The 72089-nt window shown below is 39.6% G+C and overlaps 1 protein-coding gene across 5 annotated transcripts; it reads left to right on the top strand.

The window, feature by feature from the left end:
- Positions 1–21297: 21297 nt before the first annotated feature.
- SCAF11 (SR-related CTD associated factor 11) lies at positions 21298–71757 on the top strand. 5 transcript variants are annotated; one of them, XM_086748422.1, is made up of 15 exons: positions 21298–21483; positions 37710–37788; positions 38697–38767; positions 48037–48114; positions 49731–49828; positions 50905–50972; positions 51617–51672; positions 55544–55650; positions 56563–56652; positions 57953–58059; positions 62563–65082; positions 67089–67432; positions 69882–70100; positions 70552–70671; positions 71018–71757. In XM_086748422.1, the coding sequence occupies exons 2-15, from the start codon at positions 37728–37730 to the stop codon at positions 71144–71146; spliced, it is 4068 nt and encodes a 1355-aa protein (XP_086604548.1). In that variant the 5' UTR covers positions 21298–21483; positions 37710–37727; the 3' UTR covers positions 71147–71757. The 5 variants fall into 5 exon arrangements, with proteins under 5 accessions (XP_086604548.1, XP_086604521.1, XP_086604530.1 ...); XM_086748395.1 differs by having other exon boundaries at positions 38613–38767; XM_086748404.1 differs by lacking the exon at positions 21298–21483 and adding an exon at positions 21895–22353 and having other exon boundaries at positions 38613–38767.
- Positions 71758–72089: the final 332 nt, after the last annotated feature.

The raw sequence follows: 72089 nt of genomic DNA, 5'->3' as shown, positions 1-72089 counted from the left end.
GTGCACCTCAGCCCTGCCATGGCTCACTGCTTGAAAAACATGAAGTTATTAGGATTCTGGGAAAAAGGCGTAGTTCGGCCAAGGCTTAGACAATACGGCTAGTAAGTAAACTGCGACGGGTTGGGGTGGCATGGGCCAGCCCTGTCTGAGAGCCAATCTGCAGAGGCTGGTGGTGGTGCCAGGCTGACTGCTGCCCTCTCTGAGATCCCTGTGCTATGGGTCCGTGGAGGCTGCTGCTCTGGAAGAACGGAGGGAAACACATTACCAACGGGAGTCAGAACGTACCCCAGAGCCAAGAACCACATCTTCTCCTTGGAAAATGCCACCTAGCTTAAGGTCTCAGCTCTTTTCCCCATAGGTAACCAGATCCCCTCCTCCTGCCTGCTACGTTGCCTTGGGAGAGTGCCCGGTAGTCAGTAACCTTAAGCATTGTCCTCTTGCCAGTTATGAAAAGCTGGTGAAATTCACCTAGTTTTTTGTGGAGACCATTACTTCAGACGACATGCTTTAAATGCACCAGGTGCTGATCCTGCCCATGACATGCTCCCACAAGCTCTGCCTTCCTGGACACCTCTGGGGACCTGTGCTCAGGTAAATTCCCAAAAGCAATTCTTTCCAAAAATCACAGTTTTCCCAGCAGTGCTCACTTCACGTGAAGTTTGCAACAGCTGGACTGTCCCTGCTACTGCTTGTTACAGATCTGCCCCGCAGCCCAGGCAGAGCTGCCGGCTGCCCTCACCTCGCTTAGGAGGGGTTTGCTCAACCATTCCCCTTCCACAGCACTGGATGGGAACAACCCTTGTGCGTCTAGAGGTGTTTGACAATGATTAGAGAGCTGAAAATGAAGGATCAGATGTAGGAGCATCTGCAGCTGCCATTTCCCCTTTCCGAGCTCATGCCATGAGCCCGTGCTGGTGAGCAGCCGATGAGGATGGGAAGAGAGGGTTTGTTGGCTAAATGTCTCCCCAGCCACCAGCACCTGACCTCTGGAGCTCCCTGCGTGTTCCTGGATGTGTAGTTTGCCGTAGGGACGCGGCGAGCACGGGGCTCAGCAGCACCGCCACGGGAGCCAAGCGCATCAAGGATAAAAAACGGGTTGTTCTACCCCAGGTAATTATAAGAGAGTTAGGCGCCAAGGTATTGGAAAGTGTTGTAATAACAAAGAAACTCATGAAGAGGGTGGAGAAATTTTTATGATGTGAGATCAGATTAATGACCTGTACAACGGCTGCAGTAAAAACAGCAGCATACAGATGCTACAACATTTGTAGAACACATTTCTTCAAACCATAACCAAAGCCTGTAATTTACTAGGATGTTAAAAAAAAAAAAAAGAAAAGAAAAAAAAAGAAAATTATATGTTCGCTGACAAAGCCAGTTCTTGCAGACTCTGAAGTCTCCTCAGGCTTTGTGCAGGCAACAGCTCCCACTAGTATTTCTTACACAAAAGCTGGATCTCCTATTAATTTTCAGATACCATTTGTAGATAATCAGAGAAGTACCAGATGCCACAGAAACAACTTCCCTGACATAACGAGGAATGATGTATCTCTTGCAATTAGATCATCGTAAAATGAAAGGAAAACAGGCATCAGTCTGCCACTCTGGCATCCAGCGGCATTCAGACAAGGAGCGCAAGCTCTGTGGCTGCCGCTGGCAGGCCTCCAGCAGCGCTCTGAAAAGGCAGCGTGGCCTCCCCGTAAATTGATAAACAATCTTGTTGAGCAACAGGCGCGGGAACATTCAAGCCTTTGTTAAATTTTGACTCGAGTGGAGCACTAATTGGCATCTTTCCGGGCAGAACAAACGAGGTCAACTTCCCCGCTTTCCAGAGGCTGATTATTTTAAGCAGAATCTGCAGTCCCTGCAGTTAATGGAATAAAACCTAGGAATGCAGGTACTAAGAGATGCAGAAATTGTTTGCTTTCTTAAAGAGTTCCGGTAGTGAAAACAATCAAGCTCAGTTGGCCAAAAAAAAAAAAAAGCTTGAATAACTGAGCTGTAGCTGAGTTCCGATGCTGATGGCTTCAACGCACACTCGATACCACTACAAAAGCAGACATGGCATCTTCACACAGGATGCTGATTTCCTAGCGTTAATGTGATCACTGACTGTACCATTTAGGACTAATTTAATCCAGAGAAGGGATCATCTCTGCTCTGGGCCAAGGAACAAAGAATGGCCTGAAACCTTTCATATGCGGCCACCAGCACCCACCAAGACGCAGAGTACTCTCTGGTGAGTGGGAAGCGTGCTCAGACGCACGTGTGCCACCAAATTATCTTCCTTCATTCAGTGCTCCACCGTGTCCTTGCCTGCTCCAGATGACACTGGGGCAAACTCAGCTTGTGCTGGGACTCACACTCAGGTCAGCCATGAGGAGGAAGCTTTGCAGCTGACCAGAGCCTGAGTCCCACCAAGCGGAAGATGCACCCCAGGCAGTTTGCAAACCCCAGGCAGGCAGCTAAGGCACTGAGCAAGTGGGGTGGCACTACAACACACCAGACAAACACATGGCCAACACCCTGACTTCTCTGGGGACAACCTCACTATCCTAAAAAGAGAGGATAATTATAAAACAGTTCATTCAATTAAGAACATGTCTATATTTTTACATTACAACCCTCTATCAAGCACAACAGACCACTAGTCCTGTTTACTGCTGAAATAACCCATACTTCCTCTGAGGGCATCTGAGCACTACTCTGAGGGGTCAGGACAGTTGCCTAAAATTGGAAAGATTTTTAAAATTTTGGTATTTACAAACAGTCTAGATGCCAGTAAATAAAATAGGTTAAAACTAATTGCTAGGAAACACCTCTTGTAACATACTCTTTACCTATCCACCTACCCCTGAGAAAACACTTTGGTTAGCACAGCTGAGCAATGAAAACAACACCCACAAAGAGCAGGATTCATCAAAGCCAGCTCCGAGAAGTGTACTTTTCATGAGGGGACAGGCGTGACGAGGGCATTCACCAACAAGAAGAACATGCAGTGTTTCCAACTCCACTACTTTATAGGTGCTGTCTCAGTGGACCTCCGTAAGTGCTCCACCAAAGGCAGTGCTCTACCAGCCGACAGCTAGTAACACCTCTGCTGTCTTGCTGGGGAAGTACCAACTTTGGGATGTCCTACGGCTCAAAGCTGCAAAAGGGATTTCATGGGTCCTTGCCACAGATCTGCCCGGCAAATTTTTGGTCACAGGGACCTTCCAGGAAGATCTGGATGGGCTAAAAACAGAAAACCCACAGCTATAACAGACCAGATGAGCTATATATCACCCATACACAACTGCTGTACATTTTCAAAGAATTAAGAGCTAATTAATGGCTAACAAGGATGCCATTTAGAGTGCTGAGTTCTACGAGCAAAGAAATTTATCCACAAAGATCTTGGGTTGGTACAGAGATTATTTCATGAAGGTCACTAGCAGCCACCACTAAGTGGTAGGAATACTGCTGAAAAGGACCAGAATAATTTACTAATTAGATACACAGAGCTATTTTCAGGCATCACTTCCACAGACTTTCCAAGGTTCACTGCCTGCTGTGAAATGGTTGAGGTCCATTGTGGTCAATTGAATTAGCCTTAGATTTATATAATCTGATAAAATGTGCTGGATTTTCACAGTCTGAAGAATTGCCTTAATGGGTCTCTACTAAGATACGAAGCTATATGTGAATTGCTCTGGGGGCATGGAGGGGACAAGGAAAATGCTAGGTAAGCTTCCTGCCTTTGTGTCTTTTATTGCTGATACAGGATTTATATTTTATTGGTTTCAACCTTGGCAAGAAATGAAAAATTATCTAAATCAACTCTGTAAAAGATGTGGAGAATCAACAAAAAACCCAGGAAAATAAAAAGCAAAGGAAGCCAGGAAACCAACAGGCTTTGCAGCAGTACTGCATGCTATAGAAAACACATCTGCTCTCAACTCTGGAGAAACTGGGTCAGCGAAAGTACTTCCTCCTGCGCTGTTGTTTAATACCTGAACCTGCAGAAACTGAGGTGTTACTCCAGTGTACAAGCTCCGGACAACCTGTGGAACAAATCCACCTCACCCAGCACGGAAACAAGAGGCAACCACAAGCCTCACCTGCTACTCACAGCATTTTTCATAGGGTTAGGTCTGGGATAAGACAGATGCCTTGTGTTTTGCTTTGATGTCTGAAAAAAAGCATATTCATACTGCAACGCTAATGTGTGCACGTCATTCAGCAGCCCAGCTCACATTTCTTGTGACGGCCTTAACCTGTCTGCAAGACGCTGGGTGCCTGCTGCTCCTTCTGTTTCAAGTCAGTCAGATGGTGCTTTTAGAAGAACTGTCTTCCATCTCAGCTGCTTTACCACCAAAGGGTTTGGTAGACCCTGTAAAGGGATGCTCCAGTCAGCTGCACATCACCCAAGAAGCCTAGAAGGGGAGGAAGAAAAAGAGGATGTTGGATACAAATTGTTAATATTGGCTGGAGTAAGGAAAGACTGACAGCGGGTCAGAAAACTGTGTGTGAAAATGTAGGTCCCTTGATGAGCCATGCTCTCATTTTTAGTAATGTGCTACTCTTTCATTGCAGCATTTTACTCCGCTGTTTCTCAGCAGACAGTCTCAGGCTGCCCCCAGCGCACAGACAGCCAAGATGGTGAAGTCCCTGTTCAACGTGTCCTGCAGAGATACCAGATGTGCCACAAAGGAAGAAAGCGCCCAAAAGAGACCCAACACCTCCTCAGAGCCGGTCGAGGAGGAGATCTTGGCCAGAAGGCCCTTTCACCTGCCGTCCTGCATTGGACAGCCTTGAGAAGGACAGGGAAGGAGAAAAAGGCAGCTCAGGTTATTTATAACTCACTTTTTAACACTTCTGCCCTTTTCTGTCTGACTGAGCCTCTGCCACAAGCATTAATCTAACATCATCCAAGCAAATCCGTAATAAGTTTTCATCCTGTATGGAAAATAATTCAATAAATGAGAAGGTCTACATCAGTTTTCTTGCTGTTTTACAGAACAAATCTTGTCAGAAGTATTTTAACTTCAGCCTAGTTGACTGGTGAAAATGTGTTTCATCAACCTAGCAAAACTCAAAGCAATTGAAATCAAATTAAGGGGTGCTCACTGGATAGTCATACGTGGGGGAAACCACAGAAGGTTGTTAGTCCTAAGCACGTAGAAGTTGGCCAATATGGCTTTCCTGGTATATTGCTGCAGCAAGTGACACCACAAAATGGATACCAGGCAGAAGACCAGCAGAAGATCTACAAACACCATGAAGGAGTTGGCTCTCCGCAGTCATCTTAGCTGTGCCTCCTGCAGTTTGTTATAGCATCACTCGCACATGGAAGCAGATGGTATGTTACGTATCAATTTACTATGCCGATCTTCTTGCAGCTCCGTCTGTGCATTTTTATTCAAAAGGGGACCATATGGTCCCTGTGAGGTAGTTTATAAATAATTGTATATTTACAGTACCAGTCGAAACTAGAGTCACTTGCTTACCTTCAGGAAGGCAGCTGAAACTAGCTGGGTACTACAGGGTTTGGAATGATTTCCTCAGTACAGCATAGAGGTATGCAATGAATAATTAAACAGAAATTGATTTCATGTAGCCTTCCTGATTGCATTTGTTCTGCTGCTGCTGCAAAACACAAGAGCTGTTCGAAGAGAGACGGGGCTGTGCACGCTCCAATGGCATTGCCTCTATCCGTCATTTGCAGGCTGGAACAATGATCCCATGCCCTGCTCTGCCAGGGGTTGGATTAAGCTCTCAGGAAAAGATGGTCTAAGAAAGATGGTGCTGTGTCACCAGGAGACCCTCCTTTACTTCAGCCCTGAAGTCTGAGGGGGCTGGTTTGAATACCTAGCTCAGTGCGGCCCCCATGAGAGCAGTTTTCCAGGTGCAGATGGCTGGAGGACAGCAGATACCTAGCTAAAACCACTTCCCCAAACACTCCGAGGCCTAAAGGCTTCTGTGAACAACTGCTACATGAAGCTTCCTTCTTCTCACCCTTCCCCTTCCTCCCCGTGTGCTGCTTGATGATACCTTATTTCCACCTCAGCGAAGAGAAAATTTACATTAAGAAAAAACAAGTCTGAAGAAGCAAGACCAAAGTTACTCCTGTAAAACCCCAGGCTTTTTCAAGGTGGCAGTCACTGAATTAGGGGCCACCCCTGCCCCCTCTGAATATTCTCAGCACTGCCCTCATTTTACACATAAAGAACAAAAGACATAACTGCACCTCCCCCGTACCCAGGGAGAGTGTGCAAGGTCAGGCGTCCCAAATGCTCAGTCTCCCCACTGGGGATAAACTACCAGCAAATCTCAGCTCCTGCTTAGGTCAATAAATAAGAGTAGATTTTTAAGTGTCTCACGTTGCTATTACTGGCCAGGATATGTCAGTGAGAGGACTCTTTCGGAGAGTTCAATATCTCTTTGTAAATCCTGACTAATCATTTGTGGGCTTAACTGGGGACGCTGGAATAAACATGGCCCCTGACTCCCTAACCCCACACCTTCAGCATGAGATCCAGGCTCCTCTGGTCATGGACAATCCTGTAGTCTAATTCCTACTTCATTCCCCATACCCCTGGCATGACAGTTTGTGTGTCTGAGAATTAATGCTGGATAAAAATGAAGATAAAACTGATTCAATCTACATGGCAAAGTTATAATTCTCTTTACTTTCCATTCTCTATCGCTTGCACTGCTGATGGGTAATGAGATTTGCTTTTCATCATGATCCTCTGGGTTGATGCCTAAGAAGAGGGCTGTGGGCTGCGATTTACCAAGCTGGGAGGCAGGATTAGGTGAGTTATGTAAGCAAGACAGCAAAATCAATCACGAATTAAATTTAGGCTCATTCCAGTGTTCTGTTGAACCCTGCCCTCTCCCCTACAGCTTGAGGAGAAATATTACAGAGATCTCTACAATGATTTGTGAAGCAGTTTTCAGGCAATGTCCCTCCTACTCCTTTCCAGCTTGGCTGTTCACGCTGCCAGATGCCGCCAGCATCCTTTGTTTCAGTTATCCAGCGCGTTCATCAGTACCACACGCAGCAATGTGTACTGATGTATTTCTCTCACACAAGGATGAAAGACAAGTAGTATAATGTATACATGGCTGCTCAGTGACCAGTAAATCTGGATTTAGGCAAGGTGATGGTTTGCCCACCAAGCATGGGGACGAGCACAGCCAGCCCCAACTTCTCCAGTGGACACTGTGGGGATGGCATGTGGGGTTTGTAGTGTTCCAGAGACATCTTCTTCAGCAACGTCAAGTCCCCGAGGAATTGCTGCTGTTTTGCCACTTCATGAGGTGTTTACAGCGTGGTCCTCTTGCTGAGAGGGCGAGGAGGGCTGCCTGTCACCTCTGTCCCCTGTGCTGGCCATCCTGCCCCTCCCCACACCTTGGGTACGGAGCCCTGAGAAAGCATTGGTGACAGTGTCAAATGCACAGACTAATCATCTAGAGAGTTTTTTTTGCTAACTGCTTTCATTAATAATTATTTTGCTGTTATTGGTGATCATAGTTCAAACTCTTTTTCTCCTGACAGGAGAAATTAAATGTGCCAGTGCAATGCTCGATACAAATGCAGTGCACCAGTACTGTGCTTCTGCAAGAGCTCCAGAAAGTAAAACTGACATCAAAAGGAGAAATAAAATTTTTTGTCTAAACTACTTCACTGTAATAAAACGAGCAAGCAGAATAGCTAAAAATACAATTTTTTTAAAATGTTATTACTTCATATAATCTACAGTATCTTTGGTTTAACAATCCTACCTTTAAAGGTACAAATGCACTTTTAAATATACAGGACCAGACAGTACACTGATGCAAATAATGATTTCACTGATTTGATCAAAGTGGCTTTAATGTTCGTTAAGTGAGAAACAGATCCAGCAGTACCTGCCCTCTATTTTTAGCTTTACTCCAGAACTCCACATTGTCCCTGGCACAGCAAAATGACACCTTCCACAAAGACAAGAAATTCATTGACTTCATATTCTAAACAAGCCATTGTTAAAATAAATGGAAGCCTCTTAACTCTTAACAATAGTGAAGTCAGATGGATCTGACCTCTGCGGGTGGGACTTTAATTACGCCCGCCATGTTTAAGAAAGTCCAGTATTGTAATAATATTGTTCACTGCATACCAAGAGTTCCATCAAAGGCTTGACAATCCCAGGAAACGATGCACATCCTCACTTACAGTACTGCTAACATGCTAAATATGTCCGGTCATATAAAGCCTGATCCTGTGAAGTTTTGGCATCACCACCTAATAGGAACTAACAACATCTCCGGCCGTCCCTTCCCCTAAGGGACTGGCATTGTGCTCAATCACAGCTTGTCGCCTTTAGCCCTCTCTAAAAAAGGATAATTGGGATAAAAACTCCAGCAAAACCAAGCGGTGTTGCTGCTGTACAATGAAGTGGTGGGGGGGGGGTGGGGGGGGGGAGAAGGGGGTGAATAAGTGGTTATCTGGTGGGGAAACTGAGGACAGGTAATTTACAGCCTGTAGAGGATGGGAGGACTGCTGGAGGGAGGGAGATTGCAATGCGACATAAAAGCGGAGTCTCTGCAGAACCTACGGTCTCTCCTAACCAGCTCGGTTAAGAATTAGAGTTCCCAGATGCCAAACTGTCCTCTCGAAGGGTGACAAGCTGCCACCAGCCACCTCGGGGTCCAGCATGGAGCAGGGGGCAGCTCAATGGGCTCCCCTGCCCAGCTCCTGGAAAGACCCATTGGGGGCGATAAATCCTGGCATCTCCTTCAAATGATGTGGCTAATTGATACTTGCTTGATAATTAATTTTAAACCGATTTCATCGCCAGGAACAGAAAAGTTGTCTGAAAGGAGTTACTGCGGCAATCCTTTTATTTTTGCCTGAAAATACAGGATGCCACCGCTCAGTTATACTTCTGATCCATGGCTAGTAGTGTTCATAGAAATAAGCACGTTTATTCTGAGTCACAGGCTTTGTTTTAGAACCTGCTGAAATACTTTTCCTGATGCCACAATGTTTAAGTACCTAGAAAATCAAACTTTTCCCCTAATCTTACATTTTAATTGCAGCAGTTGGGTCTGCAGCTGGGATCCCATGCCTGCTGGCATTCAACTCCTCTATTTAGCTTTGCTGAACAGCTTGCTAAATTCCCTGTTGAGAATTGCTTTTTTTTTGTGTTCGCTCTCTCTTTGAAGGCCTACTGATCACTTCTGTCTGGAAGACACTCAGCAGGAAACCTGTCAGCAGTTTGGGAGGCAGCGTCTCTTCTCCCACAGCCAGGAGGAGCAGCTCTGGGGATGCTTTGTCCTCCCTCTCCTCAAACCTAGCTCCACCATGTGGCTACTACAGTTACATGGCATCTTCTGCAACCCTGGTCGTGTAACAGCTGCCTCGTGGCTGCTTTGCAGGACCTGTCCTAGGAAGGTTGTCTGAAGAGGGTTTCCAACTCATTGTCCTGACTTACATTTGGAGAAAAGGCCATATTCAAAGAGGATTTTGTATCCTTCCCCACAATTATCAAAGTAATTAAAGCTCAGGAAAATATGGGGAACTGTACCTAGCATATACAGTTTCTGTTTCCATTTAAAATTTTCAAGAATTATTAGTCTGCCCAGAGCAGATTGAAAAGACCTGTCCACCTCTCCCACCACAAAAAAAAAAAAAGGGAGCACCCAGAAGCCGGCAGCTGCCATCTGATAAATTTATCTCACCCTTAAAATGGTTCCCTACCTTGAAGTCCTTTTGGAAAGGTGGTCTGTGAGAGGAGGGAGCAGCATAATTGCTCTCATGAACAGCCATGCCCTCCAGGCCACTGCAGCACCAGCCTCCTATGTGAGCTGGTATGTTGGTAGGCACTCCACCTAAACAGGTCTGCGGTCACAGCAAGGTGTTGAGGGAAGAAGGTTCTCCCATGCAAAGCTGAGAACAGCAGGGATGGAGATCCTACAGCACGCGGCATGCCCCACGGCTCAGGGGCCCCAAAACTGCAGCAGAGGGGGTGTCAGAAAGTGTCTAACTCACTGAATTCCTATTAGGAAGGTTATTTCACTGTTTTTAGTTATTATTTACAGGTGTGAAGGTGCTCACAGCTTTGCTTAGATTTTCTTTCAGCATTTTAAATTCAAAGGACTAAGAAAGTTCAGGTGGAAAAAGCCTCACTGGAAAAGATCTTAGCTTAACTGCTGAAAATAATTTTTGAATGTAACCATAGGAGAACAAAATAAAACAAAACAGCCTAGAAAAACCCTGAGCCATGTAACAATGGATCTAGGAAATAATTACACAGGTGCTTAATTTTATATCCTGTGAGTAATCTCAGCTATTTGACGGAACTCTTCACACTGCACAAAGCCAAGCGCCTGCTCTGGTCCAGCCCGGACGGTGGCTGCGTTAGATGGAGCACCATAACATTAACAACTCCTCCACCTAGCTGCCTTTTTCCATAATGTCAGCCCGAGCAGCTGCAGACAAGCAGAGAGGCTCGTTGAAGTGTTATTTTGGGGGCAAGTGCCAGAAATTATTTATCTGAACAGACTTTTGAACACACTGTACTATTATTCTTAGAGTGTATTAAGTGAGGTGTAGTTTTAGTAGAGTGTACACTTAAGTTTTGTTTTGGGTAAAAAGATTATTTATTATGCACTAAAAATACACCAGTGGTATTATATATGATTAAGGGATGTTCTTTTTAGTGGTGCCCTTATTAGCAAGCCTGCTATGAAAAATATGTTCATTAGATAGCTAGCAACACTTCAGTTTGTATTGGACCATCAGCTAGCAACCTCGTGGGTGACTCTGCTGCTGTTTCTGGGTGATCAGCTGGGGATTATTGCCTAAGGACTGTAATAACAAAGCCCAGTTTGGGCGCAGAAAATCACTAATGTCCAAATTACGTTATCACCATAAGGTATTTGATAATAATACAAAGGTAAATGTTTGGAAAAGCTGATGATGGATGGTGGTGTTGGCATTGATGTAATTCATATGAGCTATACAGCGCCATATGAGCTATACAGCGCAAAGAATCTGAAGACTGAAATGATTTTTTTAAAACTTATGGCCAGGTTTTGTTGTTATTTTAGTCACTTGGATTATTGCCTGCTGTGCTTAGGACCTGACATTTGCTGAATGCATTTAAAGAATGCATTTAAAGAAACATATGCAACTCTAGAACTAGGTAACATAAATTAATAGAAGAAACAGTTTGAAAGTCCCTTGGGAAGGTGCCCAGCCCCTCAGAGCAACTCCTCTTTCAGGTTGTGTGCCACTGAACTACATTTCTGTTTTCTGTGGAAGCCCCATGCAACCAACTCAAGGAATCAACAAACTGACTCATCAGATTCAGACTGACTGAAAAGATGAAATGAACCATCCCAAAACATAAACAATCAAGTTGAATCGTCTTTCCTTTTCACCACTTCACCAACTCTACCAGCGCTACCAAAAGTAGGGACTAGGTGATCATTGTAGGTTATGTCCCTTCCAACTGAACTATTCTATTCTATAAAAGTGAACATGGATCATCTCCTGCCCACTCTGGGTATCTCCAAACAAGCGTGGCTGACTCATGTGAAGTAATCAAAGAGAGTATTGCCACCTCTAGTTACCCACTGTCCCTGTCAGAGGGACCTTGACAGGCTGGAGAGGTGGGCCCGTGCCAACCTCATGAAGTTCAACCAGGCCAAGTGCAAGGTCCTGCACCTGGGTCATGGCAATCCCAGGCACAAACACAGGCTGCGCAGGGAATGGATTGAGAGCAGCCCTGAGGAGAAGGACTTAGGAGTGCTGGTGGATGAGAAGCTTAACGTGAGCAGGCAATGTGCCCTTGCAGCCCAGAAGGCCAACCGCATCCTGGGCTGCATCAAGAGAAGCGTGGCCAGCAGGTCGAGGGAGGTGATTCTCCCCCTCTACTCTGCCCTGGTGAGACCCCACCTGGAGTACTGTGTCCAGTTCTGGAGCCCCCAGCACAAGAAGGACATGGACCAGTTGGAGAAGGTCCAGAGGAGGGCCACAAAGATGATAAAAGGGCTGGAGCACCTCTCCTATGAGGACAGGCTGAGAGAGTTGGGGCTGTTCAGCCTGCAGAAGAGGAGGCTCCGGGGAGACCTGATAGCGGTCTTCCAGTACCTCAAGGGGGCCTACAAGAAAGATGGGGAAAGGCTGTTTAGTAGGGCCTGTTGCGATAGGACGAGAGGTAATGGTTTTAAAATAGAGGGGGGTAGATTTAGATTAGAAATTAGGAAAAAATTTTTTATGATGCGAGTTATAGAACACTGGAACAGGTTGCCCAGAAAGGTGGTGGAGGCCCCATCCCTGGAAATGTTCAAGGCCAGGCTGGATGAGGCTCTGAGCAACCTGACCTAGTCAGGGATGTCCCTGCTCCTTGCAGGGGGGTTGGACTAGATGACCTTTGAAGGTCCCTTCCAACCCTAACCATTCTATGATTCTATGATTTTGCTGATGGTTATCACCCCATAATAAGCAGTACAACAAAGGTTTCAAACTGCACAGCTCATCACCCTGCATATTACTGTAAAACACCACCAGTTTGGGTTTTTTTCTTGTTTTGTTTTGTTTGGTTGTTTTTTTTCCCCTGAAATGGAAACCTTCGGGGGAGGGATAGCTTACACAAGAGGGGAAGGTAATATCTCTTGGTTTGAACAGACAGACATTTTCTGGGGACATTGTTCTGCATCACGTTCTTTAACTTATCTTGGATCACAACTAGATGGCATGGTAGACTGGATTACAGGGACTCCTGTTCATCCTCCAGTTACTGCCATTGCTTAAACCACAGAGTTTACGGATACAGAATTCCTCAACAGAGGGAACAGCAACTGCAGGAAATTTTGAGAACTCTGGCGTATTCAAAACCACAAGGAAGGGCAAATGACACTGCAAGACTCAAAATGTTGGAAAACTGAGGAAGAAAAATATTTCAAGCCAGAATTTTTTTTTTTCCTGAGCACCTTTGAACTGCAGTAGTTAATCAATACTTTGGAGAAAGTAAGTCTGTGATAAAGATTCAGCATTTTAAATGGAATATACGGGGCTCTTCTACAGTAGAACCAGCAAAGACCAGAGTGTTCCTAACCTCTCCAGCTTAAATAAGGAAGATCAGACAAATCAATCTGTCTTTGTTTGTCATGTAAAAAAATCAACTAATGGACCTTTTCCATCTGTTCAAAAAAGAAAATCTTTTAGATATCCATATGAGTACAAAAATATTGATTCATGTGAAACAAAGCTATTAAATCGTAGCATTGTAATATTCTCCAGTACGGTTCAGACTGCATAAGCTCTTGATAGATTACATGTTTTCAGCCCTTAGAGTAAACTAAAATAAGAAAAAAAAAAGATAGGGAAGGAACAGTGTTTATAAGTTTATTGATGTAAGAATGCCAGTATGCAACAGGAGCAGTACCTCCATCTACGGAGTCCAGACGTATGGTTCAAATTAGAAGTCAACATGCAAATAACAAAATACTTAGCAATGCTTCTACATAACAGGCCTCAGAAAGGTTTGATTTCCTAGGGTTCCTTCAGTTCCTCAGTAACACCTAGATATGCCTAATTTATTACCCGTTTGTAATAAAGACATGAGCTAAGCAAGTCCAACTGATGAACCATTCTATGAATTTGCAGTTAACAATTGCTTTAGCTGAAATATTGTAAAGTAACCAGAAAGCTGCAGTTTACCCATCCCCTCATTAATCAAGAACATTAACGAGTATATTCCTATGTCAAAAAGAAAGAAAAGATGAGACCTTACAGGAAGTACATCAAGAATCAGTCATTTAAAAAATAAACATATAATTTTAAATGTTCTTCTTCCTACTGCTACATGGGAAACATATAAATTATTTTCATTTATATATTTTCTAGATCAAGAGCATTACAGTGGCTGAATCTGCAGCAGGCACAGGCTGAGACTGAGAACCAGAAACACTTTCAGTGCTGGCTGAGAAGGAGGTATCAAAAGTTTACTCTTGCCAAGCTGCATATTTAGATAATATTAAATGATAAAGCTAAGAGCACTAATCTATCTTAAAAACACTAATAGGCCACTATTTAAGTAAATAATATGTATAGAACAATGCAAAAAAAAAAAAAACCAAGAAATCAGAAATATAAAATAAACTAGTACTTTTAGAAAGGAGAGTATGAAAAAAACAGAAACGGATACTGGTTTTTTGCCACTCCTCAGTCTTTTGAGACAGCAAGGTTTTTGAAGGAATGACCTATGCAGCTGCAATCATATAGCACGTCCTTAGGCAGTAACTGAAAGTAATCATAACCACAGTTACAGCCTGAAACACGCAGTCCCCAGCTGTAGCTGCTAGTGCCACCAGCTCCTAGTACACGCTGTTCCTTCACAATGTACAGCTTGCTTCTGTGTTTCATGCCGGGTTTGTCCCAGGTGTTCGTGAAGCACGCGTGTGCGGTTGACTCACACACGTTATGCACGGTTACACCACTTCATGGAAGTGGGTGGTTAGGAGTGTGAGATTCTCCAGCTCAGTGTGAAAAGAGGTTGATAGAGGAGTAAGCAGTCTTGTCGTATTTTTGTTTATTCTAGATATTTGCACAAATGTAAAAGACTCTGTTTCCCTAAATATTTCAGCTGTACTCTCAGGTTTTTCTTGGCACAACTGGTTAACTCCACTCTCTCATCCTCCTCTTTCTCTGTCACCCACACACTCCCATAGCAAAATCTCTCTACCCAAGGAGTTCCAGCCTGGTGTGCCTTAAACTTGGCTTTTACTTACCTATCTCCTATAGATCTTCTAAGATGAAGGCAGTAGTTACACCCAGGGCTTTCAATAATATTTATCACAACATGTTACAGCAAGTTTGAGTGAAACCAGTAAGCCTGTTCAGGGTGGCAAAGAGGTCCATTGCATAATGTGGTTCAGCTTAAGTCCAATGTGCTAAATTGGTTAGACAGGTCACCACCCCACAAATTAGAAGACGTAATTTGGAACAAGAAAAGAATGCTGGCTCTTTTTGCTAAGGAGTGCACTTTTGGGTTTTTCTTAGAAATTGCAAGGTGTGCACATACTACATACTGGTGTTAAAAGCTCCAAGCAGTTTTTTTGTCTTAAGACTGTGAATAACTGCGGTTGGTCACAGCTGGCTGCTAGAATATTTGTTAAATGTTCATGGCAACTATTGGAATAATTAAAGAATGGTGTCTCCATGAAAGGATAACACCCATCCCATTTCTTGCCAGGGAAACAATATGGTTATATATTATAAATTATGGCTAATTATCTCACATCCTGTTTCCTCATAGCCCTAAACACAGGAAGCCTTTTCTTCTTCATGATATTCAATCTTGCTGTTATTAACAACTTTCATTTCTACAGTGGGACGTAGTCCAGAAGATTCCAGTCTATCTCCACGGATCACAGTCAAAGTGTAAACACGACCTGGCATGGCGAAAGGAAAATTCAGGCCAAGACCGTTACAAAATTCCTCTGATCCTATATAAAAGCCTTGCTGCTATCCACAAAGAACTGAGAAAGCCTGATTTCCTCGGGTTTTGTCCAAGATCTTCAGTTTCAGAGACAGAACATTAACTGAACAGGAAACTCTCAGGAACTGACACGTGGTTCCTGGATATGGAAATACTGTGAATCTGAAATGTGTGTTGCCAAATTTTATCTGATCTGATCCCACCCATTGGATTCTTTTGAAGGTGAGTTTTGTCAAAGATTAAGCCAATGGGGTTTTTTGTATTTAGATTACTAAATGGTAAACATTGCTGGTTTAAACACCAATAGTACAACCAACAGTAGCTGATTAATCTCTTCTAATGAATCAGAAGATCAAAACAAAAATGAACCAACCAACCAAAAATCCAAAGCGGATGTTTAATGACATTGCTTCCAACATAGCCCTTAGCATTTATTAAAATAAATTCAAGGGGCGGGGGGGTGGGGGGGGTATAAACACACACATTTGTCTATACTCTGACTGACTATACTCTCAAAAAGTGGGTTTTTTTAGGGATTAGATCAACCTTTTTGCATTCCCTTTGGTTAAAAAGCAGAAGTCTTTAATTTCTCATTAGTGTGTGTTAACTCATCTCACTTACTTTTATTTATAGAGTATCATGCTATATTGCCAAAAAATTATGCTTGCAAGCAAAGACATACTGCATGTAAATAAAAAGCATAATATCTCAATCAAACATTTGTAAAACAAGGAAAGAATTAAAAGCTCTAGTACTGAAATAATGTTCTTAGTGCAGCCAAGTATCCGAGGCACCTTGACATACAAAACACACAACCTACTTACTTGGATAGATATACTTATGGCAGAACTTCAAAATTAAAAATTCCCTAAAAAGCAATAAGAATGCAAATACCAAAGACAGAGACTTCAGAACACTACATTATTAGAAAAATGAGCTAAGCCATCTAATGTATTTCCAGGCTTTTGTTTTCCTTTGCATAATATAGGAACGCAAGCCAAAGTTGAATTTGAAATCAAAGCAATAATCAAAATTCATTGCTGGAAAGGGGGAGAAAGAGATTTCCAGAAAATTTCTGGAAAAAAAGTAATCAAGCAACTTATTTGTAAGTACTTCAAAGATAATATGAAGAACCAACATTGATTTTTCAAGAATGACTGATGTCAAACCAACCTCGTTTCCTTTTATAGGAGAGTAACAGGCCCCTTGAATAGCATAGACCGAGTACTTATCATATATTTGATTTCAGTACGCCTTTCAATGCTGTTTAACCTAAGAAGAAGATTGAGAAGGAATTTAAAAAGTCAAAATCGGATTAAAAGCTGTTGCATCTGTTCCTTGTGCCCATGGTGGACAGGACAGGACTAAATGTATGGGCTTCTGATGCAGCAGGAAGGATCCTGATTACGGATCAGGAACAGCTTTCCAAAAGTTGAAATTTTAAGCTAGAGGAATAGCCTGCTTGAGGAGGCCTTAGAAGAGAGTCCACCACCAGAGATCTCGAAGAACAGACTGAATGAAGGAGCAACATACACATAACATGGAGGCAGAGAAGGTGAATAAACTCTGAATAAACTCTCAGAGTCCACTTCAAACTTTTTAAATGCTGTTTGACTCTTTCTACATTCCTCAAAAGCTCAGAATCCAAGAACCAAATAGATGAATCATTCATGGCTCAAACGAGCATCTGAAATCAGGCAGTAAAAATATTGTATCATCAACGGTTGTTTTGTTCCCTGGGCATAGGATATTTTGGTGGCTTTAAATGATCACTCCCAACAGTGTCACAACAGGAAGAACAACTCGCTATGCTAGAATTTTCTCATCTTATCTCTTCCAGAGATAGAATGTAGTACTGGTAGCTTCAAGACTCCAAAAATACGTCTTCAGGCTCATTCAGGCTTATTATGTTGAGAAAGTAGTAATAATTAAGTCACTTGCCTGGGCCTTTGCTGCAATGCTGTGTAGATGGTAAATGGTGTAGGAGCTTTTAAATGGTGCAGGATACTTCAAAGTGAAGAATTCAAATTCACAGCACAAAACCACAAGTATCTCCATCTCCTCCTCTGTGCCAATCCTAATTTATGCACTCATGGATAACTGGCATTTTGTCCTCCAGGAGTCCCACTCCTTACCATGTCCTGCCTCATTCCTGTTTTCTTCACCCACCACCTCCCCTTCTATGTTCTGTCTACCATATTATGATAGACATCATAATGTGGTTGACATATGCCATCATTCCCCTCCCTTCCTCTAATATGACTCTTATTTTTAGTATCACACTCCCTGTTGCTTTTCTCTCCAGATGTCCATGCCCTCACTCACACTGTTCTCCCTGCATGTCTTCCAGTTTCCTTCTGACACATCTGGCTTCTACCTGTCCTCACAGCTGCACCATGAGTGTGACTCTGCTTCTGCTTTCACACAACGCTGTCCTCCCGAGAGACACACAAGTCAGCAAGAGGCTCAGCTTCAGGGAAGTTTCCAGCTCTCGTGGCTGTGAGGAAACCCTGAAAATGTGGGCAGAGTACATCCCTCAAACAAAATACAGGGCACACACAAAGGGACTCCAAAGTACTGCTAAAAATTATGTGCCTCCGACAGCTTGGGGTTTACTCATGATCTTTGAGTAGAACATTCTGGAGCCAGCTGGAAAATGAAGGAACAGTCCTACTTATGCCTAACTACAAAAGACAACAGGCAGTAGTAACTGTCTTCACTAGTCCTGTCCTTCATCTACAAAGGATTTATGGGTTGTGCTGTCCACCTTCATTCAAGACAACCTCTGCCGTCCGTCACCTTAAGAACATTTGAAGCTAAAGACTTTAGAAAAGATAAAAAGAGGCTAAAGAAATGGTGTTTTCACCATCCTAAAGCATGAAAAAGAAAACCAAATGTCAAAAATCACAAGCTCAGCTCCCAAATTGTAAGATTTTGGAAGTAAGATTCTCTTTTAAGCAAACTAGCTGGTGCTCCCAGCTCATCCACTAATTCAGAAATGGTAACTAATTATTTCTGTAACCATTCATATCGACTTTGTCCCAGTCTAACACCTCTCTTCCTGCCATCTTCACCTCAGTTCCCAATATTTCATCTATCCCTTCAGGCCAAAACACCCTCCCTTCTCAATTTTTAAGAAAAACACTAATGGGTACCTGAATGAGTGGAGCTCAATAAATTTATGAATGTGCGTATATCATAGGGTTTGCAGAGGTTAGTAGGAAATTGGAATTCATAACCCACTACTTCTATATCCCTGTACAAAAACTGAACTCCTGAGTCCTCCTTTCACCAGGCACACAGCAGACAGAAGAAGCTACATCTCCTATTGCCCTCCTCCTTTGACAGAACTGACTGACTCCTCATCCTTGACGGGCTGGTTCTGTGAGCAGACATCCAACTGGACAGCACTGTCCTTCAGCCCCAGTCAGACTGGAAACCTCTGAGGGCTGGAACTTCATGTACACACACAAAAACTCAAGACATATTTGCCAGAGCTGACAGCAGTGAAATGCCAGATTTTTCTCTCTGTTGTAGTGTACGGTACATACCCACCTCAAAAGGCAGATGAGACAGGACGAAAGCCGTTCTTCTTTTACTACATATCTTGAAGTTGTGCGAGTAACTACAAAGGTCAGTGCTGGAATGGCTGTAAGATATACAATCAGAGGATCAAACAGAAATACAGGCAGCACCTCAGAAGTGACGAGTGTTTCTCTTTCCATTCCTGTCTCACAGACATGTCTATTCAGCTGCCCTGGCTCCTCTGCACAACATGATCCATGGAGCATGAGTAGATGCCAGCAATGTCTTCATGACTTGTGATACTCAGGCTTTTTCTGCATCTGTGAGTCCCAAGTGACTCAGTAGTCATTTTCATTGAAAGACTCAAGAGCAACAAATAAAAACACAGAGCAGTTCTGTATAGCATGCCCTCCTTGCAACAAAACCTTATCTCTGTGGCCGGCTAGTCAAACACACAGCTGTTTTTCTGTTATTGTTCTCCTTTCTTAATTGCTTCAGTGTTTTGTTCCAGGGTCATTCAAGATTTCAGTCTATTCAAAACTCAGCACTGAAAGTCATCTTTCTTGCTTTATAACAGGGCTTTCTTTAATTGCAACTTTCAAAATAGTTTATTCTTTTCTGTAGATGATATCATTGAAGATTTGGGGACTTTGTTAACCTTAATAACCTGAAAGTCAAACTTACCTTAAACATTTAATCTCCATTCTTAAGTCAGTGCTTTCCAACCTATGGCTATGGTCCTGTTTCGTATTACACTTCCCTGCAGCCTGATAATGAATCCAGTCTTTTCCTTTCTTCCTGTGATTCTTCTTACACGCTGTCCCCACAGGCTGCTCTTACTTAAGTCAAGTTATTCCGAGTTAATCCTAAATTAATATTCCATCAGTAATCATGGCAACTAATAAGGTATCATCATTCTTGACAGACTGACACTGACACATACCTTACTCCACTCAGGCTGCAATAACATCATTCTGGACGCAAGGAGACGCTCTACCAAGCCAGCGTATTGGGGTAGCTGGTTCCTCTCCCTTGTTGTTTGTTGATACGGCAGGTGCTTTGCTCTGCCGGGGTTCAGCTGAGGGTTTTGATGCTCCACGGTTCCCCCCAGCTCCTCGCTGCCTCTGAGCCTGGGTGGGAGAGCGATGGGCAGACCCACACAGTCTGGTGGTGCTGTGACGGAGAGGTGCGAAACAGAAGCTGCTGCACTGAACAGCTTTTCTGTTTGCTATAACCAGGGCGTATGACAAGATGGCAAAGGGCTTTGAAAAAAAATGGTTATACAAATACATAAGGATTACTGTAAGAATTAAATCTCGCTACTTCTGCGAGGCCCACAAGCACTACGCAGCACCAACTGCCGGTGACACCAGCGGCGTCCGGAAGGACCCTTGGGGCACGGGCAGCGGCAGCGCTGCCTCTTCCCGCACAGCCGCGGGGCAGGACCCGCGCCGCCCCACGTCCCGCACGTTGCCGTGGCCACGCTGGTGGCTGCCAGCAAACACGCAGGGACGGCGCCAGGCAGACATTTTGAGGCATGCGGCTGAAAGCCCCACACCTCTCTGCAAGCGCTCAGGGAGGCGGCAGAGGCGGCTCCCGGGGCCGCAGCCCGCCCCGGCCTCTCGCCCCCGCGGCCGCCATCGCCCCAGCGAGAGAGCAGCAGGCCCAGGCTGGGCCTAGGCCGGTTCGCCAACCCCCGCCGCCTTCTTAAGCAGGTCGCACTCCTGTAGTCGCAGGGCTCCGCCCAAAGCTCCTTTTGGATAATTTTATTAAAATAATTATTTAAAAAAAAAAAAAATTGGCACTGCGGGTGCCCCGCGTCGCGGTCAGATGACGTCACCAGCCGGGCACCCCTCGACCGCGCCCTGCCTCCGCGCCGCCACCAGGGGACGCCCCCGCCCCGCGACGCGCGGCCCCGGGAGCCGCCCCCCGCCCTCCACCGCCCCCGGCTCACCCCGCCCCCACCCGCCCGCGCCCCCGTCCCCGCGCGACCGCCTCCTCCCATCCCATTGGCTCCTCCCCGACCGGCGCCGTTGGCGGGTCACGTGCCCTCCCCTTCCCACCTCCCTCCGCCTTCTCGCCCCTCCCTCGTCGGGGAGGGCGCTGGAGGACCTATCCCACAATGCTCCCGCCGCACGCGCCGGACGTTTTGGAGGCGTCTCGCTGACGGGGCTGCGCTGCCCGCCCGCCGCCACGCCACCGCGCCCCCTCCCCCTCCCGCCCCTCCAGCCCCCGCCCGCGGCGGAAGGCGGCAGAGCAGCGCCCCCTGGCGGCCCCCGCCGGCGCCGCGCAGTCCCGGCCGCGCGGACATGTGGCCCGGCGGCCGCTGAGCGGGGCCCCCGCCGAGCTCAGCCCGCCCTCCGGCGCGCCCCGGGCGGACGCTCTTCGGCTGCCGCGGCCGCCGCTCCCGGAAGCCCGGCGGCGGCGCGCGGAACCGCTTCATGCGGAGGAGTGACCGCGCGAGGGGACGCTGCGGCGCCAGGTGAACACCGGAGGTTGGAACCGGGGCGGGGGGGGGGGGGGGACGGAGGAGGGGCGGGCGTCTTCCTTTGGGAGTTTCCGTGAGGAAAGTGCTGGGCGCCGTTCCCCGGCGGCGGGCTAGGACCGGGTGCCGGCGGGAGGGAGGGGAGGCGGGCGCTGCTGCCGTCCCGCTCTGGGCCGGGGCCTTCGCCTCCGCTCGGCGCCCGCCAGGGCGCTCCGCTCCCTCCGCCGGGCAGAGGGCGGGGTTAGCTGCCGGCTCCAGCCCCGGGTTTTTGCCCGCTCCTCTCTGCTCGCCGGTGTCGTGGCGCCGGCCGGGAGGCTGGCCCGGGCGCTCGGCCGCCGTGACAGGGCCGCCGCGGGGGGGGCTCTCGAGCACCCGCCTGGTCTCCCGGGGCGAGAGGGGAAACAAAGCGGGGCGGCCGGGGCGAACGGCCGTTCCCTGGAGACCGCCGGCCCCCTCCGCGCCGAAGGTTTTGTGAAGGCACACGGGAGGAGTGGCAGCCCCTGCCCGATGATCCGTGAGCGGGGCTGGCGAGGGGACCTCCGCTCCCGGCGCTGGCCTGAACAAAGATCCCGGTCCGGGGAGGCACCGGAGTTGTAAATACCGGCAGCGTTTGTTGGAAAGAGTGTCTTCGAGTAGCAGGAGTTACTGGAAGACTTCGCGGTTGTGGAGGAAGTTGCACGGAGAAGCTCAACTTAAAGCCCAGCTCTGCTTTTGTGCTGTTGTGGAGTCGCGACTGACTGAAACATCCGTAAAGTTGTGGTGGGTAACGCTGGAGCCTGGAAGCGGTACAGTTACCAAGCCAGTGAGGGACTCTCCAGTTCTTCCTCTGTTTTAGACTACATTGTGTCCTAATTTTTTTTTCCTTTGGTGAGTATTAAAGAATATTATTAGCCTGAGCCTCCAATGCAGCTCATCTTTCTTTGACTACCTATTTTCACAATTTTGGTAGGACTAAACTCGGTCCCTTGCCTCTCACAATTTTTTTATTTTAGGCTACTAATTAATTCTGAATTCTTAGGAATAGTGAGATAACAGAGAGAAAGGCCAGGTAGTTACTGTTTGTTTAGTATGAGTAACTAGGTACTGTTAGCAAAGAATCATTTATTTAAAATGTCAAGAGACTATTAAGGCTGTTCACATTTAAGTAATCATTATATAATGGATTGGAATGCCCCTGGTTATTGAACAGCTATTTTAAGACTGTAATTTTATAGCTTTTTCAGGCTTTGATAACCATAAAGGGAAATCTAGCTAACTTAGTGTCTGATGTTATGTTTGTATATCACTAATGTATTGGGGGCTTTTAACGCTCTGTCAGTGGATCATAGTTTTAAGTGAAGTGTAATCTACCTTGGAGTTTTACAATTTCAGACTCTCTTACAGGAGAAGGGGAATAGGGGAAATCTTTAGTCACTTTGTCATGGTTTCTTTCAATCTTAGCAAAAATATATGGTAGGCTTCTTAAATGACAGGGTGGCAGAAAGTCACCCTTTATTTGTTTGCTTATGCATGGTAATCCGTGCCTCTTCTTTTTAACTGGAAAGCTGTATTTAGATGTTCACAAGGTGGAAAAAAAAATTGATAGCGTCCTCTTTAGTGGCGTGGAAAAGTCTTGGAAATTATCCCAAATACTTTCTCAAATGTTTCCTTTAGAATTTCTAGGAATATCATGTTTGTTCTGTTTTCCTGAGGTGAGAGAGAAATGGGGAGAGGGGAGGCTATTTAGACTTTTATTCACAGTGTTGTCTTTTTGGAGCTTTCCTTTCATTAGTTTGCGTTTACTGATGTGTCAACTTCCAGAGTGATAAAAGGCCCAAATACGAAATACATTAATTTTCTTTCATGTTACACTTGCCTGAAAGTCTGCTTGTGAATAAGCAGGATGGACAACAGCTGCGTGGCCTGGAAGTGGGGGGAGATCTCTCTTCCAAATGATCTTGAAAGAGAATGTTTTTCAGGCCTTTAATAGCAGTAAAAATGGATTCACTAGTTTTATCTTGTATTTAAATTATCTTTAAGATTGGGAACACTTCTCCAGGAGTTTGGTGAGTTTTTTGAACGTTAATTTATAGTGCTCAAGCACAGTATGTAAAGACTGTTGGATCTGACTCAGCGGGGAGATGTAGGTTATCTTCTCCAGTTATTCAGCTATCACTTTTGAAACATCCACATGATAAAGAGTTTCTTTGTGCTCTTGACTGACTGTAGTTTGATACAGTTGATGCATGACTTCTAGCCTCTGGTTTTATAAAACTTTTAGGTGGTTCTGCTCTGGTTACAAAAATCAGGGTTTTTTTCCCTGTTACAAGATTCCTTGCAGAATCTTCTGAGTTTTCCACTGTCCTAAGTATTAAAATACCTGTGCAAAAAGTTATTATTTAGTAATTATTTTAATGGTGATTTTATTTAAATTACTGCTCTATTTAAACATACATAATATGGATTTTTCCCTCCATAAAATGGAGGGGAAAAACCACTGCTGGAAAAAGTTTGGACTGACTTGCCATACCAACACCAGAATTCTTCAAGCCTGGCCTTTCATCAGTCCATGGTTCAGTGTTGAGATTTTCTTTGCCAGTAGTCTAAGGTGAGGGAGGAAAAACGTCCTTCCAGTTAGTAGTAACAAAACCAAAAAGTAGTAACAGTGCAGTTTCTGCTGATAGCTAAACTGATTATGTTGTGCTGTGAGCACTTGATATCAATTTATCTGAATGAATTCTGAAATTGTTACTGCCTGTCTGCTAAACCATTTAAGATTCAAGTAGATTTTAAATCTCAACATTGCTCTTTTTTTTTTTTTTTCAAGTTGGAGATAGTATGAAACAGATTTATACCTTAATTAACCCTTCTTCTGTAGTCATAAATACAAGAGGTCTCTAAAGTGCATATTCTGTAGAGTGCTTCAAAACAAGGGCAGCATAGGCGCGTTTTGTGTCATCTCTATGTCCACCATGTCCCGAAGGGCAGTGACCTTGATCTGAGAGGATACCAGTCCAGTGACACTGTATCTTATGTACTCCTTTGATCTTTTTACCCAACAGTTGAGGATATGGGCACAGCTTACAAGGAGAAAGCTGTGAGCATCTCTCTTTTGGATTTTGAAGCTTGGTTTTGGTACCCTGAACCACTTGAGTAGGATGATTCTCTTGTGTGGCAAGTTAGCTGCAGTCATGAAATAACAAATGGAGAACTGTAGCTGCTGGAAGATGGAAGGTGGATGTGTGTCAGCCTTTCTGTTTCTTAAAGCTGCAGCTCTGCAGTCCTGAGCAGTTGTCCATCACCTCTCTGCATTTGGGTCTGGTGGAGCACCAAAGGCAGAGTGACTGTGTTGGAAGGGCTCTCAAAGGTTGAATATGCACATTCTGTACTTCAGTGGCCCATATTAGATTCAACAAGTAGTTTTTCTCTGTCAGGAATTGAAAAAACAAACAAACAAAAAAAACCCACCACACACACACACACAAGAAAAAAAAAAAAACCCACCAAAAAATAACAAACTAAGGAAGTTGTCTCTTACTTTTAGAAACATTCTGCTTTCCTACAGCTTATTTTTATGACACATCTGATTGTTTATCCAACTAAAAGTCTTGAGGACAGCTAATTAAATTTAACCAAATGTGGAAGTTGGCACTTCTAGGATGAGGAAATTAACTGACTTGACAAAGGATGATCAGAATATTGCATTTAATTACACGTAAGTAGGCAAGATTAAAATAAACCTTGTATAAAATACATTTACTCGGGTAACGAATGTGTGTATACACACACACCCCTGTAGATGTATGTGCATCTATGTCTTACGTTTGTATATGTTATGCTAAAATGAATATTTTCCACCCATTCAATTTTTATTATCAAATAGTGCTGTCTCACAAATTACCTTGATGAAACAGTAGTATTACTTTTTTTTTTTCTCCATGAGAATGTAAAATTTGAATTTTAAGCAAAAAATGCTCCACAGCAAACATGAAAAGTAACATTTTAATTTTATGGTTCTTCAGCCAGGGGTATTTTTTTCTTAACTTTCTGAGATTATTTCAGATTATTTCATGTGTATCTGTGTATATAAATATTTTTTTACAAATAAATTAATATGTAGAGAGAATTGGGAAGAAGACTAAATATATCTTCCAGAACCTGTATTCTGAAGCCTAGTACTCTGGTAAATTGCAGTATCTGATCACTTTTTTTTTTTCTAATAGACACTAATAATGTTGTTTGTCTTAATGCAAATTTTTATTTAAGGATTGGTGAACTCCTATTAAAATGCAATCTTTATTCCTCTGTTATTAGGTCTGTAAGTACTGCTTAACTGTGATCTGCCTTCAGAGGTACGATATATGAGTAAACCTGAGTGATGCATTTAATGATGCTTGGAACTTTTGCAAGCTAGTATGAAATGACTTAAAAACATCAAGTGAGTTACCACTTGTTTTCTCTCTACTACCTGGCTTTTATTAGGCTGCCAGCAGTAATAAGGAACATGAAATTCCATGGGATCAGTCTAATAGAAGTCTTCATGTATGTCAGTACCTTTAGGTAGCAACATAGGCCAAAACTGCAGCAGTGAAGACTTCTGCCTTTGTTAGTTTACCACAGGAGAGATGGATACCCTTACATGAAACTGAGCTGTACTATTACATAAAATTTGAGTTTTAAGGTAGAATATGAAGGTGGATAGAGTGGTGTTAGTGGTGGATGGAGTGGTGTTAGTTGGACTTCTTGCTATCCAGAGCAAATAACTTCAGCAATTCTGGACACAGGAGGGACAATGAAATTTTCTGCTTTCTATACAGCCACAGAATAAGCGCTGCTTTATGCAGTTTTGCTTTTTAAAAATGTTCTTCGTTTGTTACTTGCGACGCAAAAGGTAGTGACCCCTGAGGATAGATAGGTGTAACAAAAAGTAATGGGAAGCCCTATGAAACAGTTCTAAAAGACTAGTTTTCTCTACTTTGAGCTCACTGGAGTTTTGTTTTAGAGGTGTTACCAAATAAAGATACCTGTAACAATGAAGGTGAAGTATATCCTTCTCTCTAAATCTATGCAATTGTGATTTATTTTTTTAAAATGTAGTTCCATTGTAAGAAAGCATCTTATCCAACTCTGAGATAAGTCAGTTGGTACCAGCAGTTATTTTGTAGTTCATATTGTGGCAAGAAACTTCGAATCCAAATGCGGTGTACATCTTTGTAAGGAGCTTCTAGTATTCTCAATGTGGGAATCTTAAGTTCTTTTTGAAGGCTTTCAATGAGAGAGAGTAATCAATTACAACAAAAACTAGGTTGGTTACTTAAAAATTCACAGTGAAGTGCAGTTTTGTTATAAGTGATTTCTTGTGGCCATCTATATGGTGAAAGTAACCCAAAATGGTGATTAACATGTTTTCCCATTAGTAAACTGTTCTCACAAGTTGAAAGGAAAGGTGATGGAGATCAGGTCGTGTTTTTCAAGATCAGGTCTGGCTTTTCCCTCATGCATGGTTAATAGTTTCTGATACCTTTTGAATGTTGCTATTAGCACTAAGGAAACCTTCTCTCATGTATCTGTCTTCCATTCCTGGCCTTTTTTTTCTTGTTTTATTTTATATATCTTGAAAGTTATCACTGACTAAGGACTGTGAAAGCAAGATCGACAGTAACTGAAACTGCTTCCTCGTCGTCTATCCGCTACTTCTGAAATTATGTCCAGTGCATTCTTGTTCTACAAATGTTGCAGGAGATCTTATGCAAAATACTATTACACTTAGAATTATTTTAGTTGTCATAAATCCTTTGCAAGCTTTTTATTTGTCCAAAATTTTCCCAAAATACAGCATTTCTTTTTGTGTGAGATTTGTAAGAGGTTAGTGTAGGTCTTTGACCTGATCTTACACTGTTATTCAGAGTCAAAAGAAGACTGAGGACCATGTTTTTGACACCATAGCTTTCATCTAGTGCTTTTTAAGAGTATGCCTCAGAGAGGCAAAATGTACTTTTAAATGTCTGTTATTTTCTTTCTTTTGTTTTTTGAATCAATGTCTATATTTTATGTTTAAGCCAAAATGACCTCTTATGGAAACACATTTTTTTTTAATACCAAATGAACTGGTCATATCACTAAACTTTTGATTTAAGGCTTAACATGAAAGAATAGCATGCTTTTAATAGAAAACTCAAATTTAGTATATTTTTATCAAGCATGTGTGTATGTTTCTATGCAACTTTCTATACGTTTTTCCATTTAAGTAAATGTATAAAATTATAGAGGAGCCTATGCATTACATAAGTTTTGTTTTTCCATTCAGTTTGTAGAGATTAAACATTCAGAAGCTGAGAAATAAGCCTACCATGATGTAAGTGAAAGAAAAAATACTGGTAGTCTGTAATTGGACAATTGCAGGCTATTTCTGCCTTTGCTGGCTTTAGCCTGTTCTTCTTTGGCTCGCTTTACTTTTAAAAACACCTACCACTGGTTTTGTTGCTCCGTTAATTTTTTGCATCTTAAATGTGCTTCTTGCCATTGCTACTGCCCCTGAGCTTTTCAATTGAGTTCAGTCTTACTCCATGAGTTTTGCCCATCATTTTTTCTTCCACTGTTAAAAGATCTTAGCTGTTCCACTTCTGTCTTTGCAAGGTCTTTTGGTTCAGCTCCTGCATCCCTGGTATTTAAGTCCAGCTATTTGGGCACGTTTAGGATGGTATTAAGAAAAAATAAAGATGATCTTCCTAGTTTTTTCAGCATCAGAGAAATGATTGCAACAAATCCTGCTGTGTTGCCATAGTACTGGCTGAAGTATGCTCATTCATCTTGTGGGAATGTTGCATGTGCAGTGTAGCAGTGGGATAGAAACTTCAAATTACCAGTGTATGCTGAGCACATATCCAGTTTATGTGAAAAAAAATTAAATGCACAACTAAAAGATTTCTTGAGTAAATGCAAACGTTTGGTTTTTTTTTTTTTTTTTGTTCCCCAGATCTATGACATGGCTAGATTTGGAAGGGTTGCTTGTATGGAAAGCACACAAGCTTGATATTCTTGATCTCAGTGACCCACTTGCCAAACATCTGCTCTGTGGTGGAAAGCCTGAAAATACTATTGCTTCCAAGTGACTAGAAAAAAAGTACTTTTTTTTTTTTTTTAACTGTTCTTGGAAATGGCTGAGCCATTTTTGCTGGCTGTGGTGTGTAATGCTGTCCCTTCCAGCTGAAAAGGTATGCATGTGACTAAGGACCCTCAGCAGTGGAAGGCAAGGTCATGAGTTTATGCTGGTTTGATTCAGTTGCTTGAACCATGTGCGCCATGACAATAGAACCTAATCCCTAATTAGTGCCAGTTATTTGTAAGTCTCAATTTCACCCAGTTTAGTCACAGACTACTTAGGAGAAACACCTAAGTGCTGAATTGTACATTTGGTGAGAGAATGTTATATATGCTATTTTCTCTTTCATGTTTCTTTGTATTGTGTTAATAACTACGGTACTTCAGTATTTTATCAGCAGTATATGGAGCAGCATGACTTAGCCCCTGGTATACATGCATGTTCTCCCTAGCGGGGTGGTTGTGCTGTAGTGCTGCTTCTGTTGGGAGGCTTATCGTACCCATGCACACATGGAACAACAGCACAGTGCATATTGCCTTCTATTGAAAATGCTGTTTTGGAAGGCAAAACAGGGTGGTCTTTCCATTTCTGTGAATATACATTTCATCAGCTTGTATCAGTCTTTAAGAAGGTTCTGTTCATCTCATCTTCTGTATAAATGAAGCTGTGTTTTTCCTGGGGGAGTTAACCGTGGCTCCAACAAGCGTTCCTTCATATGGCTGTCGTGGACCCAGCCATGGACTTCTGTAAAGATTAGGTCTGAGGTTGTCTTGTATAATTCAGAACATCTTTGGAAAGGAGTGTTATGAGTGGCAGCCTTACTGAGGAGCTACCCTGCAAAACTGCCTTAGCCCAGGGCATAGGGAAACTACGTGGCTTTGTCCTAAATGCTTTTGCATTGTCAGGAGCTGACAGAGGCTTGAGTAACCTGGTTTGTCCTCTAGCAGGGTGGAAAGGGATTTCTCACAAACTTGAGAAATGTCACTAAAGAGCCAACAGGGACACAAGCATAGCTTTAAATTATAGGTTAGATTGATCAGCTGTGAAATAAGTAATTTGAATCAGAGGAGACTACGCTGTGCCAACTACCTCACCAAAGTGTCTTTTTTTTTTTCTTGTTAACTAGCAAGTTTAGCTTCATCTAGTTCTTGATCTGCAAACTGAATTTGCCTAAGCACTGCACCATCTTGGGTGTCAGTGGTCGCCATGAATGTACCGATAGCATAGAGCTGTCATTTTGCTGTATTTTAGTATGTAGTTTCATGTGGTCTGATGGGTGAACCTCAGAGTTGCTGGCAGATACTGAAAATGCTTGATTTAGATTGACTTACGCAGAGAATCTGCTGAGGTGCAGTTTCTCGTTGCTGCTTACGGGGTATGAGCGATTAATATGAGTTCAGGAGACATCCTAAACTTCTGCCACCTATCCTAGTGGAACAAAGTGTTTTATGGTTGACAGTGCAGAAAGATGAGAAGTGAAATTTGCCTTCTGTAAATAATTACTCATCAGTGCCAATAAGGGACTCTGTAGTTCAGTACCAAACTCAAATTCATCATGTCTAAAAGCTGCTATCTACTGTGCAAGCTTGTAATCATCTTTCCTTCACCTCTCTATGAGCTTCCTCAGAAAATGGGGCTCAACCTTGTGTGATAGCATGGTGAGAACTTTCCTTTGTGTTTTTGACAAAAAGAATTAATCTCTCTTTGGTGCTTTAACTGTTTTGGTCAAATATCATACCTTTGTGGCTTGTGGAAGTATTAGTCTTTATGTGGATTGTCCTAGTAGTTATGTGGATGCTCGTCATTCTGATAAGCAAATCAGCCCTTTCATGTGTGTTATCTTTGGGAAGAGGATGGGGGTGGTGCTAGAAATGTTTCACAAATCTTGGTGCCTTGTGTTGTCTTGTCTACTACTTAAGACTGATAAAATGGCTCGATCTTTTGGATGGTTTCTTGGGATTTGGAATTTCACTAAAGACTATAATAGCTTTATTATCATATGAGTTTTAGCACAAGATTTTTGAGTTTGTAATTTTGTTACTGCTTGTTTTCCAGTGCTAGTGGTTCTTCTGTAACCTACATCCTTATTTTTCTTTATTACTAGTTAAAACAAAATGAGAACTGGTTACTTTGGGAAGAAAAGGAATGTGAAGGCTGGTAGATCGGGCGGCAGCTGCATGACTGGGATTCTGAGGTGAACAGATGCTTGTCCCTTGTGTGAGTTTCCCAGTACAGATAGAGATGGGAAGTTCCTTAACAGATAGGTGTTGGTGATACTAACTTTGTTACTATCTTTAGTCTCTCGTATGCATAAATCTGTTGGGTTTGGGATTTCTTTTGGCTTTGATAATAACTCTTACTTAAGAGCAGTGAATTGGCGCCATGCTGTTGTTACAGTTATTAACAGCAAAGGAAAAGTTTTATGATGCAAGTATGTTGCCTTGTTTTTCAAGATGGTAGTCTGTCTGGTTTAGTTCTGTGTTGTACTGAAGCTTTTTTGATAGTGACTTTTCCAAGTAGAACTAGAACATGGTTATTCGGTCTTACAGATATGAATAACATACGATGAACAAAGTATTCTTCAGTTACTCTTAGTAATTGTAGAGTACTAAAGGAATTTGTGGATCAGCATGGCTTGTCAAGGCACAGATACGTGAAATGGTACTGCTGACATTGGCTGCTTTCTTTTACTGTCCAGTAAACTGAAGTGTTTTAAATGCTAGACACTAGAGTTCGATCTGATTTATAGCAGATTCAGTCAACACGTAACATCCTGTAAAAGACATGGTGTCCTCCACAGTTTATAGAATGTTCTCAAGTATGTGAGGTCTTACAAAATGACATCTTTCTTACTGCCCTGATGTTTTGCGTATGTCTTGCAGGTGTTCTTTTGTTAAACTTTAGTGAGGAACACTGCCTACTCCCTTGTCTTAACATGAAAAGGTCTGTATAGCAGATTTTAAGCCAGTTTATGATTATAAGCTGTGTACAGGAAGGAGATTACCTTGTGTGTATGTCCACTGTAAGGTTCTAAATCTTCCTGGAAACTCTTGGCTCTTTAGCTGATCACACAGGTTACTAGATAATAATCGCTGCATCTGAGCCACTGCAGCAGTTCCTCAAGCCGTATTTGTGCATTTCCTTTGAGTTCTGTGTGCCTTGCTTGCTTAGGAGGCAGTTATGATGTTGTTCTGTATACTTCTGTGAGTGCTGGTTGGACACGAGTGTTGAGTGTCCACAGCTGCTATTCAGTTTGTTGTTGTTGAGGTGGCCACAGCAATGGAAGTGCTGAATTTAGCAGGGATGTAGCTGTAGCCGCAGCATCTGTGATGTAAGTGTGCTTATCAGTGTCTTGCTGCTAGACTGTGGAAAAAGAAATCCTGAGGAGGATATCCACTGTCTTGTTTTGGGATTGTTTTCCTTCTTCTTTGTATGGGAGGGGAAAATTGACGGAAGGCAGTGTACTGTTTAGGGTGGTATAATTCTAGCCATTTGGCTTTGACAATTTTCTTCTGTGACTTTACCTTGCATTTTCATGGACTTGGTAGGTAATCTGAGTACTACTATGTCCTTGAAGGGGAGCAGTTTGACAACAAAGTTTTAGCTATTCTAGCACCTTGCCACTACCAAAAGGGGCAATCTTGTTTTATGTCTTTTTTCCCCCTGTTCTGTCACTTGCAATTCTTTGTCACACGTGTGGCCCTTAGCTGAATCTGCTCACCATTGCTAGTGGTGAGAAAGAGAGCTGCTGCTTTTGGTGGCAGCAAGCTGTTAGATTAGATTAGCTCTCTTGGATAATTGCATCCTTAGACAGTCTGGAAACAGTCTTTAAATCAGCGGTGTCTCCTTGCCTGAATAGCACTGATTCTTTCCAAGACACTGGATCTACATGAATGGGCTTAAACCACCTATAGAAAAAGGTTTCTCTTTCTATTCCCCAAAGCATAGCACTGAACTCTTTCTTTGTCCTCGTCTTTGTTGGTTCTATGGCATTCCGTTTGGAAATGCAGACAAGGTGCAATTTGAGCATGCAAAGAGTAAAGATCCTCTTTAAAAGCCCCCTTTTGAGTGTGCCCGTTGGTTCTATTCTCGCTAATGTTCTGGGCCATGAGATTGTACTACAGAAAGGAGCAAATCCAGGATAAGTGCTTCCAGATCCTGAGTTTAGCTCTCATTTGTTAGAGGGCAAACAGCATTACTGAATTGTCACTTGAACCAGGTCTACCTTTCAAGCTCTTCAGACGAACTAAAAGTTTTTCCAAATAAAAAGAACTGTGAAGATTCTTGAGGTACCTTTGCAAATACCCGATAGTGTCTTTTTTTTTTTTTTTTCTTTTCTTGGAGTATGAGTTGCATTAGACTTAGCTATACAAGTAGGTCAGAAGCTTTCCAAAGAGATGTTCAGGTGCCTTTGGAAGTACTAAGTGTTTCCTCAGCCCATCTCCAAGATGGCACAGAACTTCTGGCAAAAGTTTTCAAGATTTTCAGCAGCAGCTGGACATTTACCCAGTAATGGTCCAGAGGCTATGGTGAGCCCTTATGGGGAATTCCAGAGGGCATTCTGTATTCTGCCATTAATTACTAAAAATAATCTCTATTTTGGTAAATGTGGCTAATTATTGAGATCTGTTTTCTGTAAAAATATGCTTGCTGGGAGAGAGTCTTAAACCTCCTTCCAAGGTTTCTTAAAAACCATCAAAATGCATAGGGCAAAGTAGAGTCCTACTTATTGCTGCCAAAAATTTTGATGGGCATAAAGGGTGGTGATGGTGTTTTATTAAGCAATAAACTCTGTACACTGAATGTATGGCTGACTGTTCTTTCATATTTGAAACTGATTGTTTGTTGAGCTAGTAAATAAATCAAAAGACAACTAAGAGTGCCACAAATCCTTTTTAAAGTAATACTTTTAATAGAAACCGAACGATCAAAATAAGTTGCTACTGTGAATATTGATGCCACATGTATCTGAGAAGTTGAAAGGTTAATTACAAATCTTTCGTAAGTATAAGTCCATTAAGGGAACAAGAATAAGCCAGTCTTGGACATAATTTTGGACTGACTTACTGGAGCTCTTGTTGCATGTGTTCTTGATTTCCATCCCCCTTTCAAATTGAACAAGTGTATTTCTGTGTAGGTAGGTCTCTAGACCATTGGAGGAAGAGTGTATTTAACTGTTGTATTTTATTTACCAGGGCATAAAGAATGCTTGTAAAGACTTTGTCTTGTAGTTAGTCAAAAAGGAGGTGCGTGTAATTTTGTGTGTCGCTTGTAATTAGGCTACTATAAATTTTCATCTGTTGATTTTTCTATGCCTATTTGATTTTAAGATTTTAATGTAACGTATTTTTATTCAGTAAGAAACTCAGTTCCATGACCTTGAACAGACAAAACATTTTCTTTCTGGATGCACAGTGAATTAGTGTTGAAATACATTTGTATTTTTAGGTTATGAATTGTATGAAGTAGTTTGTGTTAATATAAAGCGTAAATCATGCTTATATTTTTGTGATATAGAAAATTGTTTAATGTGTAACTTCTATCAGTCTGCCTTATGGAGTTAAGTACGTCATGAGGCTGTGTTCCTCAGGTGAACAGTGACGAATCTATTCCCGTGTTCTGCAGTTAACTCTGTTTAAGCACTTTTGTTAGCAGATGTCTTTGGCATCTGCCTTCCATGCAGACAAGAACAGGTATTTCCTTTGAAGAATAACCGAGAAACTAAAATGTTTAACTCCTTTAAAAATTACAAGGGGGTGGAGCAGTGGTGTGTACTTGTGGTAGTGTCCTTGTTCACTGTTTTCAGTTTAATATACTAGCATATTCTTGCCTTTATCTCAGATGCAAAATTAAATAAGATATTTCTCTTACTAAGTAATTAAATTGAAAACTTACAAGCACCAGAAAACTACCATCTTGGCTGTAATGCTACGCTGCCTAGGGATTCTTAGAAAGTATTTTATCTGTAGAGCTCAGTCAGGGGGGTGACTTTGTTTTTGTCAGCACGAACATAGTGTAGTGCTTGTTGCTGTCTTGTCAAGTGCATTGCACGTGTGGGTCTTAGGGTATTTTCTAATATTTCACATCAACAACTTAAATGATCGTAACTAAAATGTGTTGGTCGTGAGTTGGTGGAACCACTCTTTGGATATTAGCATTCTTCAAATACATATTAGCCTGATGGGACGTGATTAGCCATGGATATGGACATAGTATGATCTTCATGTGAGCTCATACAATCTGGTAACTGGGAGAATGACAAAAAACTTTCTTTCACTGTCTTCCCCTCCAGCCAAGACTAGAGATTTCATGTATGGCATGCAACTGGAATGACAAAGTCTGAGAAATACTTCAAAATCTTCTTGAAATTTAAAAGAATCTATATGTCACACTTTGAGACAAATAAGATTTCTGTTTTCTGTGCTGTCTGCTCCTCCTGAACCACTATGCTCTCTTTTCCTAACATACTTTTTAATTTTATAAATTTAATGACAGCCTTTGGTGTTAAATCTTCTGCTATTCCAATGCCTGTGATCCATCTCCTTTTAAAGTAGTGGAGAAAATAGTCTTTCCAAGGTTAAATAGTATGTAAATTTTGATTATGTCTTTTACTTTATTTATAAATATTTATATTTCAGTAGTATTAAATTCCTCTGCTCTTGTGTGAAATGCATAGTGTCGAACTGACAAAAAGTTGTGCTGTGCAGAGCGATCTGTGAAATGCATTAGCAGCACTCGGTATCTGTTTAAATAATAGGTTTCTGAGAAGAATGATGTAACACTGCATAAATGTTTTCAGTTGCTGCACATCTTCCATTCACTAATATTCTGTCAGAATTTCAGGATCTCTTTCTAATTGTAGCTGTGCAAGAGTTTCTGGGATGTCTTTGTGTGTAGAATGGGTACAATGGAGAAAAGGTTACTTTCTCAGGGGAGAAACAAATCTGAGGAGTTTCTATGGGTTCTATTCCTGCAATCTGCCTTAGTGAACTCAAGACCTCTGTTACAATAAGCATAAACTCTACAGCTACTGCTTCAGTTAAAATCTGGTACCTGGATTGTGTCTGTTTAAAACATCTTCTGTGGATGGATGCAGAGTGCAGAATTCCTGATCTTGTCTTTAAACTTTTTCAGCTGTGAGGCATCCTGGGACTTCTAGGGTTGAGAGAGGCTTGAGCATAGCTTGTGGATTTTTCTGCTTCTGTAAAGCATTGCTGAGGTTTTGTTAAGTCATAGAGCAGAAGGAATGTTCTTGGGTTTCATATGTAAAAGCACGTGTTCCACACACCACTGCATGATTTAAACTTCTTGGGACCAAAGCCACTTGAGTCCTTTTGCAAATCCAAGTGAAAACAAGAGACCTGCATCTCATATTTGAAGTTCAGATGTGGTTTTGGTGGTCTTACCTGTCCAAATTTGATGCAGATTTCGCTTGTTTAAGGCATTACATTTGTAAGTCACAGTTTGGCTTTTGTTGGGTTTCATCTTGCCTAACCTGTAAAGGATAATAGGTAGTGGTCTGGTCAGTGGTTGTTCTGCTAGCAGAACTTGCATACGACTTACAGCATTCACTGCAACACAATCTGTATTAGTATTAGTGCTAGTAACTGCTCTCCGGATGGTGGTATTTATCCTAATGGCATCTTTTAAAGTAATTTTTTGTATCACAACAGGATAGCGGTGTAGGGGGGAAATTCTCTTACAGCTAGGTTTTTGTTTCCTTCTCCCTTCCATTTCCCACACCCTTAGTTGACTTGATTCACATGTTCCTTTTGGAGGATTAAAAAGTAGTTTCTAATGGGAACATTGAAGCCATTTAGAATTCTAATTACAGATTCCTAATTGGTTTTACAGTTTTGACCACTTCTTTAATGAACTGTCTGTATTAGAAACTGACGGATCAGAGTCCTGCTTTCTTGGATTGCCCAAGAAAGTGAGAAGTGTGTTATGTGACAGGTATCTGCGGCAGCATTTCTTTTCTCAGTAAAAAGAAATGATCATTAAAACACTTCCTGTTGCCAAGATCAAGCAATACAGACTTCATCAGAGGAAAAGTTTTGGGAGGCAAATTCTATCTCTCCCCATCCTGGATATCCAGGTGGTAAAGGAAAACTAGTGTAGTTTGTAGGTTAAATAGGAGGAAGCTTAGTTGAGGAGTGTGATTGGGGCATTCTCAGCTCTGTCCTGCTGCTTTTTCTAGCAAAAGCACTAAGGGGTTTGAAACCTCAGCCGATTTGCTTCTGGTTTGAATACTTGTGTAGCAGATCTTGGTAATTTCTGATTTCTTAAATATCTTATGAAGTTTTAATTTGTCCTTTTAAATAATAGTATTTTTTGAAGCTTTATATAATTCTGAAGAAAACTGCTGGTCCCTCTAGGGGTGCTGAGTTGAGCTTTAGGTGCTTATACTATCTCTGCTATGACTACAGGAGCTTGACATACAGGAGATTCAGTTATTGCTGTAAATACTTTTTTTTAAAGTGTGTTTTCATTCTGCATGTAGTAGGTAAGCCTCTGAAGAACATATGCTTGCTGCTTTTTAGGTGAGATCAAATTCTTTTGGCCTATATGATGTGAATCACAAGGATATTCTTGCGACCTGTCCCTTGTTTGATGATATAACTTTCCTAGTGTTTTTTTTCTGAGTGCTAATAGTTGTAATTGTATGACAGAATTCGTTTTTCTCATTTGCCACTACTACAGTGATGCTAGGTGTGGAAAGCAACAAACTTCTGGTGCTTGCGTGTTTAATTTTGTTGCTTCAACCATTTGTGAAAGGCAATTTGCAGATGTTAGCTACTGCAGTGTTACATGGGGTGGCTTGCATAGAAGCTTAGCAATGCATTTAACTTTTAAAAACAGAAGCACCGTTGGTGGTCTTAAATCACTGCAGAAACTTTACATTTGTTGAACAAAAATAATTTTCAAGTTGAAAGTATCAGTTGCTAGACAGCATTAGTGACGCTCATAAATTGCAAACAGATTGTAAATGATCTGTATCTAACTCTTAATGTCATATGTTTCTACTCTACAAAGGTGTAATGAAATAGAGAGCACTGGATAACACTCATTAAATCTATAGTGGTCATTTTTATTTTCAAGTCACAGTCTAAATGAACTGTGTAAACTGTTTGTTTTTCAGACTACATTTTGTAAGAAGATGAAGAACAGAAAGCAATGTATTCAAGATACTGAGGGTCAGAAGCATGAAGGCATGGAAGGTAAAGTCTGTATGTGTGTATGAAAATATTCAAGTATATTATTCAGGTTCAAGCAGTGAAGGTCAGATTTCACATTTACTCTTTCAATTAGTATGCTGCTTGTTTTGAAAGAAGTGTAAACGTAACTGCTATCTCAGCATAATATTTTTCTTTGGCCTACGGGGTCCCCAAATCTTTTCCTGTCTTTTCTGTTTTTCACTTGTTGACTTCGGTAGCAGAACAAAAATGGAGATAGCAATTGCTATTCAAGAAAAAAAAATTGAGAGTAAAATTCCTTGAATTAAAGTTCTTGCATTTTTATATTCTGAAAGCAATTTCTAACTTTCACAAAATTGGGAACATTTTTTATTTAATGTGCATGATCAGGTAAATATTTGAGGATGTTTGGATTAAGATAGCTCTAAGACTGGAATACTAAAATAAAGGTAGACCATGTGTGTATAAGATAATGAATGTAGAATATGCTGGTCTAGTTTATTTCATGGAGAGAGGGTACAAACATCCGAAGAGAGAGAACTCTGGAGAACAATGTCTAAATGACACTGTGTGATGCTTTCTTTATTTGAATAGCTAGAGCTAACTTTCCTTTGTTTTAATCACGAATATTGGTATGGTAGTCTATGAAATATTTTGCATGGTGTTTTTCACCTGAAATACATTCTTTTAACTACTACTTTAGCCAGCATCTTGACTGCATTAGACCTGGAAACTTGATTAACTTGCTTTTAACTGTAGAAAATTGTATCTTAATTGCCTTATTATTCAAATATAGAAGGACTTGTTTCAAAAGCTGTCAAAAACTCTGTCAATGTTAATAATACCAGGTGAAGAAAATGAAGAAAGCTGTTCCTGCTCTACTTTATTATATGACGGTGACACATGCCCCATCTGTCTGAACTGCCTTCTAGAACAAGAGATTGGTTTTCCTGAGAACTGCAGTCATACCTTCTGCATGACTTGTATTCTTAAATGGGCTGAGGTAAGACTGAGAACCAAGGTGTGTGTTTATTTTTCAGTGAAATCTGTTGCATCTAATACCTATAAGTGTTTTTTTAAGAAAATACTTATGCATTCTGACTTTGCATAGAAGTGTTTCAATGATGAGTTAATAAACAGATGATAGGAAGCTTTCTTCTTAGTGCAATAAAGAACTTGTGTTTTCTTTCATGAGACATCCTGACTTACTAATGGTTACTAGAGATTAGGGATCAGTAAAAAAAAAATTATGTTGGCTGTTTGAAAAATGGGACAGTATTATGTACGTGTTGTAAGATTAAGCTAATGACACTGCCATATTACTTTGTTATCCCTTATGCTGTGTGTCATACTGTGAACTCTTGGGACTGGGACCAATATATTTTTCATGTTAGTCTATAAAATGAGTCTGATAAAACCTTCGTTTTCCAACTCTAAAGAGAAATCAGTTAAAAGGTTTAGTATTATTCTGAATTAAAATTTTTCATTTTAATTATGGCTATTATTTGATCTATGTCAATACCTTTGTAGGTAGTTCTCAAACCTTAAAGAAAAATGACTTGTTGAGCGAATTATTTGTTATCTTCTATTTAGTCTCTTTTTCCTCACACGTGTCTTATAATCATCACATTAAGTCTTTGGTATCTTTATCTTTCCTGTTGTTTTTTTTTTTTTTTTTAATTGTCAGTATAAAACACCAAATTAGAATTGCTTTATTCTGTATTGGTGGGGTGCTGAAATGAGATGTTTCTTTCTGTCCCGTTTCTGTGCACTTCAATTGGTTGCTCGTTGTAGTAGAGACCACTACTTGGTTTCTTTGCAATAACTTTACTTTCAAGTAAATTACGATTTTCATTTCAGTAGATCCTGTAGTAGATTGATATCATCTGTAGGTCTATATACAATTTACTTACTTATGTATAATTTTTTACTTATTCTATTTTTAAACTTTAATTTTTGTATTATTTATTACTGAGGGCAAACAGTAACATAAATCACTTCTTCCTGAAGATTTTGTATAAACTTCAGAGTATTAAAAGAGGTCATCAGATGAAATTTCCTTTAGATTCACAAACCAGATAATAATTAACTCTCCTGTTGCCAGATTTTTCTGTTCTGCGAATGATTAATTGCAGTGCTTTTATATATAAGGGAACAGGAAATCTCATCCACAACTTTATCCTGACTTCCTTAGCTGGTTGTTGTAATGACATCTGAAAGGCAATAAATAGTGACTTGCACAAGGAAGCAGTGCTTGCTGCTGGATTTGAGTTTGTTCACGTTGTCTAACAGATACTTTTAAGCCCAATGAGGAAGGGAAATTTTCTTGTTTTAAAGGGCAAATGAATGATATGACATTCTTCTTGTCATGTCAGTTTCTGTTTGTTTTTTTTTGTTTTTTTTTTTTGCATGAAATACTACCCAAATAGAATAAAAGCAACTTCTACAAAGAGTTTACAGTTGAAGTAGATGTGATGCCGTGAAAATGGTGAGGGGATTGTTTTTAAAGCTACATAAGGCTTCTACTGCTTCTTTCTGTTAGAGGCATCTGATGGGTAAAACCCACCAGCCTTCCTTTTCTGAGGATACTTGACGGTTGGACCCGTTGCGTTCATGAAACTCCATTGCCTAAGCTGGTATTTTTAATTAAAAAGTAAAGGGGGAAAAAAAAGTGTTGAACACTGGCTTACAGATGTTCTAAGGCTTCAGCTGTGAGAAGCAGATTAGGTTTTACAGCTTGGAATGATAGAAACATGATAACATGTGGTTTTTGTGCCCACTGTTAATGTTTAGTATGTTAATGTTTCTGTTCTTTTTTTGAGAAGTGTTACATATGGTTTAGCTTTCTCTACTCATTCTTAATTGGTCATAACTAACAAAAACTAAATAATTGACAAGTGGAAAAAATTAAGTCACTCTCAATAATGAAGATATAAAAATTATCTGCTCTTTAAAAAATATGCTACCAGATTAAATTTAAAGATTAAATATTTTTATTGAGTAAAAATAAATTTGGTTTAAAAACAGTTTTCCTGTTTAAGTGCTGGAGAATAACAAAATTGAGAATAAGATTGAGTGAAATCTTAAAAAAACAACAACAACAAAAAAAAAAACCAAAAAAAACACCCAAAACACTAATGTTCATATTAGTTGAAGTCCTCTTTTGTGTATCTGCAGTTATGCTCCATATGCTTAAAGGCTTTGCCAGCAGTCTGTGTTCAAATTGGATTTTTCCTGTATCTTTGTGTTGCATTTGGACTTCAAAATGTAGCAGGGGCAACTACTTCTTTAAACTATTGTTTTCAAATTGTGTATAGTCATTGTTCTTCTCAGAGTTTATGGCTTTTATATAAAACTGTGTCGATTCTAATTAAAACCAAGGTAGTTTAGGCAGACAGTGGGAGTTTGTTTACCATTCTGCTCCCTCTTCTCTCTATGGGAGATTTTCAACATGCAACTGCAGTTGAGTACCAGCAGGTACCGTACCAGTACCGTACCAGCAGGTTTTCCCTGTGCAAGCAGCGGCCATAACACTTTAAAAATCTTGCTTTTTAAGAAGAAAGAGATATAATATAGATAGATATAAGTGCACTTAAAAGAATATAAAAATTGCTTTTAAGTGAGTTATCTTCTGGGTCATTCCATGAAGGACTAAAAAGGGATTGGAAATTTGCCACAGAACATATACTATGTTAGATCCTGATGGCTAAATCTGAGAATTTAGTTTCAGAATTAAGGAGCATTACAGTTGAGTCAGTGCTGTATTTTCTTTCCCTTTGAGGAAAGGTGTCCAGTTCCTAAAAGGAAAATGAATGGGAGACCAGAATCCCCACTAAGAAACTAATATTCAGATTAACTTTTTAAAATGTCCCTTAATTTGTGCTGCTCTCTTTGACTATGTTTACTGTAGTAAATTGCAGCATCTGAGAGCATCACTGTGCACTAAATTCAGTTGCCTACACTGTAAAACTGTCCTATACTATTAGACTGTCATCTTGTGTGCCTTTGGCCCTGCTAAGCAGTGCTCTCCCAAGAATTGCTGGGCAGCAATGGCCAGGCAGGCTGTTGGGGGCTGTTTTCAGTTGCCATGCAAAGATTAACATGAATGTCATTCATCCTGTGCTACCTGTCATTTGCTTCTGTAAACTGACATTGTGGAATTTACTAATGGAGACTTTCAAGCTTTTGAGACTTTGTATTTCAGTGAGGCTATGCTGGAAGATCATAAAAAAGTAAAAGGCACTAAATCTGGAGCTGAGGTTACTGGACACCCCCTTCTGTGGGAGTGCTGAAGGACAGTGTAAGTGAAGGGTTGCTTTCAGTATAAAGAACTTTACATGAGAACATTATTCTGCCCACGTAACAAAGAGGGAGCTTTGGCTATTGTGCTGGGGGGGGGAAGAAGCGAGGGGGCAACCAACAACAAAAATCACCAAAACTCCTATCTAGAGTCTTCAAACACCGTCAGTACTGTTGTGTTATACCAAGGGGAGTAATTACATTGTGGTTTTTTTATCTGTAATACCACTAGTAGATTAAAACTAGTTGGGTCAAAACTAAAAATTTCTTAATATTGTTTTTTTGGTATGCTTGGATTTTATATTTCAGTTGGTAAGTACATGTATTCTGGTTTATGAAAGCATTTAAGTAAAGCTAATGTGAAGGGAGGTTAACTAGATATCTGTGGAAAGCAGATATGCGAAGTTGCCAAAGCCATCTCAGCTGAGACAACTGCTTTAGTAGCAATAGTATCTTGCTTGCATGCGTTTGAGGAAAACTTTTTACGTTTTTGTATTCTATTCAGAGAAAAGAATCCTAAATTAGAGGAGATAGTATACTTTGGTTTACTGTAGGCTTTTTAACTTCCCTTCTGTACTTCAGAGTGCCAATAAATATACTGGACATTTCTGTCCTTGCTCTTCTATTAATTCCTCTTACGCACCATCATGAGAGAAGAGTGCTAAAGAAAAGATTCAGTGTGTGGTCTGTGTTATCACAATAATCGTATAAGGGATATTGATTTCAGTGACCTTACCCTACTAAGCTTATATCTCTCAGTCTCTGTAACTTGATTTCCCTCGTTCAGTTTTCCTCATCTGGAGGATTTGAAAGTGGAGTACGTTCAGCTGTAAATTCTCCAAAGCATTGGGGCATATTCAGGTAGGCCCTGTGCAGTATCAGTGCTTGACATAATAATACAAAGGAGTTGGCACACAGAGCTGTCTTGCGTTATGTTTCTAGCAGATATTCTGTTAGAATGGTAGTTTCCTTTGTGCTGGTGTAAGGTCTGGGTCATTGATTGAGTATACTGCACATATATATTTTCCTGAGGGTAAAGAGTGTTACCTATGTGGTAACTGGAATTTGTAATGTGTTCTTTCTGATCTGGATTTCTCTTGTCCTCTAAAGGATATAGGAAGGAATCAACTTATGTGGCAACAAGCTCCACAGTGGTCCCCAGTACAGAGCACTGTGGGTAGCATTAAGATTACATTCATGAATGAAATATGCCCTGTGTTCAAAGAAACAGTAAACCTAAAAACCAAAACAAAAATATAAAACCTTCTTGTTCAAGTGTGTCCAAGAGTAATGCGTACATAGACAATGCATCTGAGAACTGCTATGCGGAAAAACTGTATTAATGAAATTATTTCAGAAAATCTAAACTTTAGATACCTTTTTTTTTTTTCAAATTACATGTTTGTCTTTGTGATATGCAGTTGTTCTTGGCGTATTTCCATGCTTAAGGTGGGCAGTTGGATAAGATGACCTCCAGAGGTCCCTTTCCAGCCTTAACCATTTTGTGGTTCTGATTTATCAAGTACATTAATGTAGCAGCTTATGAAAGTTAATGTTGTTAAAGCGCAGTGCAAAAGTCTGTGTGAATGTTTTTGAGTTTAACTTCAATTCCTCCAATAATATAGTGTCAAAGGAAGTACAATTACACATACAGTATCTTTCTTATCATAGAATTCACAGATCCTTACAAATAATGAATCATTTCTTCCTTTCCTGAAGACAACCACCATTCAAATAACTTGTCAACACTTTCTGGCAACTTTAGATTAGAGGTTAGGGACTAGCCAACTGTGTGATGTGGGTAGAGAGAAGACAGCTGTTTAGAATTGTAACTAGTTAGTCTGTTGATTAGTTGTTGATACTAGAATCTCTGTTCATATGCACTCTGTAGCTTTACTATCCATGAATGACATTTTAGGAAAAAAAAAAAAAAACTAACATCTTTTGTCAGAAATAGTGCTTTCATAAAGCATAACTACAAAAACTTTGAACGGATCTGCTTTTTTAAGTAGACTGAAAAAAAAGTCATCCTGAGTGTTTAAATGCTTCTGGAAAGTAGTGCATTTTCTGACATCTTCCTCGTTTTCTTTCATCAAAATGTGAAGAGATGTTTCTCACTGTGTTGTTACAGTCTCTGTTTTCACTGAAGTTGGATGTGAAACTGTGGGCTTTTTAGTGTACTATTATTAGTAGGTGCAGTGAACTATACAGACATTGCTCTTACAATCTAAACTTTACCTTTAAGCCTGAATTTAGTTAAGAATCTGGTATTATGTGTGTTACTTAACAGATTCTCTAATAAAAAAAAAGCAGTAAAGAGTGCGGGACCATGTTTCATTTTGGATCAGCTTTTCAATACAGTAGTTGAAGAACAGACTTTATTATGGGCCACTTGAAGTGGAAAAAAAATACTATTGGGGAGGAGATTTACTGCAGCAACTTTAATGCCATACTTGCATCTGGTTACTACTTGTTATAAAACATCGTAACTTGGAACTTGATGAGATGGGGATATCTGCCAAAGTTATTTTATCAGCTAAATATGCTTTGGTTTTAGATTGCACCTATTTGTGTAACTTCCTGAAAATTCCTAACTGGAATATAGTAACTACTTAAACCTTTTGTTCACTTTGTTCAAATGCTGTTTGACATTATGCAGTTAAAATAAGGCACGTTTACTCCTTGAGCTTAGAGATCACAGTTTTTGGTGCTGGAGCAGTTACAGGAATATTGAATATTAGCTGTGGAGCTAAAGCAAGATTTTTCTTGAAGACCATAAAAAAACAAATAAAATACTATGAAATTAATTGTTGTAAAACTTAAGAACAAACACACGCATGCTTATGGATAGCTTTTCAGAGATTGCAGACTTCGTGAATGCTTACATATTTTGTGAAGAGAATTTTCCAGATATCACAGGATAGGTGAAAGAATGAATCACTGCAGAGTTACCGGTTTTAACATGAAAACTGAGTATCGTGTGGAGAGTAAAACAATAGAAGACATTGTGAAGTGTGCTGAGCCACTAGTCTGTGTTTTTCTAAGGAAAGCACTGTTGGTAAGCAAAGCAAAGCAACTCACAAATACCAGCTGTGAGGTTCTAATGATTTTGATGAATGCATTAAATAGTACAGATTCTGATTTTTAAACAACTATGTTAAATGAAGATACTGTATGAAGCTGTGGTTCTTCTAAGGTTGTGTGATGCATCGCGCACCCCTCCTCCCTTGTGCACAATAAAAGTGGTAGTTACTGCCTGGACTCATTCTATCTCAATGGCTTTTATCTTGGTTTAAGTTTTTGGTTTTTTGTTTCCCCCCCCCCAAAAGGACAGTGTACATTCTCTGTTACTTATGATGCTACCTGAACAGAATTCTCAGAAGAGAGGAGTTGCGAACTGGCCTTGAATGAAAGAAGACTCAACACCTTCTTTAGTTACTGAACCTTATTCTCAAAAAAAAAAAAAAAAAAGAGATGAGTAAAAGGCCACCACTCCTCATGACTGCTTCTTGTAAAAATATAGTCAACGTTTTTTACCCTCGCTCCTTCCTGTAGCAGCACAAATTCAGTCTTGCTGTTGGGAAAAGCAACAGGGGAAACTTTTTTTTCTTTAATTTCCACTTAAAACACTTGTTGTTACATGTTAGCAGACAGATGAGAGCTGATGCATGTTTAGACAAAAGTGTTAATATAGATGAAGTAACCTCTAGCTTACCTCAGGGCTACCCAACAATTTTTCTGTGCTGGGGGCATGGGGGTGCACATGGGACTCTCCTGTCTTTACTAGAATTTTTCTTGACATTTGTTGTGAACTATCAGATAGTGCTAGGGCTGTGAAAAGCAACTGAGTAGGAATGGAAAGAGCACCTGCTGTTTCTGAACGTACATGAGCCGAACGGTAGCTTTTGATTCTTCCAGAATGTTTTCCTCTTTTTCTACTGTGTATAACTGTGTGTAATTGTTAAACATTTGTCCAGAAGAACTGAACATGTAACAGTGAATGTTTTTGCGAGTGGAGCGAAAATGCTTATTATTTGGATTGCTGGTAGTAACACTTAATATTCTATGATACTTCATTGCAATGAATAAACACAAGTAACTTGACTTGACTTAAACTTGGAAACATATCTTAATATTCATGTGTAAATTTACACAGAAGCAGGTTGTAGTCTTGGAAAAAGTTACTTTTCAGCTAAGGTAAATCCTGAAAGGAGACTGAAAATTACTGTGAAAATTAACTTACTGCTACCTGTCTTTGACAGTCTGATATCCAAGAATCAAACTATTTACCTTGGAGTTTGCAGCTGATTCAACAGTTATGGTGCTTTGCATACTATCACATACACCAATTGAACAATTCACTGCTATGTTATTGTGGGTTAGCTTTATGTTGTCTATAGGACAAAAACTGTCTTTGTGATCTGAGTCCTAAGGGAACTGACTTAATTACCCAATAAGCTTTTCTTAACCAAGGCCATGACATTGCAGGAAACAATGGTATCCCCAACAGGGGGAAGTTTTTAGTTAGGATAAAATAGCAGAGCATCAAAAGGAGAGGTAATGGCTTTAGCTTATGTTCTTGTTGAACAACTTGTTCATTAAACTACCCCAGGCATTTTTTTTTGTTTGGTGTTTTTTTAAATCAGTCTAATTTTGTTCTGTCTACTTCAATTGAAATCAGAAACTGCCTGAATCGTCAAGGTTTGGGGGCTGTGTAGGTGAAAAAGCAGTTGAACTCATTGAAATTGAGAAAAGAACAGAATCAGCTGAAAAATAAGAAGCCTCAATAAAAAGACAAGAATGAAGTTCACTGAATTTCAGGGCAAAGTTCATATGCAAGTTTCTAATAGCTGCTTATGCAATTCTAATACTGTGTTGTGCTTGCATAAATAAAAAGTCTAATACTCTGATAGTTCTCTTAAGGGCAGAAACTGCATGTCTCTTAAGGGCATACTGTTTGTATGCTGGTTCTTGTTCAGTGGATGAATTAGAGTGGGGGAGGGCAGTCTTTGTTTTGGAAGAGTTCTAAACGGGGCCTGTGAAGGCCAGTAGAATGAAGGAGGGGATGACAAAAAAAAAAAAACAACCCCCCCGGAACCCCACCAACCCCCCCCCCCAAACACTATGGAATTAAAATGAATAAACAGTTCTCTAGCAGCAAAAACTAACATCTAATATGGATTTCTCTGTCAGTTGCTTCACTACATGGTCCAGTTGAGTGGAGCTTCAGTTGAAGCTTCTCTGTTCTGTGGTTAATAACATTTTATTGTTCCATCTGTGTGTGTGCGTGTTATCTGATGTAGTGATGCCTCAGGGGGCATTTAAGTGATTGGGGAAAAAAACAATAAATCTGTATTTCCATTAAACTGTAGGGTAAAATAACCTTCAGTTCCATTGTCTTGCAAAGTGATTTGTAAAACTTTAGTTATCTTAAACATGAGAATCTGTTCTCTCTGCTCAATGCAGAAAAGAAATGTAATATAGTCAAATAGATATGCGAGATGAGGGAAGGTGTTAGTTACCCTGTTTGCTCTTGATCTTCTCGGTTTTGTTTTGAGGGGGGATATGACCCAACACACTTTATTTTGAGAAGAACATTAAGAAATAAAACATTAAAACAGTAGGAAATAAAAAGGACATTTCTATATTGATGTAAAATCAGAGTTACCTAATGGTGATTAAAAAATCTTATAATGTAGCTAGCTTGAAAAATGCTTTTCCTTTTTTTTTAACATAACTTCTGAGTTCAGTTCTTTTTTCCTTTAGATTTTCCCCTAAAGAGAAATTTGCTTATATGAAACAAAATACTGAATCTATGAATATGTGTGTGTGCAAATACATTTTTTTTTTAATGCAAACAAGCTGAAATTCTGTGTATTTCTGTAAGCTACTGTAATAGCAAATAATAGTATAGAAAACTGAGACTTCTCCTAGCTTACTACAAATTTTGTAATAAGAAAAATAATTTTTCAGACACAGGCTTCATGTCCTATTGATCGCAGACCATTTCAAGCAGTATGCAGACTTGATGCATTAGAAGAGCAGATAAAGGTAAGTTCCAGACTTACTTTGTTAGATAGCTTCGGTTTTAGGAGCACCCAAGTTGCACTGCAACCTTTTATTCATACATCTGGGTTAAATAAGCTTTCCTAACAAAATATTTATTGCTTTAATGTCTCTTACATATTTTAAGCTAGGACTTATTCTTAATTATTTTTTCAAAGCAAGTGTTTACAGTAATAATAATCACAAAGCTGTGATTGCTACTTTCTTTAAGCATTCCTGATATATCCAAGAATAGAAGTTTAGTAATTGGTCTCAAAGTGGTTTTCAACCAGGTTTTGTAAACAAGTGGTATATCAATTAGCATGCAATCTTGCGGGTTTTTTTTTTAGCTGAGTTGTCTTGTATGTTCAAAGCCTCCAGTTCACAGACAAAAATACATGAAGGCAAAAGGACTCAATTAATGCTAAGCCTTGCTCAACCTGAATTTCTGAATTTTTTTCAGCTTTCAACTCTTCTGAATAACACTGCTGTGGGGAGTAGTTTATCGAGTAGGAAGACAGAACATGGTGATCTTGATGATCTTGAAAACCTGTATAGAAAGATGCTGATAATTCTGTGTACAGTTCTGAAATTGTGGTGAAAATATGGTTCTAAATAATTCCTAAGCTGTTGGGTTTGTATTTTGCTACGTTTAGAACGAGTAGGCTCCCACTACCCATTTGTGCTTCTAGAGGTCTAGGTAGTCAGCTGCAAAAGAACCAGACTGATAGCTGCAGATACTTTCTTCACATAGAAGACCATGCTAGCATGTTTTATCTTCTTTGTTTCTAAAGAATCAAGGAAGAAGCTGAAGCAGGATAGACTGAAGTTTTCATTTGGAAGAGTGTAAAGCCTCTATCGAAATATGGTTTTAAAGGCTTTTTATTTGTAGGACTGCAGTGTAAACAGGTGGACAGAGAACAAAGTTTTGCTCTGAAAAAGAGCCATTGGAGTAGTAGGGGCAGCTGGAATATGTATCGAAGTGCTGACATGGTGGTCAGTATTAGCAGGGGCGCTATCAGGACATTGGCAGGTTTCCCTTTGTGGTATTCGTAATGAGAATGCTAATAGCTTAAGGAGTTGCATATAAAGTCAAGATTCCAGAATGGAGAAATACAAAATAGTCTTGAAGACATGGAAGAAACCCAGTGTTATACGGAATCTATAAGTTGTTTTATTCCAGAGGAAAATCAGATGTTTTTTAATTATGAAGAAGCATTTGAAATTGAGTGGTAGTTTGGCATTTTACCAAGCTAAACCTTGTGTATTCAGATCAACTAACTCAGTTAAAACAATTTAACTTCTAAATTCTCAGTGGAAGATATTGCATAGCTTTGAGATACTTGCCATGGCAGTCTGAATGTTCAGGGATTTTTGATCTTGTGGAATTAGTATGCATCTCTGGCACAGCCAGTATATGTATCAAGGTGGAGTTTTTTACGTTTCATGAAAAAAAACCTTCAAACGTGCAAACTGGGGCATTTAAGAAGTAATAATTTGAAATGGTTTAGAGTCGTTCTGTTTGAGCTTATTTTCTCTGTGGACCTTAAGAGTCTTTGAATTTATTTAAAGCTCATGTCTGTTGAGATTCAAGATTGGATTGACTTTATTTTCCAATACAGATTCAGGTTAAAAAACAACTAAGGAGGAAGGAAGAAGAGGAAGACTGTGCCTACAATAAGGAAAAATACAGCCATGCGAAGATGAGACGTTTTGTGAGGTTGGTCATCCACCTAATTTCAAGCATTCTGGTTGGAATGTTCAAAATATAAATGCAACTGTTTTGAAATATACACCCTGAATATTTTTTTTTAAATGAGTTTATTTTACAATAAACTACTTTCCATCAGTGGTAGTTCAGCTTTACTTCTATCGCTGATGTAATTTCCATTTGAATACTTATGTTAGCAGGCAAGAAGTAAGGAGCAAGGTATTTCTTGCACTGAGGTCTGTGACAGTTGCGTTTTTCAAGCAATTCTGTCAAATTTCTTCTTAATTTGAATTAAGATTTTATGGCTAGATCATGTTTTAACAATATAAATATTTTCCTTTGGTTATCTAAACAGACCATCCCCTTTTTTGCATGTTATCATAAACAGTGGTGGTATTCCTCTTTTAGTATACTACTACATAGTTGTAGTCAAGAACTTACTTTATTCTAGGTGAGTTTGAAAGGGAACTCTGGAAGTATTATTGTTGTTTTGAGAAGCTTTACCTTGTCACATTTGCTGCGTTGTATAATGGAAAGCTCAGGATTACACAGACAAATTTCACTAAATAGTGATGATCTAAAGTCAGTATTTAATGAATGTACGATATATACAGAGTTTTTGAGATTGAATTTGAAGCAGACTTCACTACAGAAAAGATAAAGTAAATTACCTTTTTTGGCTCTTACTAGCAAATAAGTAAGAATGAGCTTTGCACCTCACTGTTCTGAAACACCATTGACTTTGATATTCTTCAAAGTATTTATGCAGGCAGGTTATGACATCTTTCACATGTTGCCATGAAATCAAGCAAAATTAAACATTCAGATTTAATACAGGATATTAACTTTTGTGTAAATTTATTTTCTTTTTTTCCATCTGTAAGCTTTTTGAAGCACTGTGGCTTTTAATATATGGAAGATGATATATGCGATGCAAGTTCAGGTTTTAATAGCAGTCGCAGCTTGCTTTATGTGCACAAAATAAAAATTCCTTAAAATAGGAGCTGATTTTGTTTAGGTGTATATACTGTTAGCTTAAATATGCCCAGAAGTAAATTTTGTAATATCTTTTGTTAATCTTGCAGAAGAGCTGTATATCCAGAAAGAGGGCTGTTAACAGCAAAATTAAGCAAAGTTGTGAAGAAAAAATACAGTAAGTTGGTATTTGTCCTCCACTTGTTAGAATTGCTGTTTTTATTAAAGAGCTCTAAAATTTCTTTTCTTGGTGAGCCAGTTTTCTCTTCTTTTTTAATTACTTACATTTGCATATGAAAACCAAATGCCAAGGAATAGAAACATGGAACTTAAAATAACAAAATTGCAGTATGGGAAACTACTGTTCCTATTTTTCTGGAAAGACTGCCTCTTCAATTTCAGTCACACGTGAAATGGATTTGGTTTCAGCCTAAAGTCATTTTCTGCATGAAACAGTTGGTGCACAGCTAATAACTAGCTTTTACTCTCAGGAAGTTTTCTGGTGAGAGTTCAGACAGAGGAAGCATTTAGCTGTATTTGGGGGCTACCATTTTGAGAGGCTTGTTTAATAGATATTGTTTGGTAAGTGTGCTTGTAACTTAGGAAACTAAGCAAATATCTGAAGAGGTGAAAATTGCGTAATACATAAAAAGCTATTGTGAAGGTGCATGCTTTTTAATTTTACTCAGTTTGTATGTAAACACATTGTAAATACGCTTGATACATTTTTATTAATCTCTCATTGTATTAATGCTTTTGACAAACAATTAAAATCTAATATGCTGAAGTTAAGATCAAAGTTTTGTTTCTCGCTCCACACAGGTAATATTTTGTATGACAAACGAAACAAGAAAACTTTGTCTGTGAAGATAAACAAGGTTGGTTCTAATAACGAAACATTTGTAAACATTTTTTTCATGAAAGCATTTTTAAAACTACCTTTCTGCTTATTTTTAAGATTAACAACTTCTATTTGTTAATTTTGGTATGATCCAAACTTTGTTGGTTTTGTCTCTTTTTATCTTGAAGAAAGTAACTAGAATATAGTGCTAGGTTATATGAGCTTCTCTCTCAGATGAAACTTAGTTTTGTGGTGGCAAATATTTTCATTTAGATTAGGATGTTACATTATAAGATACTGTAACTACCCAGTTTTCATCTTTCTTCACCAAATGAAGATGGCATCAGCTATAAGCTGTTAGCCAGGTGCTGTTATATGAAGGATATGAAGATTTGCATTATTTTCATGAAAATACATCATTGTAATCTGCAAAATAATTTGTTATATGAGTAAGCCGTAGACATTATAGTTTACATTGAGTTGCTTTTTTTAAATAGGAGATTATTCCCAGAAATGTTTCTGATTCCAGGTTTCTGATTTAGTTCATAGATTTTAGCCTGTAACACAGGCTTATAATATGCAGAATTTATAAGGAGCTATAAAGGCTCTGTTGTTTGATTTCTTCCTCCTTTCAAAAATATTTCACGTCTCTGGGACACAAGTTTGTGTCCCAAGTTTCTTACTTATAGTTGTACTGTAAATGTATTTTTATGAAATAGTTTTAGGCCATAAATTTCATTCTGAAGTGTAAATGTCATCGTTTTCCATCATTCTCTCTGAAGTTTAAAAATTTGGAGGAAAAACTGTCTTCACATCTCTGATTTGCCTGCTGCCTTGCTTCCTGTAGTGTATGGGCACATAAGACATCATGTGTCTCTTCAGTAGGTGGTGGCCTGAGTTGTCACTTATATTTGGTGCTTATGCACCATAGTTCTCAGGGATATCTTTAGCTCCAGCTTTCCCCTTATAAGTATTTAGAAATGTTGGTTCTATTACCCTCTTTCATGGAATTGAAGAGGTTTTGAACTGGAAGGATAGGGCTTAATGGTAGATCAACCTCTAATTTGACTTCAAGGTTGGTGAATGCTTTCATATCTAGTTTCACTGATTTATTGTGCACTACTTAATAGTGTTAATGTCTCAAATGGTATCTGTTGCAAAAAAAGTGCATAAATGAAAGTATAGCCATTAAAAAGCTTCAGGAGGAGGTACAGAGCTCAATTATCCAGTAAAAGTTCAAAATTTAAAAGGAAATACTGACTTACTAACAACCACTTCATAAGGTTATTTGTGTTACATCTGGATAGCTTTTTAGATGGAAGGAGAAATGTTAATGTTCAAAATGATAGTATCTTTAAAATAAAACAACAGCTTTGCACACTGATGAGATAGACATGTTCCCATCAAAACCAGCTCTCTGTGCCAAAGTTTGATGGAGCATATGGATAATGACTGCGTACTTGGGACATATTTATATACATTCCTTTATGAAGTTTAATTTTCATCATAGAAAATGTATTCTGAACAAAAAATGGCAGGAAGACTCTAAGTTCTTATTTTAGTATACCAGTCAGGTGGAATCAACAGGAATGTTTTAGTCAGATTTGAGATGGCATTAACCGTTTTGGTGAAAGGATGTAAATGGCAAAAATGGGTCATTGTAGGTAAGTGCGTGGGGCTGGTAGTCTGGGAAAAGTACCTGGAGCATTATTCCTGAGGGAATTGGCTGGTGTATTTACCAAGCCACTCTCCATGGTGTTTGAAAAGTCATGGCAGTCAGGTGAGGTCTCTGCTGACTGGGAAAAGGGAAACATTGCACTCACTTTTAAAAAGGGTGAAAAGGAGGATCCTGGGAACTACCAACCTGTCAGCTTCATCTCTGTGCCTGGGAAGATTATGGAACAGATCCTCCCAGAAGCTATGCTGAGGCACATAGAGGACAGGGAAGTGGTTTGAGACAGCCAGCATGGCTTCACCAAGGGCAAGTCCTGCCTGACCAACCTGGTGACGTTCTATGATGGAGTCATTACATCAGTAAACAAGGGAAGTGCTACAGATGTCGTCTACCTGGACTTCTATAAGGCCTTTGACATGATCCTCCATAACATCCTTCTCTCTAAATTGAAGAGATATGGATTTGATGGGTGGACTGTTTAGTGGATGAGGAATTGGTTGGATGGTCACATCCAGAGGGTAGTGGTCAACAGCTTGGTGTCCAGATGGAGGTCGGTGACAAATGGTGTCCCTCAGGGGTCCATACTGGGACTGGTACTGTTTAACATCTTCATCAATGACATAGTGTGATCGAGTGCACCCTCAGCAAGTTTGCAGACAATACCAAGCTGAGTGGTGCGGTTGAGATGCCTGAGGGACAGGATGCCATCCAGAGGGACCTGGACAAGCTTGAGAAGTGGGCCTTTGTGAACCTCATGAGGTTCAATAAGATCAAGGACAAGGTCTTGCACCTGGGTTGGGGAAATGCCCAGCATCAATACAGGCTGGTGTATGAAGGGATTCAGTGCAGCCCTGCCAAGAAGGACTTAGGGGCGCTGGTGGATGAGAAGCTCAGCGTGAGCTGGCAATGTGCACTCACAGCCCAGAAGGCCAGTCGCATCCTGGGCTGCATCAAAAGAAGTGTGGCCAGCAGGTCTACTCTGCTCTGATGAGACCCCACCTGGAGTACTGCATCCAGCTCTGGAGTCCTCAGCACAGGAAAGACATGGACCAGTTGGAGAAGGTCCAGAGGAGGGCTATGAAGATGATCAGAGGGCTGGGGCACCTTTCCTATGAGGACAGACTGAGAGAGCTGGGGCTGTTCAGCCTGGAGAAGAGGAGGAGGGGAGACCTTGTCGCAGCCTTTCAATACTTAAAGGGGGCCTATAAGAAAGATGAGGACAAACTCTTTAGCAGGACCTGTTGTGACAGGACAAGGGGTAATGGTTTTAAACTAAAAGAGGGTAGATTCAGACTGGATATCAGGAAAAAAAATATTTACGATGAGGGTGATGAAGCACTGAACAGGTTGCCCAGAGAGGTAGTGGATGCCTCATCCCCAGAGACATTCAAGGTCAGACTGGACGGGGCTCTGAGCAACCTGATCTGGTTGGAGATGTCCCTGCCTGCTGTAGGGGAGTTGGACTAGATGACCTGTAAAGGTCCCTTCCAGCGCAAACCGTTCTATGTTATTGCTTGGCTTTTTTATTTCCCTGCAGCCAGCCTAGTGCACAGCAACAGAGTTTACTGCACACAATGGAAAAGGCAATACACTAGCATACAGTGGGCGGCTAGACGTTGTTAACAATTGAAATAGAAGGTGGTTTTTGTTGGAAAATGAAGTGGATTCTGAGTTTTGTGCCTTTTTGTGAGGGCCCAGTAAACAGACACACTGGTCAAGCTTCAATTTTGTAATCCTTCCTGAAGGCAAAGGGAGAATCCCAGCTACTTATGTTATGGTTTTCTTGAAACCAGACATTCAGTGAACTGCTGTGAAGAGGTCTGTCTGAAAGTGCTAACGTTGTACTTACTGTGATTCATTAGGGAGCAGAAATGGGAATTGTGAAGTAGTAAAGATCAGGCTCATTTAGTCATAATTTCTGTATGGAGTGTTAAAGTTTTTGCTGTGGAAAGCCTATATAAAACACAAAGTTTTTCTGCAGAGAGCAGGTGTTGAAAATTTAGAGACTGAATATGGAAAATTTGTTTGCTATAACTATAGCATATAGTTATAGCAAATAACTATATAGCATATAACTATGCATATAACAAATAGCATATAACTATGGAGCTACTATGGTGCCTGCTTTTTGTGAGCTAAAGTCTTGCTGACATGATTTAATTTCAGTGCATTTTCATGTATTAAGTGTTAATTTTATTTTGAATGTCTTCAATTCATAATTTTTTTTTTCTAGCCCAGAAGACAGACCTGCTGGAATGAGTGCTTCAGAACTAATTTCTTCAGCATGCTTCCAGCCAGTGGTAGCAATGAAGAATCCTTTTTTAGCTGTAGAAATGACTGGTTAGTATATACTAGAGCTTAATATAAACTCATGGGTTACTGTATTGTAGATGCTATAGTTCCTTTGCTTTTATCTGTATATACTGCCTTGAAATATTTTGAAAATTGACTGGGTTTATATTCATTGATGAAGAGCAGTTAAAGGATAAATACAAACATCTTAAAATGAGTATTTTTAAGGGCACACCCCAATTCCTATCATGTGTTCAGCATTAAAATACTTGTGTGTGCTTTTAATCTCATTGATTTAATAAGAGTTAATACATTTTATTTTTGGCTCATGTTTAAACTCCTTGCTGAATTAAAGCCTTGAATAGGAAAGGGTTAGTCCTGTTACTACAACAGCAGTTAGCAAAACAGGTAAGAATAAATATCCTGTTTTGTATCCCAGACAATCTTTGTTGTTGTTTCTTGACTCCAAGAGGAATACTTTAAACATACACAAAGCAATTTTGCTTAATGAGCATAATACTTAAGAATGGGTGTAAAAAATATTTTTTGAGAAGATTGAGAAGAAGAAAAAGAACTTGCTCAAATAATGTTATTTGGATATTATGGCTTGATTAAAAAAAAAAAATACTGTGTCTGTATGTTTTCAGCAGTCTGTAAATGAAAACAACTTTTTGCCATGCATGCAACAGTATTAGTTTGTCAAGGATGCAAAGTTTCTCCATTTTTCAGCTCCCCAGAAGAACATTTCATCTCCTGTTTTCCATTCTGCCTGCCTCATTTATTTAGGATGTCTGTTATGTTTACTGTAACTGCTTTTTCCTCTCTAAACAATAACCATGCATGGTTTCATCATGACCGATGAAAGTTCTAACACAGTTAAAGTAATTGATAGAAGCCATTATTGAAATACTAAACTGTCATAATACAAAGTTAACTTTTTGTATGAAACTTGTATTTCAGTACAGAGTTCACAGAAGTCAACGCAGCAGTCACACAGAAGAGGCAAGAACTGGAATTGTCCTGTTCATCTGTGCTTGCTAGAGTTGAAAGGTATGTGTTTTGTATTTATAGTGCAAAGGATCTTAATACAATACTTCAGGTTTCGAATTTGATTAATGCAAATTGCTCTTTAGATAGAATATTGTTTGATCATAAAACTAAATGTTTGCATGTAACTTGCTAATTTTTTGTGTATTCGCTGCATGCTGTTTTTATGTCAGTAGATTCTTTTCTGGATATCTTACTGCTTTTTTATTACTTATGATAAGCATAGTAACTCCAGTGGCTTGTGGACTGACATCTTAATATGTCTCATTTTCATGGAACTGCAGGTTTAAATATATTTTCTATTTGGAAGTTAGCATTCAATGTGTGTTTAAAATTATTTTTATCACTAGAAATCAGACTACATTTGCTTTAACGTCAGCCTGATTCTGATCCTCCTCTCCTTACCTTTCATGGGTTGGTTCTAACAGGTCTTTCTGTAGGTGTTTTTAAACAAATGTGTCTAGAAAGAGAATAGATGTTCTATCAGATGAAACAGGGAACATAAAATATTTTTTTTTTTTGTCAGAGAGCAGATGCATGTTAAAACATACCCTAAGGATATTTTCATGAATATAAAGCATAAGCATAAAAATAACTGATTTTAAAATAACACAGTAAGAAACTGGTTCTGTCTACGATCTTAATTTCACCACTTATCTGTCTTTGGCATAAAACAAAGGCTAAAGACAAAAGAGCAAGTAAAGAGATTTTTAATTATAATTAAAAGCTGCACCTAAGATTTAAATAATGAATTTAAATATTTTTGCGTATTTTCCTTATGCAAAGTTTCATTCCAACTCAGTGAAAACTTAAAAATTGTAGATCTATAACTAAATTCTGGTTTTGCTCAGTTTGCTGAGGGAGTCTGAATAAGTATGTATGTATTTTATATGTTTAAAAAAAAACCCAAAACATTACTAAATGTAGACTGTTTCTCATTTTTCTGCAGAAAAGGCTATTCTTCTGGTGAAGTACTAAATCATTGCTCAGAATTTTATTTCCAGTAGTGTAGCCTGCTAGTTTGGAGTAGACTGTTACAGTTCTGTGTTTGACTTTGAAGAAAGCCAAGTGTATATTGCTTTAACATAACATACCAAGTTCAAACTGTTTTCCTAGATTAGACCTCAATAGAAGCCTGAAATTAAATAAGAGAGAGAGAGTTTTGTTCTCTGTCAACTTTGCCTTTCTTTCCAGCTGTGATGAGGTTGCGTCATGGTTACTTAATGTTTTGGTTTGGTGCATTGTTTCCAAAACTTGCTACAAAGAGGTAAAACAAGTAATGTTAATGCTTTTACTTTTCCAGAGTTCCTTTAGTGTCTTACGGAGCTGAAGCTGAGACCTTTCTTCTAATTTCTACTACAGTGGCAGGGACTATTCTTCCAACAAATATCAGGCCTTTGGAAAACTTTGGTAAACTTTTTTTTTGTAAGTTTTATTTATAGCTCATGTGGAGTATTGTTAAAATATGATTCTTAGAAGTCAAAGTGGAGTACATAGTTACATTTAACAGAAAACAAAGTCTGTTTTGATACAGTTTGGTACTATTTCAAAACCAGCTGGTTTCTTTCTGAAATTAGAATATAGAAGATGAACCAGCCACTCCAAAACTGGCATAATTAATTCATTTGAAGATTAATTAAATTTCTAAGTTGAACACTTTATTTCATATTACAGCTACTTTTCCTATTGTTCAAGGATAAATCTATTGTGATACGTTATTAATTGCCTGACATATTTCAGTAGTATATTGTGCAGTGTGAGGAACAAACTATTTCCTCATAGAGAAGAATATAGTCAGGAAACAGTGCAGTGTATGGATCTCTTTCAGTATGCCTATAAGCCCTACAGGGTAGAAGCTTGCAAAGGTGCTTAAGCTCAGGGTCTGTCAGGAATTTAGCAAAAAACAAAGACATGGAAGAAATTACCTTCCCTGTAGTTGCTTTAGCAGGCTTTCTCTCCATACTCAGCAAGAATGTAGTTTATTTTCCAACAGGCTGCACAAGTTCAAAGAAGTGAAAACAAAGGAGTGCTGTTTTTTAAGGCTAGAGATAATACCTTCTTTGAATTGGAAATTATACTACTTACACTTGACTAGTAGGCAGAGAAGTGGGAGAGATTTGGGTCTCCTGGCTTACAAAAATGGTAAGAAAGTATGTGAATTGCTGGAAAGAGTTAAGTAGTAGAAGGATCATGAAAAAGATGCTTGCTTTATTCATTTTCTGCATTCTTGTTAAAGGTACTTATTTCACCTCTCCATTCCCCAGTGAAAAATTGCTAGGTTGCTTCCTCAGGCCTATGATGTTTGACAGTGCAATTTAACTGATGCTTAACCAGTTCTGCTTCCAGTAATAAAGAGTACACATGCTAGCTCATATCTCTTGACTTCCCTTCACCTTTTTATTTACACAATCAGGCTTCTTTGTTGATATAAACCAGAAGCATTTAAAAAGAAAACAAACAACCAAACAGGTGTGTTTTCCCCTCATCAGAAAGATAAAGAATATTTAAATCAGCTTCAAGTTTCTTTTTCAACTTTAGACTATTTAGAACGTGTGAAGAATTGCTGTTGATAATACCAGCAACTGATCTACAAATACTGATAACATTGTCAACTCCTGAGGCAGAACCTGGAACTAAGTCACTTATGCTGTCTTTTGGGAGAGGCAGGACATACTGAGTTTGAGTTTTGACAGCAAAAGAAGATTACTTTTTTCCAGATATTTTTGGTTTAAAATTCATATATAGAACAAAATTTTCTCATTTGTTGTCTTAATTATATAAACATTCTACTTCCTGTCTTAAAGATGTGATTTTGAAATGTGAAATTTTTGAGCTGACAAGACACAGCAAATAAATTCTTAAGTTAGAATCATAGAATGGTTAGGGTTGGAAGGAACCTTCAAAGGTCAGCTAATCCAACCCCCCTGCAAGGAGCAGGGACGTGTTCAAGTTCATCAAGTTATTAATTAACTTCATCAGTTTATTCATGTATGTTTCCATATGTTCTTGCCACACCTGAACTGAAGTTCAGATGTTTATAATGTAATATATTGCTTATACTGTGGACAAAGTGGAAGACAGACATCAAGATAGAATCTTAAAATATTATAGTATGTTAACGCTAAAGTTTTAAGTCATCTTCAAGTTTGACTTAAAGACTTCCTTCTGGTAAGAACCATGGAGGAAGTAAGACACAGAGTCTTCAAATTTCCTCATGAAACTAGGATGTTGGATGTGAAGATGTCCCTTGAGGATTTTGGTCACGTTCTGTTTAGTGAGTGTTCCTTCCTCATTGTTTTTCCATAACAATTGAGGAAAAGACAGACATGCACAAAAAAGGTAAGGGCAAAAGCAAGGACAAATTTAACTTGAATACTGTTAGAGATGTGTGGCCAATATATATAAGAGAAGGGAGCAAGCTCTTCTTGTACGGGAAGCATGAGAGATGAAGGAAGAGGAAGAAGATGGAGGAAACAGAGGCGACACTGGGATTTTCTGCAAAGGTGGATAACAGGAGAAAAAGGAAGAAAATAATGAAAACACACACGTACAAAAAAAGCAAACTGAATTTTGTGATTCTTACTAAATTGTGCTTGAAAGATGGTTGCATAAGCATTTTTTTTAATTTTATTTTTACACACACCCTCATCTCTTGGTCACATCTAAAGTGCACAGTTTGCATCAGTCAGTAGTTGACAGTTGCTTCCAGAGTTGAGCAAGAAGGCATAAAAGTCAGTGATGGTCCTGTAATTGTATTGCCTGAATCTTCCCTGTAGATGCTGCACTTTTTAGATTCTCTTTGCATTAAATAGTTTTTTTACTAATTTGACCTGAAAATGTGTTACTGAATCTACAAATATTGTTATGATTTAGGCTGGCATTATGCAGTTCTTTTGTGTGATAAAAATATTTTAAAATAAAGATTTGGTGAACTGAAATGCCTTGTATTTGGTCCAAGTCCAAAGCTTGTGAAGCTTTTCTGTTAAAATTTTACAAGTCTTAAGGAATGCTAAAAAAAGGGTCGTGTTTCACAAGTAGACTTTGAAAGTGCCCCCAAAATAACTTGCCTTTTAGTTCTGTCAGAATTCTCGCATTCTGTTTGTATTCTGGATTTTTATTACTGCAGGATGATTTCTTCCCCGTTGAAGAAAATAATCACAGATGTTATATGTCACTACCGATTTTTAATATCTGACTTTTCCTGGCTGTTTTAATAGGTTTGAAGATGTAGTCATTCTGAGACAGCCACATGTGACAGAGTAGCAGGTTAACCACTGTGAAGTCACTTCCTAACAAAATTACTGGGGAGACTGTTACAGTAGATACCTCAAATAGTGCTGGTGCTTTACCATGCATTTTGTTTTCTTCTAAATACATAATACCTTCTATACAAACAATATCATTGGTTTTCATTAACAGTGATAATTTTATCAGTGGACATCCAAAAATCAAAACTAGATTATTTTTTTTCATGTTCAGTCAAATTATTGTGTTTACAAGGGAAGTCAGAGGAGGTGAGTGTAGTCCTGTGCTCTGCTCTTGCCTTTTAAAAGCTAGTGAGGTGCTTGTGGAGTTACTGCTCTAAGGTTATTGGATGATGCTTAAATTTAATAGACAATGATATGTTTTTGATTCTGCTAACAAAGTAGAAAGTGGTAGAAAGAGTATTTTGTACTGTTATACTTGTCTTATCACTATTTGATTTTTATATGATCTGTTTAAGAATACATTTAACAAATATTCTAGTGCAGTAAAAGCACAAGAAATAAAATTAGAGTGTTTGAACCAAGAGTTTGTGCGATGTGGTAAAGCCATTGCAAAATCCAAAGAAATTAATCTTTCATAGCAAGTTTCTCCTATTTGTATATGAAAATGAAGCTGTAAAAATAATTAATTTAAACAGCAAATTCCTGATGCTTTCTGAAGTCTTCACAAAGTATGAAACAAATTAATGGGCATCTCAAGAAATTTAGTTCTGAAGTGAGTAATGAATTCCAGTATATTTACTTAGTTATCACTAATGGTTAATTTATGAGCTGCCCCTCATAAGCTTTCGTAGGTATCAAGAGTATGTTCCGTTCCCTTTGCAGTGAGAGTAACCCTTGGCTTCCCTACAAAGGCTTCTGTCAAATTGTGGATAGTGGGAAGTAAATTAACACAGTACCCACACAAGAGCTCCCGTGCTGCTGTGTGCGGTTTAACCTCATTATTGTTACAATTTTAGGGGTTTTTTTTATGCACCCTAGGCTGCCCCAAAACTTGCACTCCTTATTCAGTTTGTTAGGTGCTGCAGGCACCCCAGCGACCTTGCAGCAGAATTTAAGTCCAGTTTGCCATGGAGCATGCAGAGTCTGTCTTCTAACTGGTGAATGAGTTTGCACTGTCTGAAATCAGATTTTGTAGATAGGTATGCTGTCATTGCTACTTTGAATCAGCTGCTTCCCTTGTAGTCATCCTCTGATGGCCATTTAAAAATGTCACTTCCTGTAGCATTGAGCTTCATTTCTGCAGTATTGAGGCTTCACTGCCAACAGGCCTGCATTTTAGAGTCACGGGAACTGCTATGTGCTAACAGTGTTGTATGGTTAATTCCTTGCTTTTCTAAAAGCTTAAATGCTGACACTTTGAACAGCAGTATCAATAGCAGTGTCATTGTGGATGGTGCTACTGTCTATGTAGCTATATTCATGCTACTTCTAAAATATGTGTTTAGATGTCTAATGTGTCACTTTGTTAGCTTGATTCTGTTCTTTAAAGAAAAAGTCTGCACTGAAAAAAATGCTGTGGCAGTATTTAATACTAAATCTTAAGTTGTATTATTTGAGTATATCTGTTAAACTGGTCATTTTATGTTCCTAACTGTGTTTGGATAAATGATTATTATCAAACTTTAATGCAATCTGCTTTTATTAGAATCTTTAGGCAAAGGATATGCTGTTGCGTGTACCCAAGAAGGAGAAGAGAAAAGGCAAGCTTCTGGTTCATCTGGCACTAGAGGAACTAGAAGGAAATTGGTTAACACTACTCCTAGAAGAAGGTCTGCACGAAACAGCAAAAATGAGACTCTGGGTCAGTCTCGGAGCTCACCTCGAACAAGCAGTTCTGCGTGCGGTGCCTCTGATGGCAATAACCCATCTCTGAATGAATCTCCTTCAGAATCAGAGAAGGCTCCTCTGAAACGGAAGTCTAAAAGAATAGTTAAACAACAAACACCTGTGGTTAAAAAGAAACTGAGAAGTTCTGCACGTTCTGAAAAATCATTTAGTGATTCAGTGGAAGACGATGAGGTTGCTGACTCTGCAGCAGTTCTAACATTAGATAAAGACCAGCAGTCAGATAATGAAGACAGTAACACAAGCCTTCCACAGAAAAATAATGTGGAAACAGAATCTGCTAATGGGTTGGAAAGCTGTAATGAACATGCAGAAATTGAGGAAACTACAGGAGAATGTGACAAAGATGAAGATACTTCAGGCAATGTGGATGTAACTTGTTCTGTCCAGGAACCTTCAGTACGAACTTCAGGGGGCAAAAGTCAGGAATTTGAATTAAAAGATGTTACTGAAAAAAACGTAGATCATAAGAATCAGGACACTTGTGAAAATACTCTTGAACACATGGAAACAGTAGCTAGTCCCAAAGATGAAGTATGTGACCATGCAACTTTTGAAAATGTAGATCAGACATTATGTAGTCCTCAGAATGAATTAATGGAGAACATAGAAACTTTCACAAAAATAGATCAACCCATAGCTAGTCCAGAAAATGAATTGTTGGAATATCCAGAGCCTTTGGGAAAAGATCAGGCATTAAAGAGCCCCAGAAGTGAATTGCCTGGGCATCCAGAAGCCGTAGAAAGAGATTGCTCTGAGGCTGAAGAAAAAGCAGTTGTAGACTGTGAAAGTACAGATATTCAAAACTTAAAAACTGTTCAAGACAAAGAACCAGATACATTGATACATGATATTTCAATGGACAGTACATCAGAGCAATCCTTAAAAGGGAATGCCGTGCTGGAAAGTGAAGAGGGTGGAACTTCAGAGTCACCCCAGGTAAATGCTGAACGTAAACATTTTGGTGAAGATAACAATGAAATGATACCAATGGATTGTGACTCATTTTGCAGTGACCAGAATGAACCTCAGATCGAGCAGTTACCACCAGTTGAAAGTACAGAGCAAAGAGAAGTGAACTCCTTGCAGTGTGATGTGGGAAACTCTGCATCAGTTTCAGGACTTTCTGATGAAAAAGACGAAACTGTTCCTCTTGAAAGAGAGTGCGAGTCAGAACTCAAAAAAGATAAAAAGATTCGAACTAGAAGATCTAGGTTTCACTCTCCATCAACAACTTGGTCTCCTTCTAGGAGAGAGGGCAGGAAATCTCAGTCACCATCCCCTAAAAGGGAGATGACCAGAGACAGGAGCTCACGATCACCCAAGAAAGAAACTGAGAGGGAGGGAAGGAGATCCTTATCTGATTCTCCAAAGAGAGAAACGCTCAAAGATGAGAAAAAAACACCATCTCGATCTCCCAAAAGGGAAACTGTCAGGGAAAGCAGGAGATCATCATCTCGGTCAAGAGCTAAGGATTTGTCTCCGAGGCAAAAATCTAGATCTCGAAGCAGTGACAGAGAGAGTCAAAGAAGAGATCGTGGCAGAGAAAGAAGAAATAGGAGGTGGTCTAGATCACGGTCACGATCTAGGTCAAGATCACGGTCTAGGACAAGAAATAAAGGTTCTTCATTCTCTAGAAATGAGAGGGACAGTCATTCACCTCGATGGAAAGAGAGGTGGGCAAATGACAACTGGAGGAGTCCCAGAGGAAATGATCGATACAGAAGAAGTGATCAAGAGAAACAGAATGAAAGTCTTAAAAAAGAGAAGGACAATACAGAAAAAAACAATGATGATCAGTGTTCTTCAGACAAGCAGAGGAATGATTGTCCAGACTGGGTAATGGAAAAGATAAACTCTGTTCCTGAACTCAGGAACAGAGAGAGAGAGAAACCACATTGGGAAGATGGCAGACATGATAATTCAGGACATTCTTGGAATAAAAACTTTGGTTCAGGTTGGTTTCCAAATCGAGGAAGAGGTCAGCGTGGCCGAGGTGGGCGTGGAAGAGGTGGTTTCATGTATGGAGACCAGAATGAAAATCACTGGCAAAGTAGAAAGCCTGTCTCAGGGAACTCAAATGGTTCTGGGAATGAAACTTCAAGGTTCCCAGAACATCAACCATACAAGCGTAAGAATGAACAAGATTATTCTTTCGATACGCCTGCTGACAGATCCGGGTGGACATCTGCATCCAGCTGGGCTGTAAGAAAGACTTTACCTGCCGATGTGCAGAATTATTACTCAAGAAGGGGACGCAATTCATCAAGCCCACAGTCTGGATGGGGAATGAGACAAGAAGAGGAGACACCTGAACAAGGTATTCATGTTTTTGAAACATAATAGCTTAGTCAGAGCTGCAGTAGCTGAGTAAAGTCGTAGTCACGTTGTCCTATCTCGAGCTGATTAGTTCTTCAAAATAATTTGGGGTGAATCCATACTCTTTTTGCAATATGGAGGGGTTTAGGTATGGAGTTTCAGGATTTCTTGTGTTTTGATGGCTTTTTGTTTTTTCTTAAAGTCAGAGTTAGAGTTTAAGGACAGATTTGGCTGAGGAGAAAGCATATACCCTTCAGGGTCACTTTTAGCATCTGCACACCTTGTAAAGAGGATGATTTTTTTTTTTTCAAGAAAACTTGCATTTGCCTGTGCAGACCCACACAGTAGATTCTAGAGATGACAAATCACTATATTGATATTTATCTTCTAAATAAGCAATTTTGTCTTTTAAATGCTTAAAAAATCTAGAGATACTTAGAAATTAAAAAAACCCCAACTTTTGTTGTACTATAGCATTAATAACATTTTTTAGTATTTTATATCTAAAAGGTAATTGCCCTGACCGAAATAAACTTTTTGGTATAAAGTGAGTTAACTGTGGATGAGATTGATTCTGAATAGCTAAGAAGTCACCCAGAGATTATTAATGTTTTGAAGCATTAATAATCCTTTAAGACAGATGTGAGTTGTATTTATAAAATATAGAATCCAGTTCTGAAGGCAACCAGACTTGCACGTTGCTATTGTCTCCTTATCTGGTATTTCATTTTATCCGATTTCATCCTATATGCCAGCAGTTTTCTCCCTCTTTTTGGAGACAACTCCATCAGTGAGTTCCTAGTTTTGAGGCAACTTTGTCAACCTTCAAGCTGCTGCAGGCAAAATTTATCAAACCTTTAAATTAAATTATGGTGTGGTTTAGAGACTTTATTTAACATAGTTCAAGAACAATCCCACTGTTGTCTTCACTTTTGGAACCTGGATTCAGCTGAGGATAGTACAACATCTCTCAAAACTGAGTAAAACAGCCTAGGCTGGCATAATTACGTGGTCCTGCCATGACATGATGGTCATGCTGTGACGTGGTGGTCCTAAGCAACCTGCTTTTGCTGACCCTGCGCTTGAGCAGAGGGATTGGACTAGGAGGTCTTGATAGGTCCCTTCCAGCTTCAGTGGTTCTGTTATCCCATGCTTTTAAGATGATATGGGGTGAAGTGCAAGGGCCTAAATCCCAGTCCCTGTGAAGTAGGTGACAGGGTTCCTCAAGGAAGGGGTTCTAAGGGAAGGACATCTGAATTATAACCCATCAACTGTTTCTCAGAACTAATTTCTTGACTTTTGGAAGACTTGCTGCTTGTATCTAAATTTTAATTTTTTGGCTTCTGTTGGGGATAGAATGAGATGCTAAAGTAATTTTTTGAAGTGCCACCCCAAGAGGTAATTTTTATTTCTAGGCTGGCTATACCTGTTGTGCCACTACAGGGTTTTTGAACGACTCTTTCTGAATATAAATGTTTTGAAATTGGTTGAGGATGATTTATTATTCAGTGGGAAAAAAACTTAGGAGAGTATTTCTGTAGTTACCAGAAATGTACAGTGAGCGTGTGTGAATCAGGCAAAGGGGAGCAGAAAATTGCATACGTGATAATGTATGACTAACCTCCTGCAATTGCAGAAGCTGGATAAGTTATGTTGTCTTCCTGCTCTTTGGTGGAGAATTACTGTTTCATTGTGATGAAATAATCTATTAGTTGTGCTATGGGAACAAGTGGAGAAAATAGACGTTCAAAACGCAAGCTTCCATATTAACGTGAACTTTTTAAACTCAGAAAATAGCATTTGGCTCCATGACATGTCTAGTGATGGGTGCAATGCAGTATCTTTAAAATATTCAGATTATAGAAAGCTTTATCTTTAAAATATTCAGATTATAGAAAGCTTTTTGATACTCCATACTTCATGAAGAGTTTAGCTACATGGCTCCACTTTTGCTTTACAAAGTGTAGATTTTCTATTTCATATACTGTCTGTTTTTTCTTTTCGTAGATCCAAACCTCAAAGACCAAGGCAACCAGCAAAGTGATGGTTCTCAGTTACCAACGAATATGATGCAGCAGCAAATGAATGTAATGCCACAAGTGAATGCACAGCACCCACCTATGAACATCTTTCCATATCCAGTGGGTGTCCATCCTCCCATGATGAATATGCAACGAAATCCTTTCAACATCCACCCTCCAATGCCCATGCATCTCCCTACTGGAGTGCCTCTCATACAGGTAGCTGCTCCCACAAATTTGTCTCAGGGATTACCTCCGCCTCCACCTCCACCCCCACCATCTCAACAAGTCAACTACATTGCTTCACAGCAAGATGGAAAACAATTGCAGGTATGCTTTATCAGAAGCCATGGCAAGAGCAATATTAAAGTAATGCCAGTTAAGGATTTCTTTAAATAGTATCGTTTTGATAAATTTATACTTGCAGTTTCTTTCTCTCTTGCCTGTCTTCCTCCATCCCACACCAAATTTAATGCAGAAGTATCCATGAAGATATGGATTGTTTGGGGCCTATAGCTTCTAAGTAATAATACCCAACACCATAACTGAGGTTTTGTGGTAACAAGCTCTTACAGCTGGTAATGGAACACTGAAAAATTTCGTCAGTGATGTCCATTGTCCGTTACCTTTTTTCCTCTTAGAAGTGTCTTGTTTCCAAAACTAAGTTTTCCCCTTCAAAACCTGATTTTTAAGCTTTAGGAAATGCTTCAATCCCCTTTCAGCAACATATCAAGTACTGCATGGTACCCATTTGTTCCATACTTCCATTCTCCAGCTGTCACTATCTCAGTGGCTTCTCCACACATACACATTTTCTATTTCGTTTAATCTTTTGAACCTTTTATTATTAATTTCCAAGCTTTCTTTGGTATGTTTTATTTCCTGCTTCTTGCCTGATTCTCCTGTTTTCGCATGCCGTGTTTGAGACCTGACTTCATTTCTCCAGTTTCAAAAAGACTGCTGTGCTTGAGGCAGGTCAGACCATCTTTTTGTGCCTTTCGAGATATCTTAAGACCACCTTTGTGTGTGTGAGCTCCTCCTATAGCCAGCTGTTAATATATTAAGAGCTTTTCTGTCAGAGAAAGGAACATGAACAACTTCCAGGAGAATGCATGGTGCTGCAAGTGATGTAATGGTGCATCTGTGGTGTGTAAGGGGCTCTTCAGGGTTTGACTGAGGTTTGTGCTTTGCTTTTCTTGTGGGCTTCCTGCTTTAACCTAAAATGCTTTCCTCTGCATTCCAAGTTGAAAAAGTGATGTCCTTGAAAAATGATTTCTAACCCTCTTTTCTCATGCATCATCTCTACAGATTTAAAGCAAACTGATAAATGTCCTATATTCTTTTCACTTTCAATTGTTATCCATTCATATTCATTAACTTAGAACAAAAGGAGTTAAATACTGTGGGAAATACTGAGTGGGGTTGCAGGCTATGTGAAATCCTATAAAACTCTGCACGGTAAAACAGTAAGGTACTATTGAAATTAAAATACTGGTAGATTGCTTGTTGAATTGCTGTCTGCAATTAAAATATTTTCACAACTGGAAATCCAGTAGGTTTAACCTCTAAAAATATAAGAAGTCAGAACGTAGGCTACAAACCTCTATGAAATACAGTATCTAGTGCAGCAATAAATATGTCTATAAAGATTGTGTATTGCTCAAACTACAGTTATTTGTTAGTAAAGCCACTGTTACATTTGTTGCTCTTACCTGCTTTTGTGGAACGGAGTCTGTGAACCTGAATGCTCTTGGGAGCTGCTGCTGCTTTTTCTTTGAGCTTTCACTGAACGACTCCTTGGTTGGTAGCACAATACAAATTACTGAACGCTGCAGGACTCCACCTCTCCTTCCTGTTGAAAGGAAGATGAAGAGAGCACACTGGTGAGCATTAGCATACTGATTATAACAGCTCAATATCTGTGTCCTTTCCAAGGAGCTCAAACTCTTGTTCTGTTGTTTTCCATCTAAATAAATGCAGATGTGAAAAAAATAATGGTGATTACCTGTGAAAAAAAAGTAGTATTTAGGGTAGCCTGCCAAAAACATGTTAGGAGGATGCGTTCTTGGCTTGTGTTAAAAATGACCTCTGTATGAGGTCTGACAGCTACTTCATTTCTCAGTTCCAAAGTATCAACAGTGCCCGTGGTCTTTTGGTGAAGTTTGGAAATATAAAAAAAAAAAAAAAAGCTTTTCCTGAAAAACAGACCCTGGTGCTTCAGCCAGTGTTTCACCTCTAGCCTGGACTTGACTTGTGGTGGTGTTTACATTTGAAATTCATTTGCAAGTTCAAGCTGATAAATGTGAAAATAAATGTTTTCAAAGTAGCATCATTATGATGCAGGAATGTAAGTGTGGCTTAAGGTAACTGTTTTATTTAAGGTTAGGTGCTGGTTTTTAAAGAAGTGTTAATCTGATTTACAAAACAGGGCTTCCTGTACCCTCCCATGACAAGCTGAGAGGTTCTGCAACTGTAAGCTTCCTTCCCCTTGTGCTAACACCCTCCGTGCCTGTTTGCAGGATGCTGGGACCAGAGCAAGAATCCAGCAACCAGCAACCACAGTGGTGACATGGAGGATGCTTTACTTTTCAAGCTTTTTTTTTTTTTTTTCCTTTGAGTAGATCTGATGTAATCTGTGTACCTTCCATTATAACGGACAGTGTGGAAACGAGCCAAAGCATGTAGTATTACGCTCTTTGTATAGCAGCTGCGACTTCTAGACCAGCACATTGTCATACCGAAGGATAATTGATTAACTACTGATAACTTTTTAAAACAGGGAATTCCAAATCCTGCTCATGTAAGTAATAACATGAGTGCTCCAGCCTTGCCTGCTCCAACAGCAGCCCTGGGAAATGTGGGAACAGTTCAGGGACCAAGTCCGGGTAATGCAACGTCATCAAGTCACATCAAGAGCTCTAATGCAGCTGTGAAACTGGGAGAAAACAAAGCAAGTGTAACAGTGGAAGCCAGTGCAGATAGCTCCAAGAAGGACCAGGCAAGTTCAAAGTTCACAGTATATTTTTATATACCAGTTTATATATTTATATATAAAATGTATATTAAAACTTTTATATATTATATATATAAATGTTGGTGTACTAAAAACCAGCAAACTATGGCAGTACCCCTTCTGTGTAATATATTTGATACCATCGTGTCTATGATACTTCTGTGGCAGCTGTAGGACGTAAACTAGCAAGCTGACTCTTTATGATGTAGCTTTCTTTAGAGGAGTGCTATTATGAATATGACTTTAATTGCTCTAGGACAGCATTCTCCACTTACTAAAACAGGCAGCTCTCATGAGAGCTGAAATGTGAGTGAGGGGAGTGTGGTTTTGCAGTCTTCTGTAATAACCTTTGTTCGGTAAAGTTTTAATTTGTGATTGATAAGAAAATACATATGCAGGCAGTGAAAACTAACACTCAAGTTTGTTTTTTCATCAGAAATTGTTAATACAAGAAAAAGCGGCACAAGAGGTCAAACTAGCTATTAAACCTTTCTACCAAAATAAAGACATCACTAAGGAAGAATATAAAGAAATTGTGCGGAAAGCTGTAGATAAAGTAAGTTGATCTAGTAATCTGAAATGTTTATATTTCAATTGAGGTATGGGTTGGGGTGGATTTTTTAATCTTGTCAGAACAACTGGTGGTTGCTGGGAGGGAGAAAAGGAAAAGTAAAAATACCTTTGTCTTTCTTCATCCACGAGAGCTTTCTTAGCTCCTCGGAACGTAACTCATTTATTGTGTGAAAGAGTTGAGTGGGAATTCAGAAGTATTTGTGAAGCAATTGGGAAGTAGTTCAGTCTGAGATGGAGAAACCTGGGGTGTTGAGAAAATAAATAATGTGGAACCATGGCAAATCAACAGAATTTCAAACTTTTTTTTTTTTTTCTTAAAACTCTTGTAGGTTTGTCATAGCAAGAGCGGAGAAGTGAATTCTGCAAAAGTGGCAAATCTAGTGAAAGCATATGTAGACAAATACAAACATATAAGGAAGAAAAATCCTGAAGAGGCAGTGTCCTGCGAAAGGAAATAGAACATGTTTTCAGTCTTTAATTTTATTCAAAGTGCAATTTCAACATGAACCATTAACTGAAAATTGTACATGACAGTGATTTGAATTAAAATTATTTTTCAATGTAGTATATAATTTTTTTCTAAAGAATTATAGATCTTACATGACAACTTCTTTATTCCTTTTTAAAAACAGATGTCTAAAAATTAAAATAAAGGTGTAAAGAAGAATCATTAGGAATGTACGATTGTGTGGATACTTAGATGTACAGCATTTTGACTTGAATAACAGAGTGCATTAAATTAGAAGCTTCTGTCTTGGTACATTGGTTTTGGAACAGGTATGTACAGTACATGTAATCGGTCAGATTGAAGTAAATTTTTTTCTTTTGATTTCTCCCTAATTATAGCAAAGATAAAATAATGTATTGCCTTGACAGATATTTCTAGTGTTAACTGGACAGGCTCAATGCAGGGGTCACAATGTGTTTATAAAAAAAGCACATGGAGTTGTCTGAACAGCAGAACTGTTTAGATTTTAAAAAGCAAAATCATAAACAGTAAAATGCAGTGCCCAAAACCATGAGCGCTGCACATCTGTTGTAACACCAAATAAAAATTATGCTGCTTGGTTTTGTTTGTGATGTTTTTCAATTTGTTTCAAGATAGTGGGATGAACTTGAATTAATTTTTATGTGCTGAAAGCCCTCAGTCACCACATGCTGACAACCTCAGTTCATGTCTAACCCTGCCCTTAGCTAGTAGGGCATTAGTGGGCTAGAGCTGGATGTTCAGAAACATAAACTACTTTCTTCTTTAGGTAAAATCAAAAAAGCTGAAGTTTGTTATTAGGCTCCCAGTTCATCAGAGGCTGCTAGCTGTGCCGATCTTAACTGCATAGTATTTTTCTTAACTAGGGACAGTAGCAGGGATCACCAGACTGGTATCACTGAATGTGCACAGTC

This window comes from Chlamydotis macqueenii, chromosome 1 (assembly GCF_036417535.1).
Source record: "Chlamydotis macqueenii isolate bChlMac1 chromosome 1, bChlMac1.mat, whole genome shotgun sequence".
NCBI lineage: Eukaryota > Metazoa > Chordata > Aves > Otidiformes > Otididae > Chlamydotis > Chlamydotis macqueenii.
This window is presented reverse-complemented; position numbering and strand designations above follow the sequence as displayed.

Bases quoted from the DNA above. Each gene is read 5' to 3' on its own strand.
- SCAF11 (XM_086748395.1), top strand. From the start codon at position 37,728: ATGAAGAACAGAAAGCAATGTATTCAAGATACTGAGGGTCAGAAGCAT. The intron at 49,829-50,904 runs GTTGGTCATCCA...TTAATCTTGCAG, and splicing joins AAGATGAGACGTTTTGTGAG to AAGAGCTGTATATCCAGAAA. The intron at 65,083-67,088 runs GTATTCATGTTT...TTCTTTTCGTAG, and splicing joins AGAGGAGACACCTGAACAAG to ATCCAAACCTCAAAGACCAA.